The sequence below is a fragment of the Melanostigma gelatinosum genome (assembly GCF_949748355.1).
Source record: "Melanostigma gelatinosum genome assembly, chromosome: 16".
Taxonomy (NCBI): Eukaryota; Metazoa; Chordata; class Actinopteri; order Perciformes; family Zoarcidae; genus Melanostigma; species Melanostigma gelatinosum.
Window position 1 is genome coordinate 14,425,625 of NC_136649.1, and position 50,737 is coordinate 14,476,361.

At 42.2% G+C, this 50,737-nt stretch overlaps 2 protein-coding genes across 3 annotated transcripts; both read left to right on the plus strand.

Annotated features, from left to right (window-relative positions):
- The first annotated feature begins 823 nt into the window (after nt 1-823).
- On the plus strand, nt 824-6,597 carry nipal3 (NIPA like domain containing 3). Its single transcript, XM_079286028.1, has 11 exons — nt 824-988; nt 1,290-1,358; nt 1,751-1,922; nt 2,072-2,131; nt 2,477-2,622; nt 3,290-3,386; nt 3,561-3,696; nt 4,227-4,315; nt 4,420-4,483; nt 4,831-4,925; nt 5,230-6,597. Exons 1-11 carry the CDS (start codon nt 953-955, stop codon nt 5,382-5,384), a joined length of 1,119 nt encoding a protein of 372 aa, XP_079142154.1. The 5' UTR covers nt 824-952; the 3' UTR covers nt 5,385-6,597.
- A 2,540-nt stretch (nt 6,598-9,137) lies between these two features.
- Nucleotides 9,138-40,253, plus strand: rcan3 (regulator of calcineurin 3; the record flags this gene model as incomplete). 2 transcript variants are annotated; one of them, XM_079286297.1, is made up of 4 exons in its annotated part: nt 9,138-9,356; nt 35,223-35,396; nt 36,625-36,796; nt 39,660-40,253. In XM_079286297.1, the coding sequence occupies 4 exons, from the start codon at nt 9,138-9,140 to the stop codon at nt 39,812-39,814; spliced, it is 720 nt and encodes a 239-aa protein (XP_079142423.1). In that variant the 3' UTR covers nt 39,815-40,253. The 2 variants fall into 2 exon arrangements, with proteins under 2 accessions (XP_079142423.1, XP_079142424.1); XM_079286298.1 differs by lacking the exon at nt 9,138-9,356 and adding an exon at nt 22,002-22,159.
- Nucleotides 40,254-50,737: the final 10,484 nt, after the last annotated feature.

Consider the following 50,737-nt stretch of genomic DNA (forward strand, 5'->3'; position numbering starts at 1 on the left):
TTATTCATTTGTAAGTTACATTTTGCCAAACAAAAGAGCAGTGACACATGAAAAACTTGCTCTCAGCCACTGCACTTTGTCATGTCTTGCCAATATTGCATGTGGAATTAATGACTCATCAGTCATCCACATGATTGATGATATATTCTTTAACAATATGAATATGAACAAAAAATGTGCCCGTATTAGCTAACACCCGTCATTGCCCTACCTATGTTCTTCCACAGCTCCTGTTGTAGAAACCCTGTTGCTGACGTACTGTATTGTTACTGTAGGCTACTGTGTCCCTTCAGGCTGCAATAACACAAAGAGAAGAGACTTATGATGTGACGTATGCTGAGAGTCATTAAGTCATGAGTCATTATTATTAAGTGAAGTTTGGATATGTCCTAGGTTTCCAGCTAATGACACCGTGGCAGTATTTTAGATGAGACCCAATCATTTACATTATCATTGTCATTTTAGTACTAATTCAATTGATCGCTATGTTCCTCCTCTGCAGTAAATGCTCTTGGGTCAACACCAGCGCAATGTCAACCCTACTGTCCTCAAGTGGTACCGCAGACTGCCTGCTCGACCACAGCAAACAACAGGAAACGCATTCAACACTGAGGAATTTCAATTCGTCATTTTAGTAATTGTATATCCGTAGAAGCTATATCCTATGTTTATAACTATATACGATCACATTTTGTAAATAAAAACGCGGCATCCTCCACCGGCACGTGATTCGTGCGTAACTGTCGTGCGTCAAAGCGCAGCCGGAGACAGGTGGAATTAAAATCCGGAAGTGAGATGCTCCTCGTCCTCAAAGATGGTGTCTTCCTCATCGTAACGCCAGATAAACAGTAAAATATGAGTGATAAAAACATACCGTCCCAGCGACCAGATGACATGTCTGGTAATTGAATTGGTGGCTGCTGCTGATGATTAGTGACTGAAGGAACAGAGGATGCATATCAGCAGAGCCGACGGGGGCTCCTACACGGTAAGACACAACAACACACGGTACTTTACTGTCTAAGCGTCTGGTAATGCTGCAGTTGAACTGTTTTATTTACCGCAACTGGTGTTGAAACACTTGATGTATTATGTATCTGCATTATGTGTCTTTTCACGTATAAAACTTCCATAATGTCGCAAAACTTTGAAAATACCATGTAACGCTCGTACTTATAGGTGCCGATGGAACGGAAATACATAATACAAATAATGTTTTCAGTGTATAAAAGGTACAAATAAAAGATGTAACGTATACTTCTATCATTATATCTGTCTTTCTTCTTCAGGATAATCTCATTGGGACGTTGCTTGCAATTTTTGGAAATGTGCTTGTCAGCATCTCCTTATGTATTCAGGTACTGACCTCTGACCTCCTCAAGAACTTCCTTAAAATGTGCTTATTTTCGTGGCTTCTATGCCATCCATGCACCCTGATATCAACAATGGCAAGTTATTATAGGATAGTGTCTAATGTATGTCCTTTTATGCAAGTGCTCTGTGTCAACGTCAGAGTCACCTTGTAAACATAACCCTTTAGAGCGAGGCTGTTCTACAGTATTAAAGGAGCTTATATGGCTAAAATAACATACAGTTATCCCTGTCATTGATTTTGTCCCTATTGCCCATCCTGTCTTTACATATAATGTACAATATCTCTTATGCAAAAGTGTTTTTTCTCCTTTGTTTGGTGTCGGCATACTTTACATGTTTGTACTCTGTGTGTTACCTGCATGCCTCTCACATGCAGAAATACAGCCATGTGAAGATAGCGGGAACCAAGGACCTGCGTGCCTTCTACCACACCAAAACCTGGTGGGGTGGTTTTGTACTGATATGTCTTGGGGAGGGAGCCAACTTTGTTTCCTATGCCTTCGCCCCCCTCGCTCTCGTCTCGACTCTAAACGCCGTGTCTGTCCTGAGTGAGTATTTGTTCCCTAATATTTTGGAAGGAGATGTTGGAAGGTGATTATGAAAACAATCTCCCTGTAAATAGCCAGAGAAATGGAGTCTACAATGTATACATACAAGTCATTTTGCATCAACGTCTCGCTTTACTTTCTGTTTACAGCAAGCTCAATTTTGGGTTTTATTTTTCTGCGCGACAAATTGAAGCCAAAGGACTTTGCAAGTAAGTTGAGCGTACGTGTGGAACCGGAGACACTCCCATGGCATGATCATGGAATTTATGTATGTACATTTTAACCATACTCCTGCCAAACCTGTCAAACATCATACTGCCTGCTCAGCTGCTCACAGCACAGCGTCTGAAATAACACAAGTGTGTTCATTTACAGGCCATATTTTGTTGAAAATGCTAATTTGTAACACCATTAAAATAGTAAAAAAAAAGTACTCTTTGGTGATTCCACTGTGATAGTCTTTCTACTATATCACGTTATGTCAAAAGTCCGAACACAATTCCTAATTCACTGGAACTGGCAGCATGTCATTTGTATACGATATGTTATTTCAGAGCGCTACGGGCTGTCCTTCCTGGGCTCTATTCTAACCATCGGTGGAACATTCCTCTTTGTCGTATTTGGGCCAAACTCGCATGAAAAACTCCAAGCAGAGAACATTGTGTCTCACCTGGTAGGGTGGCCTGTTCTCTTGTATCTGGTAAGATATTTTCTTTTACTGACAAAGTTCACAAGCACAAAGCTCAATAAATACACAGTTGGCTCAATTAGCCTCTGCCTTTTTAAATTGACAAATAAAAACAGGTGATTCAGGTGTAGCACCCAGATGTGAATGTTTAGACATTGAATAACGTCAAATTGTATATCCTGGAAAACGCTGTTTCTCCTATCAAGTTAATCTCTCCTGCGTTTGGCCGTTTGTGTTTCTTCACTTTGCATAATTGCAGCTTTGAATTGACACACCAGCGATTCTGTCAATGAACAAAGGCACTTGCACAAGTAGGCATGGGATGATCCTGCATGTCCAAAATAATTGCATCATTATTTACTTTTCAGAGGTCTCTATAAAAAAAGAGTAATAAACACAGTTGGCCAAACACTTGAGCAAAGAGGAACAGTGGTTACAAATAGACCAACGGCAACACTGACTGAGAGACACTTGGTGGGATATTTCCTTTTTACAACACCACAAGCTGCAGCAGTAGGAATTAACTGAGAATCTACCTCAACCTTAGCTGAGCGTTGGTCTTCCTCTTTTAGGTACAAATGGTTTTCTACAAACTTCTTTTGCCCACAGCCCAATTTCTCAGCCTTTGTTTCTGTGATATTAATTTGGTGTTTATTGTTGCTGTCATCCTTATTGACAGGTCCTGGAGATCATCACGTTCTGCCTGCTTTTATACTTCTATAAACGGCGCAATGCTAACTACCTCGTTATTATTCTGTTGCTGGTCGCGCTACTGGGTGAGTGTCCGGCATTAAAGGCCGTCAATTTCACTCAATCTACATAGTACGCGCTATTACCATACTTTATTATACATCACCACGGATTGTTAATCTTCAATACGCACCTAAGCTCCTCTCGTTTGTTGTGTATTGAACTGGGTTTTGTTTGTTTTTTTGTTCTTTGGTGTACAGGCTCGGTCACAGTCATCACAGTGAAGGCGGTGTCGGGCATGTTGGTTCTCACCATCGAGGGCACCATGCAGCTGGACTACCCGATCTTCAGTGTCATGTTTGTGTGCATGGTGGCTGCAGTGGTCTTCCAGGCCGGGTACGTGCGCTGTAGTGGTCAATAGGTTGTGACGTTAAAGAAATACTTCACCCACAAAATGACCATTTGTATATCAATTACTCGCCCTGTGTTACCTTGAATTCTTGAAGGAAACTTTGTTTCCTCACAAGCCTCCACGTTGAACGGAGAATCACAAAATGGAGAAAAGTCAATTGAAGTATACGAGGTCTGAATTTAACAACAGCAAAACATCTGTTTACAAACTTCCACAACTTGTGCAGTATAATCCAAGGCTCATATTCTCTGCACCTCCCAAGAACATGCTTCTTTGCTAAAACCGTACTATTTAAAACACTTCTGCCTGAACGGTCTCGCGCTTGCACAGTGCACGCTACGGTTTTAAATAGTTTAAAACAATTAAATCAAATATCACTGAGTACAGAAACTGGATAAATGAGACTGCGAGGGTGTAAGACTTTTCTCTTGGTTTGGTATTCAAGTTTTTTATTTAAATTTGATGTTAAACTCTTGCTGTTTGCCATTTTTTGTGCGTGATGTCCTTTTTTTAGATTTCTCTCCCAAGCTTGTAAGCTGTATGACTCCTCTATGATTGCCGGTTTCAACTACATCCTCTCCACCGTCTTTGCCGTGATTGCCGGTGAGTTATGCGATTCTTAGCTGCTGGTTTTCAAATCGGGCCTGTTCGGACCTCTGCTACGCTCCTGCTGAGTCATTAAAGGTTTCTCCCGTTCTGGTTTTCAGGCGCTGTGTTTTACGTCGAGTTTAAGAACGAAGAGGTTCTTCACATCTGCATGTTTTTGTTGGGGTGAGTGACTGTCCACTATAGGCCTTTCTGACAAAGACATTTAGGAGAAGCGCGTGTGTAAATAATAAAATCAGTTTTCAATTGTACTCAGCTACTCCTGTTTCAGGGTCCTGATGTCGTGCATGACTCACTATCACGCAGGCTTTGCTTAATGGGACACGTGAATAGAACGGAGCCATCGTAATTGTTATTAGTAACACCTGTGCTGCGAGGAAGGCCTGTGACTTTATTTGTAAATGCCATAGACGAACAATAATACACGTAGAAGACAGGGATTTGATGGCAATATCCTATGTGTGAACTTACTGTGTATTGAAATATTGACACATGCGTTGTGCTTTGTACAGATCTGCATTCTGTTTCCTTGGGGTCTTTCTCATCACCAAAAACAGGAAAAGGACCAGGACCTTTGAGCCCTATGTCACTGTGGATATGGTTCATGGTTTGTATAAACGTTACATGAATACTGAAAGTTTGAGATTAAATGTTTTTTTACACATCTTATGTGAAACAAAAAAGTGTGGCTGCAGCAGACAAGACTCAGTATCTCTGTAACAAATTCATCTTTTCAGTTTTTGGCAACAGTTAGCTTTTGTTATAATTCGATTTTTTTTCGCTTCTACTTTTAAAATCTAAACATGAGGTCCATTTCAACTACACCCTTTTGCATCGTCTTTTTAACATGCAGTTCCTTACTTGAACCGTATCTTTCTTCTTTCTTTCCTTACCGTTCTTTCCATCATCAGGTATCCCGACTATTCATGACAAGGGCTTCTTTGTTCAGCCAGACACCAACGGTGCGTTCTCCTATGGGGCTCTGGTCAACAACGATGGAGCGGCTCCTGCGATTCTACCAGTCAAGCTGGAACAACCACCAGTCCCCAACCTAAAAGAAGATTAAAGTATTTTTAGTGGGGGTTTTTTCCCTCTTTTTAACTATAAACAATATTCAAGGACCTTGAAAGACCAAGATGGGTTCTGTACCTTTCACAATTACACAACCTTCCGGCTCAAAAGGGGTCCACTGGGTGTTTTACTTTCCGTACACTCCTCTCCACCTGCTTTCCTTTCTGAAATCTTTAAACCAAAATGTGACCTTGAGAAGCGTTTTTATTATTTGAGAAGCTGTATTCATTCCAAAAATGAACGGAAGAAACCTGAAGCTGCTGGATGTTGTCGTGGATTCACAATGATAGGACAGCAGAGACTGTGTTGTGCCTTGGAGGTCCCACTACTTCTCGCTTCCATGACTGTTAAGCAATTTAATGCTCATTTAATATTTGCATTAAGGAATCTGTTCTTCCATTGAGCATTGTGAAGATTCTCCTCAAAGATCTATAATGTCGCTCCAGACTTGCCAATGAACATTGTGACTTCAAATATCTGCCTCCAACTCTCTTATACGAGTGGTTTTCACTCCACAATGTTGCCTCTTGTACTTGGAATTACTTTGTCTTACTACTTTTCCTGATGTGACCAAAAGGGGATGCAAATCTTCTAATTTATTGTGATGTATTTATTCATTTTCAAGTTAGCTTTTAGCGTGCCTTTAAAAAAGTAGCTTTACACTGGATGAATTACTGTACGGTTGTACATAATCCAGGTTGGTGAGTGAAGCATCACTGTAGCAGTTATAAAAACTGTAATATGTCAGTACATATTGGAATAAAACCCTTTGAAAGGAAAGGTGTTAATAACACTTTGACTCAAATAGAGGGAAGTGAATCACGTGCACATCTTGAAATAACTGATAAACTTGAAATGTGCACGATTGAGTATAAAATGGTGAATCTACTGCAAAAAAACATTACTAAATTTATTTTTTGGCGAAAATAATTAGTTCGTCCCTTTTTAACCTGATGCCTTGGACGTTTCTGATGAAATGCAGCCATGGTACAATGTTTTAGGTATGTGTTTTATGATACAATTTAATAAAATACTCCATAATGAATGGGTGGATGCATACATCGGATTCACTTCACAGTGGTCATATGTGGTAGTTAATTTCTACAGTGTTAATAAAGCAGAGAGCCTTTCCTCAGTATTCAGTACAGTTATGTTGTATCACCTGTGGTTTGTTGTGTGTGTATATCATCATTATGTTACTGTGTAAACCAACTGCAGCCTATCTTGTTATTAAAACTGCCAACTAATGAAACCTGAACTGATGCTGTAAGAGTCAAACTTCTTCCATTTTTAATGATATGCAATCCTGTGTCATCTACACTTAATGTCACCTGGTGTATTTGTTTGGTCAAAATTTGCAGAAAGGTGCACAGGGTTCGCAACACGTACATTTGGCGTTGAGATTTGGTGGTCAAATTTAAATTAGACTGATGTCACTCACCAGAGTAAGGGCCTGGCTTTTCTATCCTAACTGCTTTGGTTTAAAAGAGAAAACAATAAATGACTTTACAAAGTGCTCTGAGGCCTAATCCCAACGTCCCCCTTAAGGCCTTAAACCCTTAACCCTCAAGGATTTACTGACGTCACCTGGTAAACGGTTGAGTGCGAGAGACTGAGGGCTTCAAATGGTGTAAAAAGGAATGGGACAGCACTTTGTTGCACCATAGCACGTTACCATAAAAATGACAAAAAATACGATGTATAATTGTGGGTTATTTTATTTTATATTTTTTACTCCCTGATTTGAAAGTCTTCCTGGCTCTTTCTTCACAAAATCAGAGGTATTTAAAATAATCTATTTACTTGTTTTTGTCAAAACAGCTTCAATGAAAAAATCTAATATTCGATGAATAAATATATAGATATCCTCTGATTTGTTGTGTTCTTTTGTTCCATCTTTAACCCTTAATGTTTGAGTCAATTTATTATGACAGGCTGCCGTCCTCTTTGTTTACGTCTCCATGCGTCCACTGGTTACCCGCGCGTTTAACGTCACATTGCAATGATTTGTGGGTAATTCCCTTAAACTAGGTCTGCATCTAATGCTGATTTACGGAAAGGGTTCATAAAGGGCCAGAGAGTCTTCAAACACTCGACTATTTGACAGTGGAAGTCAAATATCCCCATTGGGATTGGGCCGTAATGTCACAGCAAAGCTCTCTGACGTACTTCCTGCTCGGGAGCATCCTCCACTTCCTGCAGCCTCATTGGTCGCCGCGAGCCTCCACCGGCATGTCATTGGTCGCACCTGCGAGTGCTGACGCTGGAGAAGGCTGCGTCAGATAGTGTCCAATAATCCAGTAATAACAAACAGCGACGCGTTTGACATCAGTCTCAAGCAAACACCAGTGTAGCTTCTATCTGTTTGACAAAGTCACCTGTAGACCCTGTGTTTGGTCCACTTGCAATGGGTCGTTTCGGCCGCTTTCACTGACACTAGTGGGGTGAGTAATACAGACACGAATGCTCGCGTTAGTTAGAAAGGAAAATTAAACGGTAAATCCATCCGTTAGCGTGCAACTACGACTCTGTGCTAACTTCCCCTCTTTATTTGAGTTTAAAACAGCATTTGGCATCGGAAACACCGTGTTTTCACGAGGGGAACGCGTGCCGCAATTTTGCACGAGCCGTTTCCGTGATCTTAAAGGGAGCGCACGCGATGCAAATGTTAATGCCACGACCCTGTATGGCCCTTTAATGTGGACGTGATGCTGCTGATGTCATTACCTTCGCGTGCGCTTCTTGCACGTCACTCTACAGAGATTGAATGACACTGGATACAGTTTTGGTTTATAATCGACATGCGTGTCGTATTTCCCCTAATTTATTTGAAATAGTCAGGTTTGTGATTAAACTATTAAAGAAACCTTCATTCATGTTACATGTCCCACTAGATGGCACTCTATCGACAGTGCAATGTTTGAAGTTTCACACTAGGGTCAGACATTTTCTTCACCACAACCCTTTTCTTTTCTTTTTACAATCATTGTTGTTCCACGTGGTGCTAATAATCAATTAGTTGACAGAAATCAACCGGCCTTTTAAATGTGAATATGAACGGCTTTTCTTAGCCTTCTATGATAGTGAACGGATTCTCTTTGAATTTGTGGCTGTTGGTTCGACAAAACAAGCAATTACAATTCACCACCTTGGGTTTCGGCACAGTGAGATGGACATGTTTCACTATATTTTATAATCATTTCTTGCAGCCCTAATATGAATACAGTACCTCAAGGCATCATTGATGGTTCTCTAAACCATTTGGATTAGTAGAAAGTGGTAGATTTTCTCACAGTCACCAGTGATTGCCCAAATATACTGCAATCGAACCATAACCTGACAGAATTATTTGAATCAGGAATACTGACCTACAAGTAAATGTCAACATGAAACTTTACCCAATTTCCTCTGTGTTCTATGAATTCATTTTGTGTTTGCCTCATGTTTTGTGCTGTCCATCTTTCTCTCTTCTCTCCATTTTCAAATGTCACTCCATCCTTCATCTTCCTTCTTTTCCCTCTTTTATCTATCCCACAACCACAGTGTGGTATCATCACTGACACTTAAGTGCAACCCTGTAATCTTCCCTCACCAGTGTCTCACTACCTCATTCTCTGTGCTCAACATCCAGCCAGTGGATTCACCAATTACCTACCCAACTTCCAATCTCTTAACCTTCCTTTCTCCTTAGTTCCCAGCCTCTGTGATCCCCACCTGCCTGTCAGCTGACTTCCCGAAAGCCTCCAACATGCTGCGAGAGAGCTCCAAGGCGTGGAGCAACGGCTCAGAGGCCTACAGCAGCGATCCTGAGGAGGAGGAGGAGGAGGAGGAGGAGGAAGAGGACATGGTGTTCGGGGAGACTGATCACGACGGCGTGGTGGAGGAGATGATGGATCTCAGCGACCTCCCCACGGCGCTCTTTGCATGCAGCGTCCACGAAGCGGTGTTCGAAGAGGACGCACACAGGGTGAAATGGAGCAAACTCACTTTCTGGGTCAAAAGTTGGTGGCGTGTGTGTGTGTGTGTGTGTGTGTGCGGGTTGGTGCGTCAGTCTGTGCATGTTTGAGTCATCATGCTGAATGTGTCGGCGCGTTCGAGATTCAAAGACCAGCAACACAAGCGTGATGTCATCAACAGCTTTCGCTCCTGTCACAATCTCAAGCTGCGCTACTGATTGCTCAACCGCAATGGCACACACACACACACACACACACACACACACACACACACACAGATATACACACCGGATGCTGTTATTTTTTTGCCAATAAACATTAATGCAGGGCAGCGGATTACAATATGAATCATGAGCCATACTCGGCCTTAATCTATCTGCCTGTGCATATCATTCGATCATGCAGCGTGTTATTCACGCCCACTCATACTCGTAGACGTGGCGACAGGCCTCATACGAAAGCCCACCTACAGTACAGACATATTACGTTCATGCACACACTTGCTGTATACATTCTGTTCAGGCCTCTCTGGGATGTGTCGAGTCCCGCCGTCACAGCTTTATCAGACTCCTCGGAGCGGGAACACTTGGGATCACTGGATCTAGTTTTCTGGAGGAGGATACAGAGCAAATACTTTTAATTTTCTGCCCCTCTTAATCCAATTATGCTGTCCTAGCATCCCTCCATCCATCCAGCTGGCATGCCTCCCTCTCTTTAAGTCGCCCAGCCTTCCATTCTCTGTCAAGTCTATCCATCCATCTCACCTCTAGAAGCTGTCTTTTCCACGACATTTCTCTCTCCTCTTTCTGATCACTTGTTACCTTTCTTCTTTTAATGTCGCCCTCCTGTCTCTCTCCTGAGCGTTCTTTATTTATCCCCTCTATGTATATAAATGCAAAGCGAGAGAGGCTAAATCTGGCGCTTACGCAAAATCCCTTTAAATGAATCACTCCTTGCTTTGTGAGTTCTGTGTTTGTGCACCCACTGCTCCTAGCGATGGAGTCTGACGCCTCCCCTCCCCTCCCCGCTTTGCCTCCTCGCTTCATTACGATTCACACTCCACGCTTTTAAGTGGAAATGCCACCCACGCACCCGTCAGTCGGAGCATGTCAATAGATTGTTCTCCATATGGTTCAATTAAATGAGCCACACTTAAAAATAGAACTTTTGACATTTATTTAAACTTTCAAAACGAGGACGGGAAGGGATGAGGTATGAAACTGAAAAAAACAGGCCGCTTGTGATATTTTAAAAGCACAAACGGCTACTTTATGAGGTTGTTTTTGGCTTGTAGCAGTGCTGTTTCTTTCTGCACACACACACACACACACACACACACATACACACAACTTATTCTAAAATTGCATAGAACAGGATAGAACAGGAACATGGCAACCTACATATTTGTGTCTCCCTCCCAACAACGGCATTACCTTCTGTTGGATGGAGGGAGGGAGGGAGAGGGGGAGAGAGAGAGAGGGGGAGAGAGAGAGATGTGCCCCCATATTTTATAAGAAGCTCTTAGCAGGCTGTAAAAGCCTTTCCCTTCTTCTGCATTAGTGAAAAGACAGTAAAACCTAGTGGCACACTTTCTCTTTTATCTGCAGTATTTTGTTCCCCTGACCGGCTTTTATGTAGAGACGCCTTACAAAGTTTTTACTGTTTCTTTTAGGCAGTTCGGCTCAGGTCTGGTCAAATCAGCCCACCTCTCCACTGAAATTATTGGGTTTATTATTCTTTTACTCATTCAAATTATTATGATTAAATGAGAGCTGTGCAACCACATTTAATGATCTGAATGATCTCTCACAGAGCTTTAATCGGTCTCTCTCTAACAGGAAAGCTATTATTTTTAATTGACCTTGTGTCATTATTACAGAGAAATGCAACGTGTAAGTTAAGTCTGGTGGCACACGTTTTGTATTGTATGCTATAACTCTCTTAACTGGCTAAAAACACCTCAGACAAAGATGGAAAGAAGTCCAGGACGTCATGTGTTGTATTTAAGTCATTACTAGAAAGTCGGCATTAACTAAACCAACTGAAAAGGAAAACTTCACCGAAATCAAATCGCGTCAAAGCTGTTCTGGGTCATTCCAGATTTGACTCGGATTACGCCGAGTCACTTATCCCTTCCATTAGCTTCCCTTTCTTCGGTTCCAGTTGTGGCCCGAGGGATGATGGACTACATTAAGCCATGTGTGAATACAATTAACAGCATTGCATCGAGTGAGCACAGCTACCAGCCGGCGCGGCTTCTAATTCTGACAAGATGCATAATCTATGGAAGTGTATACACGTGTGTAGTAGAAGGAATGACGGCGTTGGAGTCGGAGGTGTGCACGTGGCAAAGTAACGAGGCAAAGTGGTTTCTGCGCTTGTCGAGCGAAAGGTCAGAGAAGCCATTATCGGTCGTCCCTCATAGCACCCAGCGTACACCGGGCCTAATCAGCACGGAGCAAAGCTCCCGCTGCTGTCAGACTGTGCTCTCCTCAATCTGCAACAGTGCAATTAGCACATGAATAACGTGGATATTGGATTTGCATATGCAAAAACGTATGTCCAGAAACATGACTCCAACGGAGTTTTACCCTATGGAAGTCAAGTCTACAACATTTAACTTCTTACTTAATAACATGAAATGAAGTCGACATACTAACAGCATTGACACTGACGGAGTTTTCTACGGTTTATCCAGAGTAGTGAAAAAATATAACATAACATCATTTTTCAAAGCTTAAAGCACCACAAATATAATTCCATTCACTTCCATGGTATTGGGCTGCAGGTAGAAAACTCATGGACGTACATCATATCGAAGCACACTTCAGTCCAACATGTTTGACGGCGTGACTCATGTATATCGGACCACAGCGTAAGACCCCAGAGCAAAGTGGAGCCATGAAACACATCAGGGACTGAAGATAGCGTGATGGAGGATGTGCAAAGCGAGATGTAAAGTGAGCGCAAAGCGTGTGTGTTGTCACGTGCACGCACAACGGACTGTACAGTCAGCGTGCGTGCGTGCGCGTGCTGCTGATAATGTTTGCATGTGTCAGACTACGGCCTATTTTGGGGCGTATCGGCCCGGGGGGGGGGGTGAACTTGAGGCAGCGGGTGCTCGGCAGGCTGAAGGTCAGACGTGAGTGCGTGAGTGCGGCCTGGATACCCACACAGGGGATTTTGGATGATGAGGTCTCTTCTCAGGACTGTATGGGGCTTGTACAGAGTGTGCTTAATCGACGTCTTGCTCATTTTCCTGTTTTTATCGGTTCGGGTGGAACAAATTACACCTTAATAATCCGGCGTGCTCGAGACACAACCGGCCAAGTGCCGGCTAGAGCGAGTCAGACCTGGTTTCCACTTCATTTGCAAAACAGCCTGGTCTTGCATTGACATCACAGAGCCGTCATTAGTGTTGGAACACCCGGCTATCCATGCTGTGACGAGTCAAAGGGCTGTGTCTGAAACCACTCCCTTGTCCACCCATTCATTATTCCCACACACATAGTTATTTACTCTGTGGTGAGCTGCGTATTGAGATTTTGGACACACAACGGTAATTTCTGCATCTGTAGTACGTGGAGCTTTGCATTGTGGTAATGTTTGCATGGACACCATACTTATTTTAGTGGGTAATGTTTTAAAAGTCAGCAGGTCGTGATTTCAGGCCTACAGGCCCTTTTCAGAGCCGCCGTTTGGATTGCATTGGTAAATGCAGGTGTTATGAATCACATTAATTACAGCCCTGTTGCATTTAGCTGGGCTGGGGCTGTGCTATTGTGCATTCTGGCTCGCTGGTTGTGACACACTCAATAGAACAGGACCGTAATTACATTGATCAGTTGCATCTGTGTTTACCCTGCTATGACAGGACAAAATGGCTGCTGGGAAAAGGGCCTATTTTCATAATTTCATGGAGTCCGGTTCCCTCACGGTAATTCATAATTCACCTTCAACCTGGGCAGAGGTCTAATCAGCCAGAGCACCTGTGTGCCTATGTTTTTAAAAGTGGTGCACGTACTATAGTTTCAACTGCAAATACTGTCGGATCAGCAGAGTGGGAAAGACTTCACGTCAGCTTCCAACTGATAATAACACATACACGTACCTTGAAGTCTCTCGGAATCGTGATTTTTCAGCTTTTTTTCTAACAGTTGTTGACCGTCACTTTCCCCCCTTCTTTCTCTCATAGCTGTTCAGCTTCCCCACAAGAACCTACTTTTTATTTTTAAGCTTTCTTAGTTGCTCTTCCCGCATTTTCTTCAAAGAGGCTGTTCCTTTTGTTGTAGTGTTTTTGTACTTGGGGAGACATACAATATATCTCATTGTATTGTATCTCATATTGTACTTTCTGAACCTCAAACATATCCACATCTATTTAAAGATCCTTCTACCCGCATCATGATAAAATAGTTTGAATTCATAGTTTTTTCTTGTATACTATGATGCTCATGTACCACTCCCACACCTTCAGAGTTAGAGCTTCAGGGAAATAGATTTTTCCTCTTTGATGTGTGATTACGATTGGTTTTGTGTTGCTTTGATAGAAAGACTCATCTTACCCCGCCCTCTCCTACTACACAGGGGCTGACTATAAGATTTAGCATGCTCCGTAAGCTGCTGTGTTTTTTGTTCTTAGTCGTACTCCTGGGAGTCTATTTAAATCCAGATTATTTTGTGGTTCAATCAGTCTAAAAAAAGAAATGTTCTGTGGGCGTTTTCAAGAATAGCAGTTCACAATACAACAACAGAGCATGATCTCTTATTTGAAGTATAAATGGACTCCCGTGAATTGGAGCGTAACTGCAATCAGTCCATGAAATAGAAAATGTTCTGCAGATAATTGCTTTTCGGTACGAGTGTGTAAAATGAGGAGCTGAAATAAACCCACGGGCAACAGGAAGTGTTGATCTGATCGTGAGGATTTAAGAGAACCGGTCCATTTTTTTGATCAGCCTGTCTGTCTGTGCTTTAACGATATGTTTTTAAAACAAAATGGAAGTTTTCTTTCCTCCTTTTGTCTCTTTTCTTTTACCTTCCTGTTTACTTACAGAGCTTTGTTGACGTGTCAGTGTTGTGCGGCTGCTGAGTCTGTAGAGCCTCTTCCCCTGTGAGGCTGCTTCTTGCAGTTATTTATGAGGAGAGAGACGGCTTTCCAAATCAATTTCTGCCGGTTGTCATTTACAGAAAAGGAAGATTGACAGCCTGTTGTTGATTTTTCTTTTTTTTTTCTCGGCACTTGACTTTCGCTGTTGTTACTTTGCTGGAAAAAGGAAATACAATCGTGTATGTGACTCACCCCAATTCAATTTAGTTTTCTTTGGTTCTTGTTTGTTCCTGTTTTTCTTTAGATCTTTCATTTGTTCATTTCTCCCCCGAGTGTATTTTCTCCCTGTCGTTTAAGTTCGCCTTTGTGTGCATCTCACTTTCTATGCCTATCACTGTCTCTGTCATGTTGCCTATTAGATGACCTGTACCGAAGTTATTGGCGTCTGGGGGCCTGTGTGGCGACCTGTCCCTGTGATTTGTACAGTTTGAACATCTGTTGCTCTGGTGGCTGGTGTGTTGTTTGAAAAAGATATGGATTGCTTATGAATCATCCAAAGCAATCAGCGGCACCATCGGCACGTGCCGCTCTGCGCTTCGTCGTTCATCCCCCTCCTCTGTCCCTGTCCCGCTCACACAGCTATATGGCAGCTCATCTCTCCAGCTCCTAAGCTGCTGGACTGGGTTCAAACATTGAACAGCTGCTGGTGTCCCACCAGATGTGGGCTGTGAACCACAAACATACTATGCTGTCATCTCCCATGTTTGGACAGTGTTTGTGATGCTGTTTGTAAAAGCACACTGTACATAAAGCATGTCTTCAAATGTAACCTTGTGAAATATTGTTTTGGAGAGAAACCTGAATAAATACAGTTGTTTGAAGGACATGTTTCCACAGCAATATAAAAAAGATATGAGAGAGAGAATTATGACTTGTTTTACTTTTTTTGTTTTTACTGATATCTGATCAGTTCTTAGTATCGGCCGATCGTCAGGTCCGCTATCGAGGAGGAGAAAAATGATACTGAACGTGTCTGCTAAAGAAAGCTGTGCCTGACATTCAGCATCTCTTTCTCTCTGTGTTTTTTTTTTTTTTTTTTTTTTTTTTGACCTGACTGCATTCTGCAGACACCCCCTACTCTGCCTCTGATTGGCTCTGACCCTGACGTTCTCCTTCGCTGAATGCGGATGTAGAAAAAATAAAATACGGCATGTTTGAAATCTTACCCAGTTTTCCAACTCGAGCAACATTAGAACCTTAAAACATACCAGTAATTCAAAATCAAGAAATATTTCCAATGTTTTTATTAAATTGCTGCTTTGCCCATATACACCTGTGCATTATCCTCCTGCGATTTCTTATTGATCAGTGCATCCCTATTCCACAACAAATACCTTCCTATTTGTATGAGATTATTGTCATAAACATTCATAAAACAACTGAATTTCAATGAAACACATAAAAATCAAAAGTACAAAAGTTCAACATGCTTTTATTCTCATGGCAACTAGTATTTCCCTGTTATCCTAAATATAAATGTATTCACATTTAAGATCGGGAGGAGAACGTTAGATATTATTTATTAAGAGATAGATACTCAGCGTATCTTCTTTATAAGGACTCTGAGGGTGTAGTCTGATCAGAATGACTGACATTGGAGCGGCAACATAAGCAAACCAAAAACAGTCATCAGATTTGAAATAAAATGTTGCTAAATCCTGATTGGTGCTCAGAAGTACATGACATCACCTTTTTGCACCTGAGCCCTGCCCACTTTAAACCAGTGAAAAGGGCACAAGGGACGGACGAAATGACTCGACTGAAAGAACTAAAACATTCCTGTACAGCTCCATGTGCACATCTCCCCTGACAACATGCTCATTCTTTTGTGAATTAGGAGACGAAAAGTTACAGTCAGAGTTGTCTGTCACTGTTGACTGAGGCTTGATTGCCAGAAGTCGTGTCAACATTTTGTTTTTCATCCAAATCACTAAACGCTGCAGCAGCCACATTCTCTCCCTCACGTGTCAGCCTGTCAGCTCGTCTGCAAAATCCAAACCACCGGATGAAAAACATTTCCAGCTTTGAAGGATCGCGGCTATTTGTGCAAATTTACATTTGATGGCTGCTGTCTGCTCCTCAGGTATTCATGCACCTGACAGATCCTCTCTCTGTCTCTTTCTATTTTCACTCACCCTCTCACTACTTTTATTCCCTCTGTGCCACCTTGGCTCCTTGTGCTTCTCTGTTCTCCCCCGCTCTTTCTCACCTACACTCTTGTCTCTCTGCCCTGTAGACACTCTTTTATCCTCCCATCCCTCTGTCTCCCCCTGTCTCCCTGCGCCTGTACTTGGCTGCTTGCTTTATAAATAGCTTGGCCTAGATTACGGCAGCTGCATTGGCGCTGGCACCGGGGGTTGGTTTGGCTGGGCCAAGAGAGGTAGCCTGGTGTAACAAGAGGGGTGTGTGTGTGTGTGTGTGTGTGTGTGTGTGTGTGTGTGTGTGTGTGTGTGTGTGTGTGTGTGTGTGTGTGTGTGTGTGTGTGTGTGTGTGTGTGTGTGTGTGTGTGTGTGTGTGTGTGTGTGTGTGTGTGTGTGTGTGTGTGTGAAGTTCATATTGATTAGTGCACTTAGAGCATATGTGCATGCCTGCAGTCTTCATTCCTTCCATTATTCTGCTGTTACATCACACGCACACAGCTGATATCGCTTGTTTGTCTGTGGGAACAGTTGTCATATTTTTATGCATTTCTATTTTGGGTGAATTTTTGTCGTGAATAAATGTTTACTTGTGTGTGTTTGTTTTGAATTTACAGTTGAGCACAAATCCACCAACATATTTAAATGCATTTTTTTAAATGTGTCTTTGTGTTTATGTGTTGGATGGCCTGGTTGGTGCATTAACATGCGTGTGTCAGTCCACCGTGATGATCCACTGCCCTGCTTCTCTCCCTCCTGCTCCTCTGCAGACTCTACTTCAGAATACAAATGCTGCTCGTCAGTGAGTCTGAGACACAGCGGCTCACCCTTCGACCATGTGTGCTGCCTCTGTGCCTCCTCTTCTCGTTACTATTAAATTGCATCATGCAAGTTACAGACTCTGCAATATCTCGATTTCTGTGTGCCTTATCTGTGAAATGTAGGCATGTATACAGTACATTCATTCATTTTTTATTTTTTATTTTAAATAATGAAATCTGATTTCTATTTCCTTAATATAACAATCGCCTTTGTTTTTTATGTGCATGATGCAACACACTTTAAGGCCATAAGAGTATCGGCAACCTTGTGGTGTCTTTCACTGCACATTTAGCTGCAGTTTTTAGCTGAAACATCTGGATTATCCTTAAAGGAATAGTTTGACATTTTGGGGAAAACACGTATTCGTCCTCTTGCCGAGAGTTATTATTAGTGTGTAAATTTATTCCAGACAAAAATATCAGTGACATCCTTAAAATACTTGTTGCTGTTAAAGTAAAACACCTGATACTGTTATTAACCCGTCTTATGAGGTGGTTGCATTTAAAAGGTTAAAATCATCCGCATTGTGTAAGAATTTAGCAGTCGCTCTTTTCACTTCTACATCCTTATTTAAAACGGATAAAGAATTTGTTGTCTTTTCCGACATGGAGTGTTGTTCGGGGCCGACTGTGAGATCTAACGGAGGGAATTGTGAATGAGGAGAAGAGAATTGACAATGAGGAGGAGTAGGAGAGCTGCAGAATGAGGCCAGAGAGGAAGAAAAGTTCTCCATCCTACATATCAGTCGTGACAAAAGGGATCAGAGGAGTGCTTTGATAATCAAAAACATTGAAGTATACATCCAATAAACTGTTCTATATGTTCTATAAGCAGTGGTTCCCAGCCTTTTTATTTTCAGACGTCAGCCCAACCGTCATGCTCATGAATTTGTTTTACTGTGGATGTAATTTAATGGTGTTTTATGCGATTTCTATTGCCTCTCACCCGCTCTCAAAATGGCGACGGCTGAGCTTGCAGCTAACGGTGCTAATAACGCTAACAGTGCAAACTACGGCAAAATGATGAAAGGACTTGCGTTTATTTCTTCTGGCCACTCAAAGCACTTTACACTACATGTCAATATGCACCCATTCACACACACACACACACACACACACACACACACACACACACACACACACACACACACACACACACACACACAGTGTGTAGAGTTACATATCTTACCAAGGACATTTCGACATGTGACATGATCTTCAGATTAATGGACGACCTGCTCTACCTCTGAGCCACAGCCGCCCCTAAAAAATAGCTGAAGGTGATTGGAGGTGCGTGCTAGCTTCCTGCGTTATCAGCTGTAACCGCCATATGAGCGCAGTGCAGAGCGGGTGGGGTCCGCTCACATGCCCAAACATGCACTAAAAGCGTATATAACAGTGGATTATGTGAAAATATTTCTCTTCATACTGTTGAATTGTCAATGTTTACGTCGGCTTATTCAAGTTTCCATTTGGAGTGGCAGAGGCTGGATGTTTTAATCATTTATTCTTTAGTTTTAGCTACTGTAACTCTCAACAATTTTAGCGACTATCGCAACCATTTCTTCATAATCTTCAGCATGTTTTTCTCAAGTTTGAGCTATTTTAAGCTTTTATCTGTTGTATTTACCCAACTGTTTCAACCATTTCTCCATTGTTTTCTGCTTTGATAGTCATCCATATCTATCAACATTGAGCATCCATTTCTCCATTACTTTTGGCCGACTCTTAGGACGTGTCTGCTCGCTTGTTAACTAGTCTTCATGCACATTCAATCTGTTGCGGTGTTACAACTGACTCAGGCAGAGGTGCGAACTGTGCAGGCAGCCACTTGTAGGTATCTTGTTATTGTGAAAATTAATTTATTAAAAGACCACTATCACACTAGTTTGTAAACAACATAAATGGACATCTCTTTTTATTGAACCCTGTTCTTGTTCTTTTTAATTAGCTGAGCATCTCTGCAGTTTTTCCACATATCCCATGGCAACCGCAGTTCCCCTGGTTACAAGCACTCACTGCTAAACAGTGCCGCAGTAGCACTTGAGTGGAAGAAGCTAAAGTACATCGGGTTGGACTTGATTAAACTAGTCCAGACTAAATGTGAGGTGAAGTGCAGGCAGGGTGGCTTTGAGGGAAGCACCTGCTATAGGCTGACGTTTTCAAGACGGTGAATCTCTGCCACCTTCTGTTGACCCAAGTCTTTGTAAATAGAGGCAACTGAAGAGAGAATTTTCCAACAGGCTCTAAATAAATGATCACAGCGTTTTGGAGCTAAGGCTACATCAGAGTCCAGAAAACAGAGTGTATTTAAAAGAAAAGGCGGCACAGACGCTCTGCTTTATCACTTCTGAGCTTGTGATTAATGAGCTGTGGGGGTGATTTTTTAAATAATATTCAAACCTGCCAAGTAACGTCTTCTCCACCGCCTGCTCTTACTATGGTGACTTGAAAGAATAGCAGCTGACGATGCAGGTCAGGCTCGGGCCTACATGTGACGGTGTCTGATGTTGGGCATTTGTGGCGTTAACAGTCAGATTTTTCCAGACTGGGTGTCTGGTGGAGGAATGTCACAGTCATCCTCACATATCTCACTCATGTTCTCCGTATGCACAGCGTGGACAATGCCTGACACACACAGACGTAAATAGCCCTCACCGCCAAGAGCCTGAATATGAATGGCTTATAGGGGACTTAGCTGTCTCGGGCCGGCCGGGCAATTGTTATTATGAAGCGAAGGGACGGAGAGAAGATGGTCTGAGTGATGGAAAAAAAGACATGGTTTTATTATGCGATGGCAAAACGTCTGTGGGAATGTTTTAAATGATCGGTCTTCAGCTGAAGTGGAAAGTCACACTGTGTCATCATAATTAAGAGAAAAAGGAGCCGTGGCAGCGCCGGTACAGTCGGCTTCATCAGCTGCTTTATTGCGAGTGATAAAGAGCCATGGTACAGTTCATCTCCAATCAACTAGCCGGCACTAAAAGTACAGCACAGCTCACTAAGAAGTTATTTTCAAGTTTTCATATTTGAGTCTTTCCAGGCTCCACAAGGCATTTGCCCTTAAGACTCTGATGTCCGAAATAGATCTCTGTAAATGTTCCTTTAACAGCATGTAGGGAGACGACAGCTTCGGCACTGAACTCATCAGCGTGACCGCCGCATAACAATGTTGTTTGTCTGTTATTCTTAGGCCCATGAAGCCACATACCATGTCCACTGAATGCAGCACTTACTCCAGACCATGCAGCTGACAGGCTTGGTTATGTAATAGTGCCTTGAAAGGAAAATAAGTGATACAACAGTATTTTTTTTTAACATTATATGTAGTAAAACAGCTTTTCAAATATAGCGCTGATACGGTTGTACTTTGATCATAAGGATATTACCAGTAAACTATGGCTGTGAATCTTGCATGCTGCTTGTAATGTTGATAATCTTAACAATGTGGAACGCCTGTACAGTCTTTCCCTAATAGTGTTTCACTTGACTGCTTTTTTTGAGACTGAAAGTGTCTCTTTCAGTGTTTCACAAGAAAATTGGAGAAAATATTGAAAAAAAACAACACCACTGATGAGATTAGTTGATTCATCAATCGAATTAATCACCAACTATTTTGTTCATCAATAAATCGCTGAAGCTGTTTATTAACATTTTCAGCTTCTCAAACTTCCTTCTCTGTTGTGGACTGTTAGTATGACAATAAATGTGTTTATGTCACTGTGGACTCTTTGTGATGTGGGTTTTTTCACTGTTTTCTGATATTTCATTGTCTGAAAAATGATTGAAAAAATAATTAACTTACATTTTTTGTTGCATTCCTACCTTTTTGATGTGTGTTGGATTTAACGTGATGGGGATTTTTTTTAACTGTACTACATGTTGTATAAGGTTGCATTATTCTAATATCTAACTATTGCCTCCACACGCCTCTGCCTGAGCCTTAAAAATACCAGTTATTGTCGGGCTTTTACATGAGACTTGAATGACTATATATATATATATATATATATATATATATATATAACTATGTTCTTGGCATTATGTCCACCCCCTGTGGGGATATGTTCATTGAACTGTATGCAGAGCATCATTCAAAGGCATGAACGGTAACTCAGGCTCTCTCTGGCAGGCTGATGGTGGTATAACTTGATGTACAGTTTGTCTGTTTCATTTCTCAAACCGGTTGTGACACATTTCTTTCTCCAGCAGCTCGGTGAACCTAACGACACACGAAAAAATACAAGAAAAAGCGGAATAAACCGGACCGTGAATTCTGCAGTCCCCACTGCACGGATCGTCGAGCGCCGTCGTGGCGTAAAACACGACGAACGTGAGGATGGTAATGACGTCAATGTGGAGCCAGGGGGGAGGGCAGGAGAGGGAGGGAGAGAGCGAGAGAGCGAGAGCGAGTATGTGCGGCTGCTGCAGCATCACTCAGCAGCGCGTCGGTGCAGTGAGGAGTCCAGCAGCAACTCGCTCAGCTGATTAAAAAAACCCGAACAGAACAGTCTGGACTTAACCTCAAGTTTCTGGAGGAAGAACCCGAAATACTCTTTGATTTCGCCCTGCTGCTGGAGAGGAAGAGGAGGAGGGGAAATACTTTTACTCCGTTCCGGTTTTTTTACCCCCTCGATCCCCACGAACCGCGAAAGGCAATGCCATCGATAAATATGAAACTGGAGATGGTGACCATCATCGCCTGCGAAGTAGACATCGAGGTGTTTACGTCAGATAAAATGCAGGTACGGTTTTCACCACAGCAAAAGGAACGTTTGCAGCTCATCATTCCGGTTGTAGCCCTGTGCGGTGCTTGTGTAGCAGTTTGCTCAGGACCGACTGCATGGCATGCTGCCCTCTTATAAGCGCATGCATGTCTTGGTGACGTTGAATGCAGACCCGGTCTCTCAGGCGAGAGACCGGCTCCCATTTTTTTATCAATGGGAGCCGCAGCTCGCCAAGACTCGCGTCTAGCGTTGCGCGCGCGACACAGTTGATTGACGCTTGATGAATTGCAGAAATGGGTAGACATGGCAAGAATGCCACACACACACACAAAAGAAGGTCCTTAATGCACCATTTGTTGTATCGTTGTGTAAGTTTCGGAGCATGAGGTAGGTTGAATGGGAGGGTGTGATGGAGTGAATTGTCCATTCAAGGCACATGCAAGGAAAGAAACGAGGCAGTTTATAGATGCAGTGATGGACAGATCCTCTTCTCCCCCTCTTTATCGCTCATTATCCCAGCAGCATTGCAGGTGCACAAGGCTAGATGGGATAAAAAAAAAACACAAACCTCATCTCATCCATCCTCACATGTATGTAATCATGTAGTATGAATAATCCAACCATGCGATGGCTGTGATTGGTGCCATAAGGAACACAAATGCAATGTAGGTTTTTCCATCTGTAGTGTTGAGTAAAAATTGACTTCACTGGAAGTACACTAAAGGTCACTATAAACTCAGTGCTGACTTGAACACTCCCTACACTCGTATGTTATTGACTTGTCCGAAGGACAGGTACAGGTATATTCGATACGCGGCCTGTCAGTCACAGAGCAGGAAAGCAAGTTGCACTTTAAACGTGTTCAAAGTGAGCTTGGGGGACCCCACCTTTGGCACTGACACCTGCCAGTTTTGGGTCTTAAAAGTCCACACATGGTGTGCCAAAGCTCAGCTCACCCACGAAACCCTTTGGAAATTCCAAGTCAGAATATATTCCCTCACCTGCTGGCCGCTTGTCTGATTTGACTCATCACCAAAGAAGGAAGGGAGAAAGAATAAAACCACGCTCTAGTGCAGCTCAGGGACACAAACAACTATGATTGTGGCTTTTTTTTTTCCTGCATCCAAAAGCTGCAGTTGCAGGTTTTGAACACCCAGTCACCCCACCCTCATCCCCACAGCACCTTTCTCAGCCATATTTCATCACTTTTCTTTGCAGCTCCATGTGCATGATTTACTACCCTCACACTAGCCGCCTAGAGGGATTTGTGTGGTTATGTGAAATGTCCAACTTTTTGTGTCTGCCACGGCATGAATGGCACGTGAAAACAGCATGTGATTGTGATTTGTTGTTACTGACAAATATCCTGCATATATGGGCATAACAAACGGGGCCTCTGATCCACCTCTGTGGTCTGCCTTCCCCCAGCGAGGCCAGGCAGCTGCTGCTCCCAAATCTCATTACACTTCCTAACCACTGCAGACCAGTCAAGGTGACAGACACCAGTGTGTCACCCTGCAGTTGTCATGTAATTATAGGACAGCGGGTAATCTTTTAAGATTTCCAAGGGACTGTGGTTGAAATAGCTGTCTGTGAACCCTCAGAGGTGTCGATTGTGCGGGATTTCTTCTGTATTCAACCAATGATACTCCTGATCATGACAGCGAATGCCCCTTCGTTTACAACACTTGTTGCAGACTCTGATCACGCATGCTATTTACTTGTCTGTGATTTACTGATGTTGGTGAAACCTGGTCTTGCGCTATGACATCAGACAATTCTCCCCAGACAGGCTTGACACAGCGGCGGGCAGGACGGTCTGATCGCAGCGCAGTCGTCACTAAAGCTTCCTGTCCAGCAGCTCTTATCAGCCCACCTCCCCCAGAATCGGCCCGAAGAAAACAGGGTCTTTGCACAATTAAAAGAGCAGACCGGGGGCAGACGTTCGAATGGCACAAAGAACACTACTAATCCTGGTTTCTGGCACACAGGGAGTGATGGAGAGCGCCGGGGGAGAGGGCAGATTAAAGCAGGACACGTGGGGGGGGAGGCCTCTGATTGAGCTCACCTCCCTGTCAGCCTCCTCTTGTTTTTATTATCATTCAATGAGATCTGAGCCAGTCTGAGGCCGTTGTTTTTATTCATATCTCCAAATGTAAAAAATGAGGAAAACTGTAATCTCAAGGCTCCTGTTTTTGTTGCAAAGCACTTAAGATGATAATATGCAGATTGCTGCTACATATAGACCCTTCGCGGAACGATTAGGCAACGGCAGATGTGCTTGAACGGACGACATGAAGACAATAAGTGAATGATGGGTTCTTAATCAGAGGAGATGCTGTGCGACTGGCTGTGGTGTTTTGGAGCCATTGTTTTGACGCGGTTGAAATGGCTTTGCCTTGGCTCCGTCCCAGCTGGTTACATCATTGATGAGCCAAAGACAGCGGCTGTGGACAGAGCAGGTTGTTGTTGCAGTGATGGCTGAGCCGGTGGTACGGTGAGCTTTCATACCAAAGTGCTTTTGTGTTTATTTTGGAGCAAAAACAAAAGGACCATTGCTGCCGCGAGGTTCAAGGAGGCCGGAGCTGTGGGCAGACGCTGTAGTATGTGCATGTTTGCGTCACGGCGCTATTGTTACCTGGGAAATGTAGCGGCATCAGCAGACGATAGCACAGGACACATGGTGAAGGTCATTGCACGTTGGCAGGCAGTGAGTGCATTACAGAGCACCGAGTGTGACGCAAGCCTTTACACTTACCTTGTATGCTCAGTTTGACGCTGGCGTTCTAATTTATTTACCCGCTTGTCGGTGTGATGGTTGCCCATTTATTTGCTCTTTTATATACACGCATGAATAATGAATCAGCCTGTCAACCTGCTCTTTCTCTTGGTAAGTGCCTCTCTGGCTGCAGTCTGTCGCTGAATTAAATGTGTTTTAATTGGGAAGCATTTGGGTGTATAGACATTGTTGCCCGTTTACACACACTATTGTAGAGAGACGTGTTATAACAGAGAATGTAACAGAGACTGGCTGCTTTGCGAGCCACACAGGACAGCTGTTTTCAACTTAAGCCTGCTCTCCCACACACAGACGACTGTATAACACTGACACAGTCACACACTCAACAGTCGCACACTCCAACCACAACAGTGAGTCAGCGGACTCGCAGACCTACAGACAAACGCCTCTGTCAGCAAACACACAAACACATCTCGTCGCTGAGGAGAAGTTTCCATCCACTGGGTCACTTTCCATTTGTCCTCTTGTCCTCTGGCTGTCCTCTTGTCCTCTGTCTGTCTGTCTGTCCTCTGTCTGTCCTCTGTCTCTCTGTCTGTCTCTCTCTGTCTGTCTGTCCCTTGTGTCACATGTCCGTTCTCAGTCTTTGCCGTCTCAGAAGTTATGATTGGAATGACGAAGGAGGAGAGATTCGATGACTAATCGCTGCTATTTGCAGTTGTAGAGATTTTGCTGACGTCCGTGTGATGTTTTTATTCTTTCCCACCGTCTTCTTCTTCGATATGCACCCTTACATAACGCGCTGTCACTCCTTTGAATTTGCGACGGTTATTTTGAGCATCTAAGGAAGGGAGAAAATATTGTGTCGTTTGATGTGATCTTATCAGATGTGGAATATTTCACACCATTTCTGATCAGGCTGAATTCATGGCTCCGGAGAAGGTAAAGGTTTGTTGAATGTATATCATTATTTATTAATCTGCAGATTACTTTCTCGATTTATCGTTCAAAATATATTCAGTTTACTATAAAATAACTAGACAAAGAAAAGCAGAATTTTTAAGATTCATTTGGAAACAAAACATTTGTTTGTTTGTTTGCTGCAGATTGATGACAGTGTTTCATCTCGAGAGCAGACGTTTGTAATATATCTACATTCAATTTAAATGAAGTGTCATCCTTGGCAAGTCCTTGACATATGTATTACCTGCCTCAATGGACTGACTTGATCTGCTATTATTGGTGGCCATTTATTTAGTAACCCATTCTCTCTGCAGTGTTTTATTATTTAGAGAAAGGACAACAACAGACCTCTCACTCCCTGCTCATCAAACATGAATCAGGCCTGAGTTTTAATATGATCCAGGGCCAGCATTTCAAAACACTTGTTGTGATGCACTCTGACCAGTTGTAGAGGTGAAGGCAAGAGGCAGAGGAGCAGAGGCAGGACAGACGGGATGGATGTAGACGCTGACGGTGTCGTGTTCTGTGCCGGTAGGAAACCAGATCAGCATCTTGGCAAGGTTGAGCGATCCCGGGCCCAGAGCAGTGGGCTCAGGTGTGCCTGCTCCCCCAGCCTGGGCACTGGGCAGGTGGAGATGGGCGGCTCACATTGGCCTGAAACCTTAGAGAAGTGCCGGGGCTCAAGTGTCAGCTAAAGGTTAGCGCTGTGTCTGTTAGGGTGACGTAGAACAAAGGACAATGTCCTGGGTGGGGGGGTGGGGGGGGGTTCGGTCCAGTTACCATGTGTCCAAGACGACACGACTATGAAGTGATAAGATTAGAACAGAAGGAAAAGGACTCTCGATGGAATGTATAGGCCGACAACTTACTCGCTGAGGAAAAAGATGCGGAAATACTATCGCACAATGATCGGCCTCGTTATTGAAATTACGGGTCGAAGAAGTGTTGAGATATTGTACTTCCTAAAAGAAGCAATGCCACTGTGCAGAAAGTAAAAGTCCTGCAATCAAAATAGAACTCGAGTAAAAGCACAGTCATCAAAAAATATTTGAAGTCCCAAAACTAAAAGTACTCTTCAATTCAAAATGTCAGAATAATATATCGTGAGTTCAATTATTGATGCATTATTATACATATATATATATATATATATATATATATATATATATATATATATCATCATAATGTTGCAGCTGGTAAAGGTAGGGCTAGATTGGACGACTTCATGTATTCCTGGGTAATTTAATATATAATAATACAATCATAATTCATTTGTTGATTATATTTTTTTAATAACTGTAATCAAAAAAGTAACCAACAAAAGCTTTGCAATATATGCACTGCCTTAAAAAGTACAATATTTGCATAACATGACAGAAAATGGAAATACTCAAGTAAAGTAAAAGTACTTCAAACTTGTGTTCACTTTCCTTCACTGCCCATATGTTATGTATAATCCATCCATCCACACACTGAAACACAACATGCGTTGCACTTTGCCAGCTGTGCAGCCATGCTCCTATAGCTTTGCTCCAGTAATGCTTGATTACTACCAGGGCTGGGTGCTGTGATTAACTGCCGACAGACAGATAAAGAAGTCGGGTAAGACAGTGGTGAGCAGAGAGAAAGAGCTCATCTGTCTACGCTGTTGTAGCCTAAGGTAAGAGCTGTAGCACATCTTCACCACCTTATGTAATGTTGTGTAACTCTTTGGATTACTGTCGCCTCTTAAGTGTGTGAATCTACGTGAGGGACTGTGTGGACATGCTAGCACGTTAAGAGTGTGTGAAAATGTGTCTGCGTGTGTTTGTTTAAGTGCTGCTGGCTAGGAAAAGCTCCTCAATTTAAACCACAACTACCAGATTGGTGGTAATAGGATGAATGTGTCCCCTCATGCTGTAAACTGATTTCAATCTCCCTGCCGTGGACACACTGTCCCCGAGGGGACCGCAGTGTAGCGCCGCAGCGGTGGCCCTTGTCGATGCGGCTCCCCGCTCGAACTATTGATCCCGCTTTAGTAACACTTGCCCCAATTTACATGCCTCCCCGGCCCTCACAACTCACACAAAAGCTATTAATCATAAGTTGTTTTTGTTGTTCTGTAATACTGAGGATTGGCTGCTATGCTCATACTAATAGCTGCTTTGACAGAAGCCGTGAGTGTTTGGTCACCACACACACACACACACACACACACACACACACACACACACACACACACACACACACAACCTCCGAGTTTATCCACTGAAACATATTACCTCATCCAAAGGAGTCAGCAAGCTAACTGCAGGTTACAGACTTTTCTTCACTGGCCACAAACTCCCAAGTATAGAGACAACATTGGTGCAAAATCACTGAGACTATGTAGGCTATACCTGCCAAAAGCATATTAATATTACAGATTTAATGACAGTGATTAGAAATAAAAAAAATAAAAATAGACTGACTGTCAAATTCGTCCCTCGTGCGAGGAGGGAACAAAGTGTCATCTCTGAGAGGAGTTAAATACATAACGGTAAACCTTAACATTTACTGAACAGATTGGCTTGTTTTGCAGTGAGCTTTCCAGCAACTGTGTGTGTGTGTTTAGCTCGAGACTCTGGTTGTCTCTGTTATTTCCCTCCAGTCTGTCCCTTTTTCTTCCTGTCTGTAAGCAACAGGACATTTAACTGAACCACACACTGAGCCGCTCAGTAACAGGTTCATTGAGATGTGTGTGGTTCTGTGTTGTAGAATATGAAAAAAAAGTAATGGAAACATCTTCACATTTTGAGTATTTGTTTTATTTTCGAGGGTGTTCGTGGCAAAAGGTCTGCTGTGTTTTAAACATAATACATTTCCATGTCACGAGTGACAGTCGTAACTGCACGCAGACACAATCTCAATGGAAAGTTGCCTCTGTTTTGGAGCACAGTAATGGAAAGAATACGGAATGTGTGAGGCAAAAATGTGCTGGAACAAACATGCACGCAGGTATGAGGGTCATCATCCAGCTGTTATCTCTACAATCTGCCTCTCTGGTTCGACCTCATTAGACTGGATCCAGTTGGGCCCTTTAGGGAGGACTGTAATTAAAAACAAAGGTCCACATACTTAAGAAATACATTTTCTTGATTCTTCCAACATGATCTATTTTTAGTGTAACACTGTCCCTGACTCACCCCGAGGCTCCGTGGCCTAGTTTGTTACACTGAATAACCCTTCTTTACATCCCAATTAGGCTCAGTTAATCTTTCCATTTTGATCCAAAATGCCAAATGGTGTAATTCAACATAGAATTGGACTAGCTTGTGGATTACAGTCATGCCTACCAATGTTAAATACTGTACTATCTTAAATGAGAAATCAGATCAGAATAGAGCATTGTGACTCGGCCAGTGCAGATTCATACAAATCATGCTTGTAGATAATAATAATAATAATAATAACAATGCATTTTATTTGAAACGCACTTTTCATTAAAAAAAAAATCTGAGTGCCACAGAGCCAGTACATAGTAAAAACATAGTTAAAACAAACTATAATAAAAGAAGTAGTAAGCATAAAAAAAACAACAACAGTGAATGAACAGAAACACAAATAACTGACTGAGTTAGGGCTGCAACCAATGGTTCTTGTCACGACTTATTAATCTGTTTATTATTCTCTTGATTAATTGGTTAATCAGTTGGTCTATGAAATGCCGGAAACCCAAAACTATTGAGTTTACCATCATGAAAGACGAAGAAAAATAAATGATTATAAATTATTCATCGTCAATCTGTATTAGATCGCTACGTTTTGCTGTCCAATGCCATTCCAACAATGCGAAAGCCTGCATTTTGAAATCAAACTTGGGGTGATTGTTTTGTGGCCTTTCTGTGTGTGTTTAGTGTATTTGTAGTCAAATGGCTGATCAAAGGAATGATGGGATGTGTCGGTGTGTTTCAGCTGATGTCTCATGCAGTGACAGAGAACAAACTGAATATGTGAGCCCTGTTTAACTCCCGAAACTGCACAATGAGTCGACAAAACGCACTTTGAGCGCACTTTACCGAGAATACTCAGAATCTTGCATCGTTTTCGGTGTTCAGTGCGAGTTTATCCTTCATTGTGTTTCCCGTGCGAACAGAACAGGACGGGCCTGACGCTCTGCTAATTGTAAGTGATCCCTACACATTGAAGAAACGTAATCCTTCCTCTACATAAGGGGGGGGGGGGGACACCAGTCACAGTCATCTGTCACAGGGTTTACACCCAATGCGCCGCCACTTGACCGATTAATTACTTGGACGTAAAGTAGATATACTGTAAATACATTTAAATTCCTCAACTTTAGCTCAACACCTACTGTTCTCGTCAATCAGTGCTGTTTATTGTTCCGCTGCCCGGCTTTGCCCCCGATGACAATGCTCAATAGACCTGCACCTCATCCCTAAGCTGACTGATCTTTTCTTTGGATGATTGTGTGTCAGGACCACTTGCTGGTTCTGCGTTTGCTGCCTCCCTGTGTCGCAGTCATGTCCTGTTGCCACCGTCACGACAGCCTTTCCATTACCATCAGGAACATAACTGCCTCATTACCCAAAAGGCAATCAGCTGAAGGATGGCCCTGCTGCCACCGGCCGAAGTGGCTGCAGTTCACTAGCATGCTTTACATCTCTCCACATGGGATTGTTGTTGTGCGTGATTGCTTTCTGTCCCTTTTTTTTGGGACTTTTTTGTGCACGGTGTTCTTCACCTGAGGGAATGTTCAACTTCTATTTAACAACATAATACACATTTAAAATAAAAAAAAATACAATTTGTGGTTCAAGCATTGCAGTTCAACTCTATTTTCTTTGCAATTTGAAGAAGTCAGGCACATTGGCAGCAGCTAATTAGCATTTTCTCCCAAGAGGAGTTTGTTTACTATAAACTGTGTTGATATTTTTACTCTTGCAGCAGGAAATAGCTCTGTGGGTGTAGCCTACTCTATGGAGAAATAAAATACAGGAAACAATTGCACCTTTCCAAAAATGATGATGAAAATCTGTAGAAATTTTAAACACGGAGCCTAAAGTATATTTCTCTTCTGATGCAACGTGAAATATTTCATATAGCGCTTTGCTGATATTATCTTCAAGGGGCCTCTTCAACTCAAGAGATATTTGAGCTCTGCTAATTGTTGCAGCGCCACGTTTCACAAATGGTTGTCACTCGCAAATGGTTGTACACATTTGTGAGTTCTACATTTGTTCTTGCATTTCTCAAAAAATGGGCCGCAAGAATCGGAATTGATCCTCTTCGTGAAATGTGTCAAAATGAACGTGAGAGAGAAAGATGTGGTGAAACCGCTCCCCGGGCTTTCCTAGTTCTGCAGCAGCGGGCCCGAAGAGAATGTATCCTGTCGAGGTACACCACGGGGCGTTACCTAAAGGTGACATGGAGAAACATGTGGTCAGCGATGACGACAGCAACTTGCCGTTTTAATCGAGCCAAATTGTCGCCTATTAGAGAGCTGCGACTTCCCACCACCTCCTCTCGACTGTCTCCACCCTAAACACATCAGATTTCTCTTGTCGGATGAACAAAGCCAGTGAGTAAAACATGGACTTTAATGTGAGATGGAACCATGAGGGTGATGGCAGGTCAATACATTGTTTGTGAGATAAATCATGTTTTTGTCCAGCTTCTCCAATAGATGTTATCGGCCTTGCTGAGAATGAAAAACAAGAACATACTGTTCTCTTCTCCTCTCAGTCACTGCAAATACAGTAGTAGCAGGTGCTGGATCAAGCTGTGTGTGTGTGTGTGTGTGCAGTTAAAACCAGTCTATCTCTGGACAAGCCAGTCGTCCTTCAGTTGGGCTTCGGCCCTAATGGTGCTACCTGTGACATTACTCTACCATGCAAACGTGTGCGTGTGTGTGTGTGTGTGTGTGTGTGTGTGTGTGTGTGTGGATACCTACTGCAACATCACACACACGCGTACTCACAAGTCTCTCTCACACACACATGCACAAAGAGAACAAAGGGAGCGGGTTACAATGAGGTTGCAATGGCAGATGAGCAGGTCACTTTTCAGCCCGCTGTAACTCAACACCCCTCTCCTCTTCCTCGTTTACCCTTCCTCTTCCTCCTCGCAGTCCCTCAGGATGTCCGCTCATAGAGACCACATAAATTAGTGACGAGCACGCTCACTTGTTTCACTCCAAACGGCCGTGGGTGTATCGGCGTCAGTGGTTGAATACAAACAGTACATGCTATTTTGGAACATGATCTCGGAGCTTTCCCACATCTCTCCTCATGCCAAAACATCAATTTAGGTAAAGGAAGTACCCGCTGTGTGAGTGTGTGTGTGTGTGTTATCGGTTATCACACATGGAGTTTGATGACATGTGAGTCATAGTAGCTGGCTAAGGGCTCATGGAAAACTCACAGTATGAACAGGGGCTTAAGTGGGCTCTGCTGATTGGCCAAACAAGTGCTTTGTTGTCATTCTCAAGCTAATTGCAATTAAGCCTAAATCAGAGGAGTTAGCCTGCAAACAATAGCTGGTTGAATGTAGGAGGTAGATTCTAGATCGATACATTTGCTGATTATTTACCCCAAATCCTTAAAGGTGCACGAATCAATATTTTCAGACTAGCAGTGGAAAAAAAATACTTGGTGGAATGTGGAAGTTGTCTCAGCGCTATGGAGCTTTATAGCATTTTTAGCAAATTGTTTTAGTTTTACCTGGGGGGGGGGGGGGGGACTGATTTGGTCAATCGGCCTCCTGTTCAGTAGTAAAAAGCAGCTGTTTTCAGTGAAAAAGTTCCATCTGTTTGCAACAGCTGTAACGACACAGTGGACATTTACGTGTTAATGTTGCTCTGTATTACAGATGTGCTCCTGTGATGTACTTCAAACCCATCGAGTTGGGGTAGTCAATAGAGACTGATTCAAACAGAAATCTGGTTTGTGACCCTTTAACCTCTTTAATACAACGTTTTGACACATTTCTTCTGCTGTTTAAACACAATTAAAGGGAAGAAGCTATTTGGTTAACGACTATTTAGCAGTTGACTGTCAGGGGTGAGAGAATCAATGTTTCATGAGCAAACGTAACACGTGGTTGTGTCTGTTTTGTTGTGAGTCACACTCTCCCCTCTCCTCTGGCTTTTTTTTTGCGATCGCGGCGTTCTAATTGCTAAGTTACTCGGTAATTCTCCTCAAAACACGTAAAAGGAGTCGAGATATTCACACATTCCTGATTTGACCTCTTTGCTGTGCTTCTTTAGAATGCACCTTGTATGGCCAACTAGGCTCAAAATGGTATCACGGAGCCTGGAGGTGAAGTCAGCGCTGAGGTTTAGCCAGCAACCCCGAGGCGCGTAAGGGAAAGATGCACTTACATGGGGAGAAGAACTGAGGGGGGGAAAAACAGGAAGGGAAGCAGGGAAGATTATGAGTAAATTAATCAGCTTATTCTTGAAACGCAAATTGTTTTACCACAGTGTACACCACACCGCAGCATAACTGTGTTTCACAGCTTGCACAGTCGTTAACAACTCTGCGTGTGTCGGACCGGGTGATGATGTGATTTCTCTGCAGAGATGCAGAAGACTCCCGGTACTTTGAAGAGTATTCTCATTATAATAATAATTGCTAAAAGGTACTTGGCTGTAGTTTAATAGGCATCCATCGAGGACTGGAAAGTAGTCTTACTTTAATTATTAAAGGTCTTACAAATGATGTTCTTCAATAGTTTCCTGACAGCAAAGGACAATTAGTGTTACATCTGTTTGGATGTTTCCTTGGCGGTAGCAGAATAAATGTATTTGTATTTGTATTACAAGGTGATGTATGTCACAGTATGATAATATACAGCTACGTTCTAACATTGTACCTCTATTTTTATTTTTTTACATTTAGTGCTGACTTTACTTTCCTGTCTTGAAGTTACATGTTGCAAAGCAGTGTTAAACGATTAGTCGATTCACCAATTCATCGTTAAAGTCCAAGCAAATATTTGATGGTTACATATTCTCAGATTCTTGTCTCACAATGTAGAACAACTGAATATGTTTCTTTAAAACAACAGCAAATGACTTTGACTGATTGTGATGTGCACTCGTCACTGTTTCCAGATGCTTTATAGACCAATTGATTGGTTGAAGAAGAAAAAGTGACAGATAACCTAATCCTGAGAATAAAGCCCTCTAGCAGTGCACAGCTTCCGTCCAGGGTTCTTTGTGATGACGGCATGAACGTGCATTCAATCCTACTAATCGTTGAGGCCAGATGTGCAGTTTATGTGCGAGAGTTGGATTCATCCAAAGGACACGCAGAAGACAGAAGCGAGCTCTCACCTCAGTGTGCTGAGTTTACAGGTATAGCTGGTGGCTACCGTCGCGAAGCTGTCACTAATGTGCTGAGGCCATCTACCACGCACACCTTTCCATCCTGGTGAGAGGTGCTGTGTCAGCGACTAAAGGGGCGTGATGTGGGAGTGGGAGTGGCAGTCGTGTGTTTCCACTGGTGCCAGTGGGTGCACACGTGTGGCTGTCAGGACATTGGGCACACAAACAGATCAGAGGGAACGAGGCATTTTGTCTTTGCACACACTTTCAGTGGAAAGTGGTGGCGATGAAACTGGTCAGTCCACCTCTTGAAGAAGACTTTCATGGTCACGTTTGCGCCCGTGCTGAGAGACGGTCGGTTAGGAGACAAAGAACAGAGCTACTGCTGATTACTCAGAATCCAGCTCTCCCGGCGGCCCTTTTCCTTTCGCCCTCCTTCTGAGCTGCTTGATTGAGTTCACAGCCGAGGAGGCCACTTCGGTGCCCATGGAGAGGACAGAGTAACACAGGAGATGTGGGAATATATCATATGGGTACGGTGAAAGACATGTTATGCATGAGGAAGAAGGGGGGAGTGGTCGGAGATGGGAGAGAGTTGCATGAAGAGATGGGGGAGAGTGAGGAAAGAGGACTGGGAGACAGACGGCTTCGGAGGAGATTGCAGGCAAAATGAGGGGATAATTGAAATCTAATTTCCCCATTAACACAATAGCAAATGAAATGCCTGCAGAGCAGTTCGAGTGCCAGTGAATAACTTAAAGCCCCCAATTTTAGCTCACCCTAAAATGTCTCGCCAAAATTATGGATATAGTGCAGTGATAACGTCGATTGTGTTCAATATTTACACGAAATAGGCTCAATAGGAGTATTTGATAACATTTCCTGATGTAATTTTATATTTCTGAAGTAATCTGAAGATGGGGCTCTGTGAAATGTTTTCTTTGAGCATTCGCTGAAAACTGAATACACAGATTCGTCAATATTGAATTTAACTGTTGTTTTACCTATGTCTACTTGCTATTGTGTTTTATCCACATTCATTAACGGATAATGTTTTTTTTCTGCTTTTGCAGGAGAGGTTTGAGGCATTGTTTAGGAGCTACGATGAACAGACGACTTTCCAGATGTTTAAAAGCTTCCGGAGAATCCGGATCAACTTCAGCACCCCAGAGGCCGCTGCCCGCGCTCGCATCGAGCTGCACGAGTCCGAGTTCAACGGCAATAAGATCAAACTCTACTTCGCCCAAGTGAGTGTCAGTTAAGGGGTCTGGGAAAGGGCAGTCTAGACATGTACCGTCTAAGAGAGATCAGTGCTTATTTACATGGGAAGTTATGCGATAAGTGCATCATTCACAGACAGAAATTCACGAACACAAGAAACTCTGAAAAGGGAGAGTAAGACTGGCTCTCCTGTCAAGTCCTCTCACTTCCTCTTTTTTTTATTCTCTTCTCAACCCTCCTGTCAAAGCTCATCAGTCACATGATTGAACACATGAACGCATAAATTCTTGATTTCTCTTCCATCGTAGCTGCGTGTCTGTCTGTTGCCTTTTGGAGGAGAGAGGGAAAGAAAAACAAGGTGAAGTGTGTCTCCAGTACAAAGATAAGAAGAGCACATATCATCAGTACTGTGATGAAATTGTTATGCATATTCGCTTATAGTCACAAAAATAAGATTATTCTTATAAACTGTAGGTAAATCGATGTCTGGTCGTTTTGGTTTAAAGTGGACTAGATTTGGGTGAAAAGCAACAGATTTGACATCTAACTGGTGACACACAACCGTTTGAATGTCTTTATTTCGATGTGTAGAAAGACCAGACAACCCGTGGAAGTGCTGCACCCAAGCTCTGTTAAAATAACTGTGACTATCTATTTAAAGCGCATTCAAGCCCAGATGCCTGGACGTCATTTGGCCTGCGAATCTTCAAATACCTGCTTCCTGGGAAACCATGAGTCAACTTTTGATGCCCGTTTTATCACAAATAACATCACCAGTCATGACCCCTGCTGCGCCTCTCAGTACTTTGATGTTAGAGGATGAAGGGTTTTAGTGCTCAGACAGATTCCACATGTAGGTATTGTAATTATGGCAATTGGCTGCTATCGTAACACCAAAATCCTGTGGTGGAAGGACCCTGCAATTTAATACTTACAGACTGTGGCGCAAAACTAATGTATACAATAAACATACAAGAACTTTAACAACTGTCGCAAATTGACCCTTCTTTGTGGAGCATTGCGATTCAAAATTTAAAACATTGTTTCCATCAAATTGTCTACTTTCCCCAGGCAGTATGGGGTGAAGTTAGGCTGCATCTATGTCCACTATGTAGTGTTTTAAAGCAGTGAACCATGAGACAGGTGTATACATCGAGAGAACTACATGAGATGTTCTTTCTGCCTCTTCAAATCGCTTTGATCTCCTCTATAGAGCTCTACGGCCTTCATCAGTTGTCATCTCCTCTCCGATAGGTCCAGAGTGGCGACGAGGACATTGACAAGTCGTACCTGGCCCCTCCCCAGCCCGTCAAACAGTTTCTGATCTCGCCGCCTGCCTCGCCACCTGTGGGCTGGAGCCAGAGCGAAGACGCTACGCCCGGCGTCAACTACGACCTGCTGTGTGCAGTAGCCAAGCTAGGACCAGGTCAGTACTCTGTAGATGTGTGTGCAGTATGCTCCTGCACACAAATGAAATACAAAGACATGATTTACAAACACGCACACAAAGAAGGTTTGTAATAAATCTGATTTGAGTCACCCAGAGAGAAACAGGAAGTAGTTTCATGCTCCTCAGCTGGGTGATATAGAAAGGGTATTTGTCTCGGAAGCAGTTTGACAAAAAAAGAATTGGAGTGAACATTGTTGAATCATTACAGTAGGCATTTCAAAGCAGTATTAGGGTCTAATTTACCAGATCACAGATGCAGTTGTGTGTAAGGCTGCCATTACGTACTTATATAATGTCATTATGAATTGAGGGTCCTTTTAAAATTGATCTTTCTATGTGAAACGTCTGTCAACGTAGATTCTCCTGCTGCAGTGTTACTGTGCACATGGTCTCGGTCAGGCAGCGACATGAAGAATAAATAAATCAGCTTGAAGTCTGTAATTTACAGCCGCAGTGCTGGCCACCATCCGTCATTGTCAAGGGTGCTTAACCTTCACTTGCTGCTTTCTGACGTCTCTAAAGAAATATGCATCAGGCCCAATATTTGTGTGTGTTTGCTGATGGATTAGCATGATATAATCGTTAGCATGTCTAGTTCGCTAGCTTACTACCGACAGTGTTTCAGCCAAACACTGCTGAGTACTGAGAACAATGCTGCTTCTTTTACTTTTGTATTGTCTTCTGCAGGGATCATGTTTTTGCCTGCGACCTGGTGGCGCTAGCCTCACTCTTTTAGCATGATATAATGAACAGTATGTACCCATTATGTGCCTATTTAAAAAAACACTTCTTGTGAGGCTCTGATTTTTGGTTTTGAAAATCAATCAGCTAGGGACAGCCTATTTTTAGCAAACCCATGGAGCTAGCGTTAGCACAGCTCAGCCCCGTTATATTTGGAAGGTTTTGAGCAGCCTCGGTCCCCAGTCAGCTTCTCCGCTCCGAAATAATGACGCCGCTGTCTGCCTTGTCGACAAGATTTGAGATTGCAGCAACCTTTATTAAATGTCACCGCACACGCAGGAAAAGTTGTGTAACATCCAACGATGTCTGCCCGTGTTTGTTGTTTATGTGGGCTCGTGATGATTAAGTGGAAAACATCACTTCAAACATGTTCGGTGTGATAAAACCTATTGTGCTGTAACATGCAAAGCAGTATGTTTTACACACACTGACTAAATGAAGGAATGAAAAGGTTATAGAAAGTATAAACGCAAATATGGCATTAACAATAAATGTATGAGAGAGAAGGGAATATGTCAAATGAATAGAACTATGTTAGAAAAGCATGTCAGATTTCTCATATGATTCACGACCAGCGTAGCGTATTTTCCCAAGCTTCAGACACGACATCATGATCTCGAGCCATTGAGAGTGTGTGTGTGTGTGGGGGGGGGGGGGCAGCTTCCTTCCTTCTCAGCAAAACTGCATGTCTAGCTGGAAAACTTCTAAAAGATAGTTGAACACTATCTTTTTTTAATCATCAACTAAAAGATTATTAACCTTCCCTCATACTAACACACACACACTGTCCAGAAAAGACTTTTTGACACGTCCTGCCGTTACCATAGCAACAGGAGGACTCAGGAAATGTCTTTGTTCTTTGCCTCACATCCTGGCGTCTGAAATCAGATTAGCGCCGAGCTGCAAGCACGGCGCGCTGACTCCCTCTGTCAACTCCCGGCGGTAACAGCAGGACTCCATTCACCGTCCGTCTCTCTGTTTGGCACCGCCGTGAAAAAAAGCTGCGAGACCAATTTCCTCCCGTCTGCCAAGCTGTCTGATCTCAACTCAATGGAAACTGTGATACAATCTAGCAAGTGTTTGTTTTCAATCTGAGGGTCTGCTGAGTTTGGCATCTGGAGAAATGGAAGGCTATTCTAGGGAAAAGGGTCTCTTTGTTTTCTCTAGAAGCCATGTGCTGACGTGATCTTCAATGCAATGCCCACAGACAAACAGGAGAATATGTTGTGCTGTAAAAAGATCCCCAATGTGTAATGAATACACAATAATACATAATAAACTATCAATAGTGATGGATGAAATATTCACAAATGTTCCTTCAGTAAAGCTATTAATACTCATTTCCAAGTAAAAGTCCTGCATACCCGTTAAATAAATAAATGATCATTCTGAATAGTTGTATCAACTAAATGTGTTTGGGTATCAAAAGTAAAAGGCACTTATCATTAAGAATCTCAGATTAATATATATATTATGGGATTATTATAATTGATGCCTGGATTTAAATGTTCTATCTCTAAATACTGTTTTATACTGATAATCAAAAAGTACAATATTCCCTATGAAGTAGCATCAAATGGAAGTATTGAAGTAAATAGCCTCGAATTTGCAATTAAAGGATAAATTGTTCTTTCAATCTTTTTTTCTAGTTGTCAGAAATATCAATAAAAACTAAAAACTACTTCCCTACCCTGTCTATTGCCCAAGATGTAAATCTTTAAAAAAATATAATGTTTTATTTATTTAAATGGATAAAAACATTTCCTCAAACAGCTGGAAACTATAGTTGTTAGTAAACAATATTCAAAGAGGAGTAAATTACGCATTTGTTAGGTACTATTTTAAGCAGTGCATTTATACATAGTTGGTTCTCTTTTTAGACAACAGTGGAGATTGCTGGCACAGAGGAATGAAATATACCAGGCTTTGGTTCTTTGACTTTAGGAGGATAACTTCATTGTTGGTCTTGGTCTTTTCATGGGATTTGTTGACAACGAGATAAGTCTTAAGGACAGCACTTGAATAAATGTACTGACTGAGAGAGTATTTCACGTAGAATTTTCTTTAGTAACTCCTGCTCTCCCTCCCTCTCATCCAGGTGAAAAGTATGAGCTCCACGCGGGGACAGAGTCCACCCCCAGCGTGGTCGTCCACGTGTGCGAGAGTGAGATGGAGGAGGACGAGGCGGCGCGGCCAAAGCAGCAGATCGTCCAGACCAGACGTCCAGAGGAACCCCCCAAAGTCCTCAACTAGAGAGGCCTCAACCACCGCCCCGACACCGGCGCGGGCCTCCGACCGCCCCTTAAACCCGCAACACACCTGCCCTCTCTCTCTCTCGCTCGTCTCTGCACTCGCAGAGAGCGTCGATGCCCCTCATTTCAGTTCAACTACAAGCGAAAAACAAAACCAACAAACATTGCTCGAAGACGGCGTTTGTGGGGAGCGTGGCGATGGAATGAGGTGGCTTGAAGGGGATGGATGAGAATCACACACACACTCATCACATTCTGCGGACCGCGTGGGGAGCGGCGGGCACGCTTGCCTCCACCCCACCAACCCCCCTGGTTTTCAGCAAAAAAGGGGTGGAATTACCTGTCCCAACGCAGGCACCTGTCACGTATCACACACACTCAGCTCTCATTGCTAGTCCTGCTCAGTAGCTTGCTAGTTAGTTAGCTTGTTAGCTTGTACCTCTCCCTTCGTCTCACAGTCGTGTACAATAATCTTTGGTTAAACAAAGACATTTATATTTCTTCTTCTTTTTTTACAATAAATTGTGTTTTCAGATTACACATATATATATATATATATTCATATATATATATATATATTAATATATATATTAATATATATTAATATTAATATTAATATATATATATTAATATGTATTAATATTAATATTAATATATATATATATATATGTATATATATATTAATATATATTAATATATATTTATGTATCTTTTTCATCCATTTTCATACCTGCTGGTTTGTCGCTTCAGCTTGTATCAAGATTGAGTGTGTGATGTTCCTGCTCTTGTCTGCATGTATATACTGTGTTACAAAAAAATACGTACAGAAACACAAATACTAACAAAATATATCAAGAAAAAGGAACCTATTTAACATCACACACAGCACGAAGCGTCATATGTGACTCACAAAGTTGTGGTGTCTGTTTGACTTTTTGTTTTCTGCTTGTTTTTTGGCTTTTTGTCTTTTTTTTTATTTGGAGAGGTGTTGTTTTTTGCTGAACTACTAGATGTGTATTCTTACAATGTATTTGATACCCCCACACTTTTTGCATGCTTAAATACTTCTGTAGATGATGAGCTGAGGTGTTCTTTTGATTGTTGTTCGTGATGACAGGGAAACAGTGTGACGCTTTTGACGCAAGTGCATATCCCCGCGCAGAGTTGAAAGTGACGTCTTAGAGCGGGGGGGGGGGGGAAGCTGAATGAGTTTTTTCGTAAGATTGACAGTTCAGTCTTCAACTTGGTGGCAAATTCGCTTCTGTCGCCGTTGTTGAGATCTGATGAATCAGAGACAGTTCATCCCCTTCGTTTTCTTCAAGGGGTTTGGGATGTGGATTTTCTTTTTCTTTTTTCTGATTCCGTTTGTTGTTCTTGACATCTCTAATGTTTGATCAAACTCACTTTCTATGTGTCAGGCTTTCTTCTGAAACCTACTACTGCTTGTTTTGCACCGAGTATCTTTTGATATCTCCGAGAAGTTGCGGATGATCTCGACCTGCCTCCTGCTGCGCTCCAGAATACTGCGCTGTTTCTCGCTGTAAATAGCTGAGCAGTCTGTGGAAGTCGTCCTTTTACATTTTGTAGTTTATCTGACAGCATTTTGCTGAGAAAAGGGGAAAATTAGGTAGCCTCATGAGATATCAACCAAAGCATTCACTCACCCCATCTTGTCATGACAAACGATTTGTCTTACTCAGCCGATGTATATTGGTAAAGTGAGCAGAAAGAAATCATATTTTCCCAACACAACTTATTGCATTGTTTTTTATTTTATATTAGCAGATATACTTTTTTGCAGTTTCTAGTTCAGTGGAAAGTTGAACAAATCATAAACCTTAAATATTTTCCTTTTTTTTTGGATAATTCTCCTTACAGTCCCGTATCATATCAGTGTTTCACCTCGTTTATTTGGTGAAATATTTCAGCGCTTTAGAAGCAACATGAACAAATGTTCCTCACAGGGCTTTTGGCTGCGAGTGGAGTCCAAACCATGTTTGTCATTGGCAGCATGAAATCTAAAACTACTTTTTTGCTGTGTAACAATATTGGTAAGCAAAAGACCTTCTGCATGTGAGCACTTTATTGTGTTTTGTTTGTTTCCTTCACATCAAATAGTCCTTCTTGAGACAAAGTAGGAAGCACATTGCATTTCTTCTGTTTCTTTATTGTGTTTTCTTTTCTTTTATCTCAAGCTGAACACCTGGTTAGCCTTTTCACCAGCATATTGCAGTGAAACGCTCCACTCCCTTTTTGCTGGTGTGAACCTTTGAGAACTTCAGGCCTTTTTGGGTCTATGGAAGTGTACCACTATAAAGGTGTAGACCTGCAGTACAGTTGTAGGTTTTAAATGACGCAGGATGAGTAAAATCAATGTCTTTATTTTTCGTGTTCGTCTGCAAGACACATTCATCTTATCTGCTGAGAAAGTTAAAGGTTTTTTTTTTTGTTTTTTTAATGTTGGCTGAGTGCAGTTTTATTGGCACTACAGTAAAGCTGTCGCAGTTATCTAAGCAGACAGAGGATTGATGGATCGACTGAGGTGCGTTATGATGAAGAGGGAGCAGCAGAAAGACACTCGTGAAGATTTTTTTTACTCTCTGTGGTCATGGTGTTTAAAACTGGGTCGCAGTTGAAATGAAAATGTATATTTATGTACATATGCCAAGTGGTGTTTTTTTGTGTTTTTTGCTGAGGCCAGTCCCAGTGTGCAGTTTGTTACAGCTTCTCTTGGCAATGTTGTAATGGGAAAAAAAATAGAAAAACATGTAACAATAAGTCCTGAAGATGCTCGATCAAAAACCAACTGTCATTGTGTTGTGCGCAACATGGATTCTGTTTGAATGTTTCTTTTATTTCTGGGGAACGTCTACTAAAAAGGTCAATGATACCGTTTGTCACTGTCGTACCGTTTCTGTTGAAATATGAATATTGTGTCTTGTATTGTAGGAATCCAGAAAACAAAGTAGCAAAACAAGCAATAATTTACAGTTCTATAATACCGGTATGTGTATTTTCATGTTCTGTACTTATTTCTCAGAGATGGTCTCTGTCTCTTACAGTATCCGCTTCTATTTGTGTAGTATAATAGCCATTTGTTTCACATAGAGAAATACATAAAGACTTATTCTTAAAAGCCATGTTCAGTGTTGTTTGTTTTAGGGGTTTCTTTACTTGAGGGGCTTCACATATGCAAATGTAGAAAAAAGCAGAATCTCATGAAAAATTTCAAATGCTATAAAATGTAACACTTAGATTTATTACACATCATGTTCAGATTGCATGAGATATTTAGATCTGCAAGTAACTCACTTATGAGAGCCTAGTTTGTGCCTTTCATATATGATCATTACATTCAAGTCAGAGCAAAATATCGTTCTTCAGAGAGGCAAGTTCATGAAAATCTTTTAAAGAAATCTGAATATTTTGCAAGGACACTAGCGGTTATGTTGAAGGTATTTCCAGAATCTTTTTGTTCATATGGATCATAAAATGTCTCGTCTGATGCATTTAAAGAAAGATTTTAAACAAAACAAAAACTTTTATAAATGCCTTGTGTTCTACAAAATGAGCACGTCATCGCTACTATATTCTGAACAATGTCGCAACTCGGAAAAAGAGATTCAAAAAAAACTTTTAAATTTCAAACAACTGACATATTTCTTTTTTACATTCCTTTAGCCAGATAAGCAGAACAGTCTTTAAAGATGGAAACATAACATGACACCGTGAGTGTTACTAATCTCAACCTCCTTGGCTTTTAGTTATGCGAGCTGGCGTTAGGTTTTCAGTCTGACATTACCAGATGTGATGCTAACACGTTAAACTCAGGTGGCAAACATGGTTAACATTATACCTGCCTAAGATCAGCATGATAGCGTTGTCATTGTGCGCATATTAGCATAAAGTAAAATGATGTAATTAACCTTATAACCATCCATTCACAGACAGACACATGCAATATTGTTTTCATGGTTATCATCCCCTCATCCCTCTTTAATTCTGCACTTCTTTAAAACCTTCTGTTTTACGAGACTTTATCACCGGTGTGACGTGTATTGAAATCCTACTTTATAATGCTGAGCTGGCACAACAGTAGTGCCTTGCACTTTGCACCTCATATTTCCCTCAGGGTCCTAACAACAGTTAATATTCTGTTTGGTCAGAGCCTCGTATCAATGCTGAAGACACAGCAAGGTCGTGTTAATGATTCTTTCAGTGAGCAACGCTGGACATGGAATTTATAAGATGAAATGTGAGGTGTTGCAATACAGCCGCGACCTCCAGTTCTGCGGCCTATTAAATTCCACGGCTGCGGTTTCCGCGTGTCAGACATGAAGACAGACGACTGCTCATGAATCCAGGAACAATAGATGGCTCTCATCTGACTGACTGCACTTCATTATTATGAGGCGAGAAAGACAACAAAGCCAAAAAAGGTTGCACAATGTCACCCATGATTGGACAAAAGAAGGAGTTTTGCAACAGCAGGTTGGACAAAAAGACATCCATCTGCGTGAAGAAAGTCTTTGATCCTACTATTTTAGCGAGAAGATGTGTGCTTCCAGAGCTGTATCCTACACAACACTACATATTTAATATTGAGAAACAGGTGCAGAGGAACCAAGCTTGTAAAGGTTAGCTGTCTCACTGCTGACTTAATTAAGGGTCTTCGGGTAAAAGCAGTGGACGGCTGTCAGCTGTATTTTACAGGTAGAGAGGACCGAGCAACAGCTGTGAGATCACCGTGACACAAAAAGACGTGTCTTCGCGATGCTGGGAGTGAGGAATTCCTCTTCACAATGACCTTTACTGTCGAATGTGAAGATGCTTGTGCAACTGAGGGGAACAGAGCTGGTTAACGTGGCCCTGTGGGTGTTAATGGGGCCAGTGCTTTCAGATTCCTTTAAAGGTATACTCTCCAGGATTACACTGTGGTTTCAGTTGTTCAAGCAGCAATCTTAAACAATGCATTCGTCATGAGTTGACAAGATTATATACAATGGATTTGTAATAAAGTGCACATGGTGAAGTCAACAGATACTGTGTAATGGGTTTATTCGGACTAAATTCAAACATTTACTTCTGCTTTTAAATCAAAGTCTCCGAATGCAATGAACTGACAAGTAAAGTGAGTGTAAACACGTTTATCTGTGAGAGTGAGAAAAGATTGGCTGCCCCAGTAAAAGCAGCTATTTTGTATTGTCAAGAAAGGTTAAGATAAAATAAATTATCTTATCTTTTTTCTTTTCTTTTTTTTTATCAGAAATGATCAAAGGATTCATCATCATTTCCCTTTATGCCTCCTGGCATGTAGGGCAGCAACAAACGTCTTCCACCCCCGTGTGTCCTGGGCGAGTCGCTGGATGGTGCCCCATGAGTGGTTTAGGCTCTGCATCTCCTTCTCCACACTTCTCCTCCATGTGTTTCTTGGTCGGCCACTTTTTCGTGTCTGAGGTCGATTTTCCCCCGAGTTCGGAGTACAATGGATCACATGGCTTAAGTACAGCAGCATAGACTCGCTAGCCATCATACAGGGCCCTATATTCTCTTCTTCTAATCAATACTTAACATCCCAAAGAAAGAACAAATTGATGGCACAGCAGATTTTTGAAAAAGAAATGAGAAAATATGATGAAGAATTAAGTCTAGCATTGAACAACGATAAAAACGATATAAATAAATCACGTTCTTGTACGTTTGAGATAGCACAGATTGATTCTTAACTATTATGATCACTAAATAAGAATCAACATATGATGACGCACCTGTATTTTCACCATCAGTAAAATCAAACAAATTTTGCACCCAGGATGTTTACACTATTTGTACTTCAACAGTGGAACACAAGGATATGGGGACACCGGCACTGTGTGCAGGCCATCAGGTGAAGCAGAACAATGCCTTTCTGCCAATATGACGTTGAGCAACACTTTCCAACAAAGGCACAGCACTGACTGGCTTTATAGTCGTGGGCACCACCCAGCCCCTGGAGGTAACATGAGGCGAGATCCCAAAGAAGTGTTGGCACTGTTGTGGGAGAGACTACCACGATGGGTGTGTTACAGGAGTTTGTGTGCTACAATAATAAATAGTGGACAGATAAGTCAGGAAGATCACTGCCAGTAAAAACATTCTTCTCATTCAGTGGACACCTCTCACACAAAGTGTTTGAATGGAGCTCATTGTCTCATGAGGTGATCATATAAAATGCTGCTGTACAAACACACCCAGCACCCTTCGGACAGTTCATTTTCAACTACACGCATTAAAACGTGTTTGTGCACAGATGGATGGATTTGTCATGCATAATTGTCAACACAAAAAAAAGCATGCACACACATGCAGTCTTATTATTCTCCAAAGAAGTAATGATTGAGACAAAGACGACACATATATTCAGTAGTATGCATGCACAGTTGCACACAAAAGTAAAGGACATACATGGACGTGCACGGGTCTTTAATATTTGAGATTGTATGAGTTACTTTTCATCTTCCTGCCCAGTGGCTCACCCTCTGCAGTTCATGTGAGATGCAGCCGCTGTGATTTAGAGAGGCCGAGCAGAGCAGAACAACTCTGGAGAGCACCCTCTCGTTTTGATCAGTGGCCGCGGCACGCCTAAAGCCCAGGCGGAAGGACCTGAAAAACCAGCTGCCTGAGATTATTATTCTCAGAGAGGAGCAACAAGTGAGCCAGCGTGGAGCCTCCTCCTCCTCACTCTCTCCTCCTCTTCACAGAAACACACACACACACACACACACAGAGGCATCTTTGCTTGCTTTGAAACTCCTTTGTTCTTTATTTTGTGTCCGTCCCTCCCCTTTGTACCTGTGGGATTGTCACTTTAGCAGCACCTAGGACCTATTTTCCTCTCTCGGAGCAGCCCGCGCGCTCTCCTATTCCCTCTTACCTCCCTCCCCTCAGAACCGCTGTGACCGTCAGCCTCTCCACCGTTGGACTATGCCCCCATCAGTCAGCTGAGGGAGGGGCCTCTATGCTGCTCGGGGCTCCCACCTGGACAAGGCTCGGGCCGGAATCAAAGAGGAGACGGTTAGGTAAGTCTTTTGACTCCTTCTTCCTGCCAGATTTTGTTGTTGTTTTCTCTAAACTCTTGTGGTTGAGAGTACATTTTTCAGTGAGTTGGTCAGTCTATTCGGTGTGAGTGAGTGTGAGTGTGTGTGTGTGTGTGTGTGTGTGTGTGTGTGTGTGTGTGTGTGTGTGTGTGTGTGTGTGTGTGTGTGTGTGTGTGTGTGCGTGTGCGTGTGTTTGTGTGAGAACAGGTGTTCTCCCCCAGACACCGTGAAGAGACTTCAGGTGAGTCTCAGGTGAAAGGGAATAGCTGACATTCCAGAGCTGCTCTCATATTTAGAGATCTTACTTTTGCTGGTGAACCGGTGGGACGACGCAGATCTACTTCTTGAGCTGGGAATATTACATAATTCTGCCTGTGTATCAGTTATTGATAAGAGGCTGTTTGATGGAACAGCTCTACGTATCATATTAGTTGCTGCTGCGTTACACGAAAAAAAGACAGCTGTTTGTGCAGGACCGCCTTGCTAATTCAGAACTCAGTGTTTTCATATGACGTCAGTGGCGTGGTGATGGTATATCTGTCCTTTGTGGACTTTTAGCTTTGTGCAAGCTTTTTTTAAAAACAACAATTTGTAGTTATTTGACCATGAGGAGTTGTCTGTGTAATTATGAATAGACAGCGTACATCTTCTTCTCGTGTGATTTATTCTAAGCTTATTAAATCGGTCCTTCCTGTAATGATTAATCACTGTGTGTCATACCAGCTGCACCCAAGGAGCTTGAGTTTAAATAAGACTAACATAGTTTCAATCCCTTTGAAATGTCACTGGGATGGTGGACAGTTCATACAGTATAGTAGTGTGTTTCTGTTTGACAATTTCACATTGAGAGATAAGAGTTATTATGAGACCATAGGATACATTGAACCCTTAAAGGAGTATAAAAAGCCTGAAGAACATGCAAGTATATCAAAGTTACAATCAGCGGGCTATTCCCTTCTTCCATCGATGATCCACAATATGATATCCACTCATTTCAATCATGGAATAATGAATATATGAATGCCGTTATTATGAGACTGTAACTACATCACCACTAGTACATATGAACTCATTTTCCCATGAAAATGAAAATGGTCTGCTGTCTGGCTCTGCAGATAATGATCACAGTGCTGTTGTATTTTGTTTTAATTTTCATCTTGGATAAGCACCGTTTGAAAACATGCTGTGTTATCCAGCATTAATAAGCATGCTGAACAATACCAAGAGTTTCAATAGTCACCTCTGACTTGATTAGCAGTTATTAACAGTTTATTAACTCTAAATAAAAAATATTCTTGTCAGCAGCAGACGTCTTTATTATCAAAGGCTGATTGTAAAATGGAGGTTTTGTAAAAGGGAACACTGGACGACACTGAGATGTCAATGATACATTGATGAAGAGGAACACAATGAGAAGGGCAGCTCGAAAGGAAACCCGGCTCTACTACACGACTGTATTCTGATTAACATGATAGTCATTTAATGGGCTGTTTAGGATATTAGTCCTATTATTGGATTAAAACACTCGTAGGAAATTGGAATATCCTGACTGGAAAATCAGAACCCAGACTATGTGAGCAGGTTTGAGTTCATGCTTAAAATCCTCCTTTTTCTAACCCAGTTTGGTACTCAGATGATAGCTGCATTCTTTAGAAACTTGTCCATCGTGATGTCTACATCTTTCAGGGATATTGCTGCCTGTACTTTCACTACTACACGAGCTCGTCACAAAACTCACTCTCGCACCATGGGCTATATACCTCTTTACCGCACACCTTTTGGGAATCAGCTGATTTTTTAAATCTCTGACGTCTGACTTCATCGTTTATTCCCATATCAGACCGGTGCCAGAGACCTGTGAGGGAGGTTGCAAATCCCTCAGTGATGGATTGAGGTTGATAAAAGTCATCGTTAAATCCCTCTACAGTGTGATAACTGGAAAACAAATTGCATGGGAAATTTACATCTGACCTGACACAGATAACCTCTCTGCGGTGATTTCACTAACAGCTCCACCTGTGTCGTATTAACCCTGCTTCTGATTGACTCCTCAAATATTGATTCCAGCTGTCATTTGATGAAGGCCATGCTTTGATCGTGCTTTATGAATATGTGTGCAGGAGCCTGCGTTAAACACGATATGTGGATGAACGTGTGCAGGGGGAGGGGGGGGAGTGGAGCCGGTCAAAAGCTTTGTCTGGCTTTTCCTCGTATATATAAAAGAGGAAACTAAATAGGTCCTGTTCTGCATTGAGAGTCTGCTCTCTGAAAAAGCAATAAATGACGTGTTTACTGAAGATGGATGAAAGGATATTGAATCTGCCATGCTAACGAATAGCTGCAATTTGTGGAACAGCAAACAAAATTGTTATTACAGCAATGAGAAGACTGGCGGGACTATATACTGATGTCAACGTGATCGGATTCATTGTAGTTGTAAATTCCTTTCCTTAAAAAACATAAAACTCATCTTTCAAATCTGCTTATTGATGATATCTTTGACTTGATGGTTAGCAATGTTACATCACATGCAGGAAGAAGATCCATAAGTCATATCTGTATTTCTTTTTTGCAAAAATGTTTGTGTGTTTTAACAATTTAGTTCTCACAGTGTGACCTATTTCCTGCCGTTGTCCTTCACTGGCACTCTCATTTGAATTTCCCTTCTGTTATTGTGACAATAAAGGATGTATGATTGTTGTTTATGGCACTTCCAGTCCGGGGATAACGAAGTTGACCAGTTAATTATGCTGTTTGCTCACTGGCTCTGTACCAGCTGATGTGATTCTGGGCTTTGCGGTTAAAGGAATAGTTCTACATTTTAGGAATTGTGCTTGTTGGCTTTCTGGTGGGAAGATGGATGAGAAGATTGAGAAGATAAATATGGAGCTACAGCCAGTGGTCGGGTTTCTTACCCATAGCTTAGCTTAGCTTAGCACGAAGGCTTGAAGCCAGGGGACAAAGCTGTGGGTCAGTGCGTCAAAGGCCTTTTCCTTCAGCTGGTTGTTCAAAGTATCAGTTCACATTTGAGTGAATTAGAAATGTGACTAAATGGAAAGAGCAACATCAATCGGCAGTCACTCTTTCTCTACTCGTCTCTCACATAGTTTTCAACGAATGTTGAATGTGCAGTGAAAGCATTGCCACGTTGTGTAGATGAAGCTAGATGAACACTTCGCTTCCCCTGGAATCTAGAAGGGGTTGAAGGCAGCGGAAACAATTAGTGTGTTAAGTGTACTCATATGACGCGAGCGGGTCTCTTTTTACTGCATGCTTAAATGGAACATCCTTAACGCACATGTTAATTAGCCGATTTAGGCAGCGGCAAGCAAAAGTCGTTTGCTCTCCAGGACGTCCGGTTGAATTTAAGAAGTCAGCAGCCACCTTCTGTCGACCCACCCCAAGCTGAGGGAGTTGACACACCCACCCACTTCTGACGAACACTGGCTATAATAACATAGAAACATGCAGCTCGCACTCAAGATCTAATTAGCTTCAATTATTAAAAAAACCCGCCCTTTCATTGTTTCGGTGATGTGTTCCTTAGAGGAGTACTTGCTCTGTCATCCTTTTTATACAGCACCAAAGGTTCGGCAGAATGCAGTTGTAGCCACTTTATGCTACACAAGAAAAACAAAGCCGGAGGTACTTTCCTGTAGTGCATTTCTTTCAAATTTGAATCAGAAGGATTGTAAACAGCAGCAACAAAAACGCTGGTGAATTCTCTGAGCAGATAATATGGCCGGCATCCTGAAGGGTAACTTTGTTATTTTTCAACCTGGATCCTATGTGTTTGTGTCTAAGTGACTAATGGGGACAATAATGAATGAAATTGGTCCAGTATTGAG

Bases quoted from the DNA above. Each gene is read 5' to 3' on its own strand.
- nipal3 (XM_079286028.1), top strand. From the start codon at position 953: ATGCATATCAGCAGAGCCGACGGGGGCTCCTACACG. The intron at 4,316-4,419 runs GTGAGTTATGCG...TCTGGTTTTCAG, and splicing joins CGTCTTTGCCGTGATTGCCG to GCGCTGTGTTTTACGTCGAG. The intron at 4,484-4,830 runs GTGAGTGACTGT...TGCTTTGTACAG, and splicing joins ATCTGCATGTTTTTGTTGGG to ATCTGCATTCTGTTTCCTTG.